The 72,089-nt window shown below is 36.1% G+C and overlaps 1 protein-coding gene and 1 non-coding gene across 2 annotated transcripts; one reads left to right on the forward strand and one right to left on the reverse strand.

Moving 5' to 3' along the window:
- Positions 1-8,403: 8,403 nt before the first annotated feature.
- Positions 8,404-55,848, forward strand: SPATA6 (spermatogenesis associated 6). Its single transcript, XM_049774879.1, has 11 exons — positions 8,404-8,549; positions 22,334-22,471; positions 23,847-23,895; positions 30,855-30,896; positions 32,453-32,577; positions 34,145-34,225; positions 36,599-36,889; positions 42,075-42,162; positions 47,686-47,726; positions 52,430-52,614; positions 55,082-55,848. The coding sequence occupies exons 1-11, from the start codon at positions 8,499-8,501 to the stop codon at positions 55,191-55,193; spliced, it is 1,203 nt and encodes a 400-aa protein (XP_049630836.1). The 5' UTR covers positions 8,404-8,498; the 3' UTR covers positions 55,194-55,848.
- Positions 47,949-48,055, reverse strand: LOC126013120 (U6 spliceosomal RNA). Its single transcript, XR_007497451.1, has one exon. It is a non-coding gene; the product is annotated as a U6 spliceosomal RNA (small nuclear RNA).
- Positions 55,849-72,089: the final 16,241 nt, after the last annotated feature.

The following is a 72,089-nucleotide window of genomic DNA, read 5'->3' on the forward strand; positions in this document are numbered from 1 at the left end:
TCGCCACTTTGGAATGAAGAGCCTAACTCACACCATCTCTTTAAATAACCCCATGAAATGCAGAAAACTCTCATAGGAAGCATCCAAGCAATGCCTAGCGTTTGGAAGAGAAAATTTCATATGACTATTTGATCCTGGCCATGAAGATGCTCCAGAGCTAATGGGGTAAGGAGAGCAAAAGAAGGAAAAAAGATGGAGTTAGGAAGAAAAATATGGAGTGGGAAGAGGGGGTACAAAGAAAAAATACACTGATAATTTTAATCTCGTATCCAAATGTACCCAATACAGCTGTATATTCCCTATTAATGAATAAAGAATGTATATTTTTACAAGATGTTAATCGCCACTCTAATATTTTTCCTGTCTAGTTTGTTATTTGAGTTCATGTTGTTCCTGGTGATGCTATGAAATTAGCAATAATTGGTATATGCTAGATTTTCAAATTTCTATATTTAAATACATAAATATTTAGGTATATAGAATCAACACCTTTGGGAATTATTCGGAGTATCTAGATCAGGTTGTTTCTCAATGATTTCCTGTGTCCTTGTTTCTTTACTGTGGTCTTCTTATCCTTCCTATGCCAGTTGTCTGCTGAGACTCAGGCTGTGGCCCACCACCCACCTTCACCATCATTGATATGACTTTTACTATAACCCCTAGGAATATTCTGGGAGTCCACAAAAGGGCCATTATGGTACCCAGTTGAGAAACACTGATTTAGGTTCTTAAAAGTTTCTGCAGGTGATTGTTGTCTAGATTTAGAATCAGTGGTTTTCACCCATCAACTTTCTTTTCCCATTTGTCTGATGTCTCTCTTTTTACCTTCTTACAGCTGCAGAAGCACATGGAACTTTGCAGATTGAGGTCTATTGGAAGGTTATGGGGCACGGTTATTTTCTTATAAAAAAGGAACAGGCACACTTTTCTAGTCTGTGGTCCTGCCTTTTCTCCCTTATTCTGATGTGAAAGTGAACTACCAGCATGAAAAAAAAAAAGTAAGAAAGAAGGAAAGAAAGAAAAGAAAATGCTAAAAACAGAGAAATGGAAAAAATGACAAGGACCCAGGACTTTTTAACCAAGTGAATTTCTATAACGGCTTTCTCCTGACCACCTTGACTTCATGTTAGATGAGATAATTAAATATCTTTATGTTAAAGCACTGATAATAGGGTTTTTTATTATTTCAAGTGAAAGCAATTTACTTGAGTGCTTAGTATTTTATGATAAAAGCTATTATAATTTTAACTCCATTTTAGCAAGAGAAGTACTGTCAATGCTAATATTCAAACTTCAAAAAATGAATGCTCCTTGAATAAAAGTACTCAATGGGACCAGTTGTTTTTGTAACTGGTTGCATTAGTATGGAAGGACTTTCATAACATTGTAACCGTTGGACATAAGTTTAGTTTCTCAAGGTATGGGAGGAATACAGAGCCCAATGTGCTAATGTGCTGGGGTAGGGTGCTCACAAGTGCTAATAAAACTCTTGACACCTTTGGCAATTCTTGGCCAATGCGAAGCTACTCAGGTTCTGCTGTGCCTGTTGTACCCCGTGGTACTCAGAACTTCTAGGGCTGCCCCTGGCAATGCTCAAAGGCTCATATGATGTCTAAATCACTGAATTATCTCTGTCCCCAAAAAGAATCATATTTTAAGATACCTGAACTAAGACTTCAATATGCAAGTTTCTTTGAGATGGCCCCCCAAAAATATATGGATGCCTATACCTCACTCCCAAAGATGCTCATTTCTTGATTGGGGTGAATATGTTATATATAATATAATAACGATATATATATAAGTTCTTGGTGTTGTCAGCTATTCATTTTCTTCTTTTTGTGTTTTTTTTTGTTTTGTTTTTGTTTTTTGGGGGGCCACACTCAGGGGTTACTCCTGGCTATGCGCTCAGAAAACAATCCTGGCTTGGGGAACCATATGGGATGCCTGGGGATCACCCTGTGGTCCGTCCTAGGCTAGCACGGACAAGACAGAAGCCTTACCGCCTGTGCCACCGCTCAAGCCCTAGCTATTCATTTTCTAAGCAAGAGTTGGCTAAACCAATTAAAGAGAAGCTTGGTAGTTGTGGACATAAATAAAATATCTACATCCAAATATGCTCCATGTTCCAACAACTAACTAGCTTTCACATCATAAAGAGTGTTGTCATACACATGTGAAATCACTGTAAAAAATTGCTGTGTGTGAACGGCGACCTGAAGAAAAAAAAAACAGTGACTGGAGTAACAAATTTCTTGGGGTACTGAATAATGAAACTGGTATGGCTATGTCAACCCCCTCTTGCTGAATGTAGTATACCTTCTACTGAAATATTAGCTTATATAACCCCCTTCTGAGTTGATTCAGAAGTTGACTCAGAGTTGACTTCTGAGTTGACTGCTCTGGAGTATTTAGCAACATTTTTCAAGATGAATTGAACATGGCAGATTCGTTAAAAATTCTCCCATGCACATGCTCCAAGAAGGGAAGAGTGCTTTTACAGTAGTGAAGAGTCCTTACTCAAAAGACTTTCCGAAGGCTGCTAATGGACACGATGGGATAAATGAAATTGCATTAAAGATGTCTGACAGAGGTGTGCAGAATACAAGAGTAAAGAACTCTCACTCAAAAGATTCTTCCAGGGTCAGTACAGAACCTGGTGGGGTAAGTGATGTAGGGACGCTAAGCAGGTGCTGGCCATCCAAGTCTTAGTTATTGTTAAATGGCTGGTTATGGTTTCAACAACAGAAATGATACTAAGCAGGATATCTTTGTTCATTGGATAGTTACTAAGAGAAACAACTCCAGGAAGTCTTTACACAGTGTCAGAGATGGGGAGTTTGTGGAGTTTGATATTGTATGGACAGAAAGATCCAGAAGCTTCGAACATAACTGGGCCAGGCGAAATACCAGTGCAAGGCAGCTGTTATGCTCCCAATTGACATAGGTTCTGCCAATTCAGTTTTCGACCTTGCCCAGCTACGCCCCCGTTAGTCGGTACAGAACCAGGCAGTAAAAAAGAGCTAGCTGAAGACTCAGAAGAGCGACCCAAACACCAGCGCCCACTGCCCTTTTGTAGAAGACACTTTGTGAGAGGCCCGAGGTCCCTCAACTAACTGCAGCCAATAGTGGGCACTGATCAATGGTGTGTGAGTGGATGTATGTATGTCTGTCTGGTAAACAAAACTTTTTCTTTATCCCTCTAACATCTTTTTTGGCCTCGGAGCGTTCCCCTTCTGTATCTTTTCAGATTCATGCTACAAGAGATGGTCACTGCTTGCAATGGAGTTGACCACAGGAAGTGACTTCTTCGAGTAGATCTTTGGCCAATGATTCTGTTTAGCAGTTGTAGAAGATCATCACTCTGACTTCTCTTCACCAACAGATTACTTCCTCAGAGGAGCACTATCAAATATTTTCTACACCCATGGGTCTTTTTAACAAATAGAAGATGGGGAACTGTTGTATACACATGTAAAAAAAAAACCCTTTACCTTTTCCTTTCACCTTTTCTGAGTTAATTAGCACAACTACTCTTAATTCTGCCAACCTTGACCCTCATGTGATGCATATTAAAACCTGGCAAAATTTAAGTGGCAGCAAAAGGAAGCTTGGCTGACTCAGTAAAAACTGAGACCCCATAAAATTATCCCCACAAAAAGGACTCTTCTCCAATCAGAAGTTATCTAGGATAGATGTTTCTGAAAGTCAATGCAATGCTATTGGCTCTTGGAACACTTGTTTAGTTACCGAAGCTGTGCTCTTTCTGGAAAAGATAAGCAGTAGGCTTGAGTCTTGGGAGGCCTGCTTGCTGTTTAGAAATAATGACTACCTTTCAGTAGACAAAAATTTGTAGTCAGGGCTTAGTTCTCTTATGAATGTCTCCTACTCCCAATTCTGGATTTTCAAAAGCAGGCTGGATGATTACCCATCCACTTTTCCTACTCATCACTTTCCCTCAGGCTATTAGAGGAGACATTGAAAGTGATTCTTCATGGGCTTATTACTTTCTAAAACTCAGTCAGAGGAATGACAATCTAATTATTATTGATGGAACTAGCATATCTTACATAGGAAGACAAGATTAATAAAAATAAAGCATTCTTTTGGGTTTGTATTATTATAGTCTCATAGAACATTTTAAGCTCAAATACATCCTCCTGCCCCCTAGGGGTTTGAGTCTTATTGTTCTATATAAGAATATTGAACTATTCTGTAGTTATTATTTTTTCTTTTCAGTCTGATCAGTATCAAAAATCTTAAAGCCTTGTTTCTTTTAAAACTTCAATAGAATTCTTAGTGATAAGCTCACAGTCTAATTCTCATAGTAGAGGTTTAGATGTTGGTCTGTCATAAAATATACAAATGATGGGGCAGGAGAGATAGAACGCGGTGTTTGCCTTGCAAACACCCGACCCAGGACCTAAGGTGGTTGGTTCGAATCCCGGCATCCCATATGGTCCCCTGTGCCTGCCAAGAGCTATTTCTGAGCAGATAGCCAGGAGTAACCCCTGAGCGCCTCCAGGTGTTGCCCAAAAACCATATATATATACACAAATGATCCTGAGAATCAACTTTAATGACAAAAGCATTCTTTCAAAACTACAGATTTTTTTTGTTTGTTTTTGGGCCACACCCGGCTGTGCTCAGGGGTTACTCTTGGCTATCTGCTCAGAAATAGCTCCTGGCAGGCACGGGGGACCATATGGGACACCGGGATTCGAACAAACCATCTTAGGTGCTGCATCGGCTGCTTGTAGGGCAAACACCGCTGTGCTATATCTCTATCCCCTAAAAACTACAGATTTCTATTTAAATGCAACATCATGAAAATACTATGTATACCATCTACCCTTTAAAATATAGCAAATGCCTTTATCATTATCTTGTTATTAATAATATAACAATCGCTGTTATGATTATCCTGTTTTTATCCACTTTATCTTAAACATATAAACTAATTGGCATGTTTATTATTTACAGTATTAATAATGAGAGGGAGAATTTTCTAGCAGAAAATTGCCTCGGAATAGGGCAGACTTAGCTTAGTTTTCTTGTGGTGTCAGATATTATCTGTGTGATTTTGGAGAAATTAGTTTAGTTTGCAATTGTTTCTCCATTTGTTCAATGAGAAAATATTTGTTTAATTTAAAAATACTTGTAAAGATGTGTGAGGTACATAATTATGTATTAAATACATTTATGATAATTAATTTATAATGGATCACTACTGAATTGTCACTGCAACTTAGTGACTACCTTTGTTGAAAATCAATTCCTTTTTGTAGAAAAATATAAATGAAAGACAATAAAGGTGTTTAAAGATTCCTCTAAATGCAGGGTATCTGAGTTATCATTCTCATTTCATAAGTTCAATGTAGACTATATAAAATAAAAATTCTCTAGATAATTTTCTCAAAGTTTTTCATAAATAGGTAGGTTTTCTGGGAACAATTCAGAACTTAAATCTTTTATTGGACTTATTTCCTATAAAATTTTATAAAGGACAAAAGGAGGGGAGTGAGGAATAAGTGCTATTTATGTTTTATCTGCTACCTGTGCTTATAAATCTTCCAGGTATCATTAATTTTAGTGGTATCATTCATAATGCTGTTATTCAAGCTTATTAAAATTGTCACCAAAACTTCAATGCCTGAGGCCTAGAAATCTATAACAAATTTACTTTTTGCATGACTGAAACTTGAAGGTTAAAATATGCTCAGATGAGTTGTTATAGACTGGAGGCTTATATCCATTTCATATTTGTATGTTTAAATACCAAGTGATGGATGGAGAATTTGAAAGGTAAGGCCATGATGGTAGAGCCTTCATGAATGTAATATTATGCTTATAAAAGAGACTTAGAGTACTCTTTCATGTTGTGAGATGGCAAACATTGGTAACCCATAATAGAATCCAATTATGCTGGAATACTGACCTTGAATTACAGCTCCAGATTTTCTGTGGCTTATTAACCTCTGGTATATGTGGTTCAATTATAGGAGCCTTAATTGAGACAAGAGTTGTATAGAAACAGAACAAAAGATGTTGCGAGATTTTCCCAAAATTTCAGGGTTGAGAGCTGAACTTTCCAAGCAGTTAGTAATTAGGAGCACAACAGAAAGTATTGAGATGATAATTCCAATGATATGCTGGAAAGGCTACATTTTATCATAATACCACATAGATGTGTACAAAATTTGCCCTTACGAAGTATGCAATCAATTGTAGTGAAACTCACAGGAAAGGGACTGTTGAAAGTTGGCTCCTATGAAGTTAGAGATACTTTCAAAAACATCTGTGCTTTCGATATAATTGCATTAACAAAGTATATTAAGTTTGCACATTTGCCAGGTAAATTGCCTCCTAAAATGAAAATTGAAAGATAATAGTAAGATTTTATAATGCAATATTGAAAATATCCAGAATTGAATAAAAAAAAAACCACTAGGTATACAAAGAAACAGGAACATATAATCCTGTCATGAAAACATGCAGTTAGTAAAAACTGAATTTGATGTTATATATGTGTTGGATATAAAATACAAAGACTTTAAAGTAGTTCTACAAACATGTTTGAAGAATGAAAGGAGAAAAGAAAAATATAGTTTTTATGAGTGAACAAATATGAACTCTGAACAGTCATAAGAAAAAGAGAAACATTATAAATAAACTTTATATTGATGAACTAAAAAAAAGAAAAAGAGAAACATGAATATTTAGAACTGGATTATGTATTAAATGATTCATTGTATGTTTAATGAAATCCTCTTATTGGATGATTTTAGTAGCAGACTGAGGATGGTTTAAGAGTCAGTCATCTTGAAGACAGATGAAAAGAAACTATGTGACTGCAAGACTTCAAGAAAAGAAAAAGAAAAAATAAAGCATCATAAAAATAAAAATAAGCATCAAAAAACTATGGTTGAACCAGAGTGATAGTACAGAGGTAAATCACTTGCCGGTTCATGCCCACCCAAGGATGCTCTCTAGCTTTTGGAGGCTGGAGCTTGCTTTGCATATGGCCAACCTAGATTCAATGCCCAGCATCCCGTATAGTCCCATGAGCCCACCAGGAATGATTTCTGCATGAAGAGCCAAGAGTAATCCCTGAGCACCAGTGGGTGTGATTCCCCCCCCCCCAAAAAAAACTAAGGACTTGCCTTGCATTTTGTCAAACACTGATAGGTATCCAGCACCACGTGGTCCCCCAATCATTGCAGGGAGTGACTCCCCCCAAACAGAGTGAAAAATGTCCCCTGAGCTCTGTTGGGTGTGGCCCACTTTCCTCCCCCGAGAAAATATTTGATTAAGATTGGGCAAACAGTTTATATATGAAATAGTTTATAAGGATGCTGTAACTTATATTCTAATCCAGAAAAGATAATTAAAAGCATGTAGGACTAATTCATATTAGAATATAGATTAAAACTTATATAAAACAGGGACCTGTGCGATGAGGCCGTGGTAGGGCGTTTGCCTTGCATGTGGCTGACCCAGGACGGACTGTGGTTTGATCCCTGGTGTCCTATATGGTAGCGATTTCTGAGCACATAGCCAGGAGTAACCCCTGAGCATCACCGGGTGTGGCTTAAAAAAACTTTAATAAAACATTAGCTAAAATATCAACAGTATCATTACAAAATATCATAAAAGGGAGTATAAGAAAAAATAGTTGAAGAATACCCTGGGCAGAATAGGTACACATTTAAATAAAAGGGTGGGGGAGATTATTTTCAGTGTCTAAAATTGACTAGAGATTAATGACTAGAGTTTATAAGAACTGTAATAAAGACAAAAGGTCGGAAGTTCAAAGGCTATACTAAGTAAAACATGAAATCACCTATAAAGATGTATTTGGACTCATTTGGCTGTAGGAGAAATCTGAGATTGAGATGGTAATTTAAATGTGTTGCTCTGGGTAAAACAAGAAAACTCAATTCATGCCAAAGCAGGGAAGGTGGAGGGAGGGCTTCTAGTAAACCCTCAGGCATTAGTGGTGGAAGTGGGGACTGATGGGCCCCTCTTAATTCTCAATTACTTGAGAATTGTCCAAGAGGGGGGCCCACAAAGACCATTCACCGCATCTGAACTCAGGGTCCCCAGCCCTAAATGGGACGATGACCAACAAATTCTCTCCCCTTTGTCTTTGGGCCTGTTTGACTTCACAAAACCACCGCCCCGCCCCTCGAGGCCACGCCCCCTGAGGGGCCGCCCTATCCCGCGCGCCTTCTGCGACGGAGCCCCGCCCCCAGCCGGCCTCTCTTCCGGCCCCGCCCCCTCGGCTGCCATGACAACGAGTCCACGCCCCGCGCACAGCTGCTGCTCGGGGGTGGGACCCAGGCTGGACCGCGGGCCCCGGCCTGGGGGCCACAGCTGCCGCCGCCACCGCCGCCGCCGCCATCATCCCGTCTCCTCCCCGTCCCCGGCCCGCGTCTCTTCGCCGCCTCCCTCGGGCCTGCGGCCGGGGTCCCACCCCGCCTCCCCACCCTGCTCGGATGCCGAAGGTGAAGGCGCTGCAATGCGCCCTGGCGCTGGAGATCCGCTCTGTGAGTCCCCACCCGCGAGCCCAGGCCTGGCGGGGTGATCAGGAGCTCCCCAGATGTAGGATTTCCTCGGGACTCCCCAGATTACCGCCCAGAGACTCTCTTTCACCCTTCAAGTCCTCCCGACGGAACTTGGAGGCTTCCTTAGCTCAAAATCCTGGACGCCCTCCTTCCCTCCAGGGACCCCCTTGCTTCTCCCCAAGTATCCAATGAGTTTGGGGATGGGGTGGGCTTCTCTTTCCACCCCTCTTTCCTGCTCCTCGAGAGAAGTATTATTACTCTCGTGAGGATCTTCAGGCCGCTGGCCCAGCCTTAATCTGCTCAATTGAGGGAGAAGCTGGCTAGCACTTCTCTTTGCAAATCCCTCTGGGCCACTTTTCCGAAGCAACTACTAAGGACTCCTCTTCTAGCTCCAGATTCGTGTAGGATCATTGCTCAGTCTTTAGTGGAGAATCCCCTTATCACATCTAGTAAACGAACTATTATTATTATGCACCCTCCCGGGCTTCGTCTCCTTGTCTCCAAAGTCTGAAAGGGATCTTTTTAACTTTGCTGGCCCTCCTCTCTGGCAGGCACCAGCTTTTACAGGGATAGAACCTCCCTCTCTCCAAACTTGCCGAGAAGGACTTGCAACTCTACTAAGTCACTCTCTAATCTTGCCTAAAAGGATCCTTCCTGTCTCTTTCCGAACTTGAGCTGAGAGCACCTTTTGGAGATGGGGCTGGGTCCCTCTTACCCTGAGAAAAGGCCTCTACCCCTTTTAATAGTCTCAGAAGATTTGGGGGTAGGGGTGGGGAAACTGAGTCTTTCTTTAGAGAATATGCTCTTTAGATGAAGGTTCTTCCAGACTGTCCTGTCCCAAAATAATTTCAGGAGTACTTTGAATTTCCCCATTTTAGACCTGCAAGTAGGTAGGAACCAAAATTCCTCATGCAGTTTCTTTTCTCTCCTGCCTCTCTAAACCCTTTGCTGGCCCAGCTCAGTTTTTAATCTGCCAGCCATTCTGGGAACAGGATACAGATTCTTACTATGTCCAGTCCCTCTCCCCTGGGACCTACCCCTTTGCCTTACCCACTTCCTGCATACTTTGCAGTTGAGAACCCCCTCTTTCGGTCCACTTTTGGACCCATACAGCATCCTTTCTTAGCCAAGCCTCTATCCTGGCTACCAGCTACAACCAAGCACTTAAGCCTCCAGGAAGTCACAGTGGATCTGGACCTTTGTTAAAAATCTTGGAGAAGGACAGGCTGGTGGGCAGGAAGGAGAAGCTATTGGCACTCTCGGTTTTCCTTTCAGTCAGCAGAAATTTGCTGTCCATTGATTGGGTCAGAAGCTACTTTAGTTTTGATTTCAGAAGTCTTCACCCGGAAGACTTTGTTGAAATACTTTATTGAAATAAAATCTGATTAGCCAAGGAAAAGATGAAGTTTCCTAAACTGCTTGGCCTGGGCAGTTAGTAAAAAGTCCCAAGTACATGCTCACTAATTTCACTACTGGCTGCAGCTTTCTTCTCAGGAATCGGGGTATTTGTGTATGTATGTGTGCCTGGTGTGTGTGTGTGTGTGTGAGTGTGAGTGTGTGTGTGTGTGTGGTGTGATGTGGGGGTGCTGCCGGATTAGTTGCTGTGGCTTCACTTCCTCATGCTGACCCGACTAGGAGGTACATTACTGAGCTGATTCCTGCCCCCTGGAGCTGGGCAGAGGTTTGGTGTCTTCACCCTTGCTTCTCTGCTGTATCCACTGACTACAGAAAGCCTGTGTGACTGTATAATGGAGTTTTGGAGTTTTGCCCAAGAACTTAAGTAGGCGGAAACCTTCCTCTTTAATATTCTTTTTTCAACATAGAGTTTCAGTTCTAGGAAATCCTAGACGTTATTGATTTAATTCGTTTTTGTAGATGAGAACATTGAAACCGAGCAGGGCTACAAGGTTGCCCAGTGTTTCTAGGGTATGTCTGTCAGTGCTTTAAGCCAATAAACAAACCCTGCTAAATGGCAATAAGAAGCAGGGGGAAAAAAGCCATCAGCAACCATAAAGCCCTACAGTCCAAGCAAGTTGGTTTAATCTGACTTCAATTTAATGGAGGAATGATCTGATCACAGTTCTTTCAAACACATTGTGGTCAGCGTGTTTTTTTTTTTAATTTGCATGGTATAGGACTATACAAGTAAATAAACTCTGAAGTTATTCTTATTTCCAGCCTAGTCTGCCGAAACCTGTTTCCCATTAGTATTTATTATAGGTAACTTTTACCTGGTTTCTGATTCATTCTATTATTTCCCCTTGTAAAATAACCACATACATATCACATTCAATCACATATAGTGAATTTCCTTTCCCTTCTTAAGATAATAGGTATCTTATTATGTAAATTAATTTGCGCTTTATTTTCTTCACCTAATGTAACCTGGAGCTCACTCTATTTTTGTAAAAGTTGCCATCTTTTTTGCTCAAGTTTTTATTGACATGTTCCAAATATACAGAGTAGTTGGGAAGATAGTACAGTGAATAATTATATCAAGACCTATGTACATTAATTGTTTTATTTGTATACATGTATATATTTCATTTAGAAATAAATTTTTTTGCTGAAAATTTGCTTTTATTTGGTTTTGTTTTTGAGCTACTTGGCTTTGTGCTCAGGGGACTGTATATGGTGTAGGAATTGATCCCTAGAGGGCTGTATGCAAGACAAGCATCCTCCACTGTACTATCTATCTGGCCTGAAAATTTGAAAGTAACTTATTTTTGTACTAGCCCCAAATACTTTAGCATACATCTTTCTAAAAATACTGATATTTTTAGGAGCCAGAGCAGTGGCATGGAGCAGTAAGGTGTCTGCCTTGCTGGCGCCAACCTAGGACAGAATGCGGTTTGAGCCCCCATTGTCCCATGTGATCCCCCAACCAGGAGCGATTTCTGAGCGCATAGCCAGGAGTAACTCCTGAGCATCACCGGTGTGGCCCAAAACAACAGCAATAAAAATACTGATATTTTTAGAGCATATCTCTAGTATCTGAAATCTTTTCCTCTCTAGTGTGGATTAGTACTCTGGTATATGCATCCCATACTATATGTATCCTTGATAACTGATTGGTTTGTTACTAGTTTGTAGTTTTCATGGATTAAGCTATTGTGAACATTTTGGAAAAACTTTCATGTTTACAGTACTTCTTGAAGAGTTAGGCTTAGATGTAGAACTATCTTATTTATTACTTATTTACCTATTTCTTTGACTTTTTGGGCCACATTTGACAGTGCTCAGGGTTTACTTCTGCTTTGTATTCAGGGGTCACTGGTAGTAGTGCTGGGGAAAGGCAAGTGCTCTACCTGCTGTACTATAAGTGGGGCCCCAGATGGAGAATTATTTATTTAAAATGTTTCCTTTTGTGAAAAATTGAATTACCATATTTTTCATACCATAAGTGGCACTCCCCCCAAAAGATGGGAGAAATGTCTATGCATATGGAGCAAATGTCACCTGAGTGGGTATTTTTTTTAATTTTCTGATGTAAAAAAACGTTAGGTAAATGTGTTTAACCAGCTGTGGACCAGCATATTATATTAGATATACTTTAGCCTTGCAGGCTGTTGTTCCCAGCTGCCGTCTCCTGACAGCATCTCACGTTGCACCATATGCTTAAAAAATTTTTTTTTCTTGTTTTCCTCATCTATAAACTATGTGTGTCTTATGGTCAGGTGTGTCTTATAGAGTGAAAAATATGGTACTTGTTTTATGAAACAGTATAGTATTTCATTTCTTCTCTGCTGCCCCTCCATGTTTAGTTTTTGCCATATATATTGGGGGGGGGCTTGGGGCTACACCTGGCGGTGCTCAGGGATGACTCCTGGCTTTGTGCTCAGGAATTATACTGGCGGGGATAGAGAAAAAAAAATAGGATGCCAGGGATCCAACCTTAGTCAGCTACGTGCAAGGTAAACACCCTACTTGTATTATTGCTCCAGCCCGCTGCTGCTTTTTCGTATTTGTAATCTCATATGTTCATGAGATGTAATCTCATATTAATATGACAACAAAAGATTAGTAATTGTGAAAGATTTTGATGAATGACAACACCTTGTGTTGCTTAGCAGATCAAGACAAAATATTCTTGGGACAAAAGTTTGAATCTCTGTAAAATGATATGGCAAGTAGTTCACCTTTAAGGAATTTGAATAACATTATATTATCACTTTTAACATTGGAAAAACTTATGATAGAAAAACATTGCTTCTTTCTTCTTTTTATTAATTAATACTCATCATAAATTAACCTATATATCTTATTTCACAGGATCCTACCAGTATCAACCACTCTTTTTTTCAGTTTGCCTTTTTAATATTACATATATAAGTAATAGAGGAAAGTATTTATATTTTTCTGACCTATTTTATCCCACATAATGTCAATAAGGTCTATCTAATTGTTGCAAATTATACACTTTTCTTCTTTTTTATGGCTAATTTTATAGTGTGTATACATTTCTATTGCTATACTGTGTTTTCATTTATTCTTTGATAAGACAATTAGGTATCGACAACTCTGTGGAGATTCTGAGTTCAGTTCTTTTTAAATATATATCTAGAAGTAGACTAGCTAGACCAAATGATGACTCTTTTATATATTTTAAATATATTGAGGAACCACTATGCTCTTTTCCACAATGACTATTACCTAAATTTTCTGTTTTGTTTTGTATTTGGGGGGGGACACACTCAGTGACGCTAAGGGCTTACTCCTGGCTATGTGCTCAGAAATCGCTCCAAGCTCGAGGGACCATATGGATGCCAGGGATTGAATCCTGGGTCAGTCTCGTGCAAGGGAAACACCCTAATTGTTGTGCTATCGCTCTGGCCCCCGAGGCCATGAAATTTTTATAATAAATTTTTTACTGTAGAATTTTTCATTCAGCTATGGAAGTTCACCCCTATTCCTAAATTAAAAGATACAGATGGGCCAGAGCATAGTGGGTAGGGCACTTGCTTTGCACATGATTGATCTGAATTGGATCCCTGGAATGCTATATGGTCCCCTAAGCCTGCCAGGAGTGATCCCTGAGCACAAAGTTAGCAGTAAACCCTTAGTACTTCTGGGTGTGGCTCAAGAATTTTTAAAAAATGCTTTTAGAGTTGTATTATATTTAATTCTTTTGTTTTTCAGTCTAATGCAATTATTATATAATATTGATCCCCATATTCATTATGTGTATAGAGCCCGTGAGATAGTTAGGATGCTAGGGATTTCTACCTAGCATATGCAAAGCCTTGAGTTGGATTCCTGGGCATCTGTAAGCACCCCTAACTTGTGTAGACCAAATTCTGCCAAGTCTGAAGTTTGTGAAAAACATTACTTCCAAATATTCTGACTTTTTTTCAGGCTAATACCTGTTGCTGATTTCTAGTTTTGCTATATATATATATATATATTCTGTATAATTAAAAAATATTGTGAGACTTGTTTTATGGCTCATAACATTTGACCGTCACTCATAAATCTTATGCCTGTTGTTATTTCCAATTCTTCTATAGTTCTTGACTACCATGAATTTAATTTTAATTGATGAGTTTGCCTATCTGGATACTTTTTATAAATAAAATCATATAATTTATGGCCTTTTATGCCTGACTTCTTTCATACCTAATGTTTTTGAGACTTTTCATGTTAAAGTATGTTTTGGTACTTTATTTCTTTTATGGTTAAGTAATATTTTATTTATAAATATACCATGTTGTATTTATTTTTTAATTATTGGACATTTGAATTGAATTCACTTTTTGGCCATTATAGATAATGCTATTACATTTGGAATGCATTTTTGCATATAATTTTAGTGTTATTGTGCATATAACAAAGTAGTTTAATTTTTTAAGATTTGTACTTTTCCATACAAATTGTACCATTTTACATTGCTTATGGCAATGTATGAGAGTTCTAATTGTTAGCATACACTCTAATAGTTGTTTTTTGTCTACCATTTTAATTATAGCAATGTGGGTTTGCTGAGTTATATTTTTTAAATAAGATTTTTAATTGAATCCCCATGAGATACATAGTTGCAAAGTTGTTTCTGCTTGAGTTTCATTCATGTTGTGTCCAATATCCCTTCACCAGTACACATTTCCCACCACCAATTTACACAATTCCCTCTGTCTTCCCTCTCCCTGGATCCCCCATGCATCTATTACAGACATTTTATTCTTTTCTCTCTCTCTTTCTCTTTTTTTCTCCTTTCCTCTCTCTCTGCTGAGATATTTTGTTGTGATTTTGATTTACATTTCTCAACTGTAGATGTCCCCAAACTTTTTAAACAGGGAGGCAGTTGACTGCTCAGACAGGACTGTAAAAAAAAAAAAAAACTGAGCCTAAATTTCTATACACACTGCACATCCGATTTTGAATTAAAAAAAAAAATAAAACAGGAGCAAATACAATATTTAAAACGAAGAACAGGTAAAGTTAAATCAAACTTATCAGTCTCTCAATGGGAACTATTGGGCCTGCTTTTGGGGGACCATAGTTTGAGGACCCCTTCCATAGACTCAGAGGAGGAGTCTAGAGATAGAGAGAAGGAGGGGAGTGAGGAGCACATCTGATACATGTGCCCTGTAGGCTTCCGTTGAGTACACTGCTTAGCAGGACAGGCAGCGGAGACAAAAGCACCTGATATGCTGGATAAAGATCCTCAGCTGGCTCTATGTGGCCTACAGGCCAGAGTTTGAGGACCCCTGTTCTAATGACGAGTGATGTTGAACAAGTTTTCGTGAGCTTATTGGCTGTTTTACTTCTTTGGAGAGATGTCTGACTAGTTTGCTTCATGTATTTTTTGGTTCTTAAATGCACATCTACTTAAAATTATTATATCTCCTAAGAATGTATGCCTTATATATAATTTTTTAATTATGACATAAAATTACTTTTTGGTCTCTTGTATCAACTGTACCGTGATGTCTGCTTTATTAATGTTAGTGTAATAACAGATTCTCTTTCTGATTATTGTTCACATAGTCAACATTGCTCACATATTGTTACCCCAATCTTTTGCTATTAACGCTTTTTTGTTTGTTTTTGAATCTCACTTAGACTATATTGAGCTGCATCACAGTGTTATTTTTTTCCTAAATGGGTGATTTTTTTTTGTCTTTGTTTTTTAATTTTTTTTTTAAGTTTTTGGTTTTTGGGCCACACCCGGCGGTGCTCAGGGGTTACTCCTGGCTGTCTGCTTAGAAATAGCTCCTGGCAGGCACCGGGGACCATATGAGACACCGGGATTCGAACCAACCACCTTTGGTCCTAAATAGGCTGCTTGTAAGGCAAACGCCACTGTGCTATCTCTCCGAGCCCTTTGTTTTTTAATTTTATTGAAACCATTGGGATCTACAAAGTCTTTCATAGTTGGGTTTCAGACAATTACAGTGGTTTTTTTTTGGGGGGGGCACAGGAGTTACTCCTGGCTGTCTGCTCAGAAATAGCTCCTGGCAGGCACGGGGGGGACCATATGGGACACCGGGATTCGAACCAACCACCTTTGGTCCTGGATCGGCTGCTTGCAAGGCAAACGCCGCTGTGCTATCTCTCCGGGCCCAGTTACAGTGGTTTTAAAATAATTCCTGCCTTTTGATTGGAGTGTTTTGTTAGCTTGCTTTTTGTGCAATTTAAAGTAAGGTAGAATTTTTGTTTCTCTATATCTCATGTCTGAATTTGGATTATCCCTGCGTTATTACTTTATATTGTGTTATACTATATAGAGTCTCTTTCTTCTAGTACTGAAGTTTTACTTTCAGTTATTTTCTTAGTGATTGTCTCAGGTTTACATAACATCTTCATTTATGACAGTTTAGTATCAATGCCAATTTAACTACATAAGTACATAGACTGATTTAATAAGTTCCATTTACTCTGTCTTATGATTTTGTACCAATTGCATCTTACACATGACAGTATGTTTAGTAATTGTCTTCTATAATTTTATTTTAAGTAAGATTGGAAAAATAGGAAATGTATTTGTTATCTTTGTAGTTACCCATGTAGTTACCTTAGTAGTGCTCTTTGTTTTTTTCTTATGGATGACTTAATCTAGTGGTTTTTTTGTTTCAATTTGAGTAGTTCCTTCAGTATTGCTCTAGGGAAGTTCAGCTTCCTAATAATAATTAGTGGCTTTGTTTTTCTGAGATGTAACGTTTCTCCTTTTGAAGGAAAAAATTTGGGATACTAAATTTTTGTTTGAAAGTCTTAGCAATTTATAACAATATACTGTCTTCTAGCTTTTTTTTTTTCTGGTGAAAAATCAGTGATTGAGTCTGTTGAGGATTTTATTTTTTTCTGTTGAGGTGAAATCACCTCTCCTCATTTTTCAAGATTCTTTTCATCATTCTTTTATATCCTTGATTCTGATGTTAGTGTAGTTCAGTGCTTCTCAATTATTTTCTGTCATGCCCCCCTAGGAAGAAGAAAACATTTTTCACGCCCCCCACCCGCACAACTGTAAATAGTAACTTTATTTAAAAAACTTTAACCTAAAAAACAAAAATATATAAAATAATTTGAGCTGATTTTTAATCAGGGATGATGTCTGGATTAATGGCTACAATGAGCACATTTTGCAAAGCATAGCTTTTCGAAGCCGAGTTTGAAGCAGGACACAGCACTCAGCTCCAGAGACATACAGAGACATAAGCACGGGGCTTAGCTTGTTATAACAGTGTTATGACAGTGTTTGCTGAGGTTGCCCCCTTTACCGCCTCGCGCCCGCCCCTGGGGGACACGCCCCACTATTTGAGAAGCACTGGTGTAGTTTGAAGTTTATTGAATTTCGTTGATGTTCAGATTGTTATTTATTTTGTATGTTTTCATACATTATTTCTTCAAATATTTTTCTAGTTGTTTTTTTTGTTTGTTTGTTTTTTTGATTTTTGGGTCATACCTGGCAGCACTCAGGAGTTACTCCTGGGTCTATGCCCAGAATTCCCAGAATTCGCTCCTGGCAGGCTCGGGGAACTATATGGGATGCTAGGATTCGAACCACCATCGTAAGGCAAATGCCTTACCTCCATGCTATCTCTCTGGCCCCCAATTTTTCTAATATTATTTTCTGAAATTTTTATTATCCATTGCTGTGCTTGAAAGCGTTCCTTTGGTTTCTGAGTTTCTTTTTTTCTTTTTCTTTTTTGTCTTTTTGTTCCTCAAATGGCTTGATTTAATTGGCATTTCTTCTGACATCTCATATCTGCTCTTGAAGTTCTCTGGGGATTTTTTTCATTTTTTTGCATGTAATTTTTACATGTAGAAATGTTACTTTAAGAATACTTTTTATCTATTTAGGGGCCGAAACGATGGCACAAGTCTGCCTTGCGTGTACTAACCTAGGACAGATCATGGTTCGATCCCCTGCGTCCCATATGCTCCCCAAAGCCAGGAGCAATTTCTGAGTTGTATAGCCGGGAGTAACCCCTGAGCGTCAAGAGATGTGGCCCGAACCCTCTCCCCCCCAAAATAATACTTTTTATCTATTTAATGATACATAATTTCTCTATTGTCAAAGTTTTCTTCGCATTTTTAGGATTTTTTTCTTTAGTCTTTTATATTTGTTTATATGATTTTAAATCCTTGTTGGTAAGTTTAGTTTCTGGACTTAGTAAATTTAGGGACAGATTCTGTTGAGTATTTTCCGCCTATGTATGGACCATTCTCCTAATTTTTCATAATTTGATTAAAAAAGCATTTTAAATATTATAGAACTTAGTAGATTCAATATTCCTTTCATAAGGTGGTTGCTGTCCTATCTTTGCTTTTCTGGTTATTGTTATGTTCCTGAGTTGAAATTTGTATTGTTAAATTTCTGTTCTTTGCTGTTTCTGTTCAGTTAGCTGCTTGCTCCACTGATGACAGGATTGATATTTTCTTAACGCCTTAAACCAATAACTCTTTCAACTTTTGCTGAGGACTTCTGTGTACATTTGGGTGTATAATTTTCTTTGTATCTTTTTTATTTGTCATATGAATATTTAAAGTCTAGGCAGTAGTTTTTAATTTTATCTTGGCCTTCTATTTCAACATAGAGCTCACATGTCATTTCTTGGCATGTTTATAACCTTGCCTGGGTGCAGAAAGGTTTTCTAAATTCCCATTGATCACACCTCCAGAGAGACACCCACCTCACATCTTCCCACATATTTGATTCTCTGTGTTTATTTATTTTGTTTGTTTTGTTTTTGCTTTTTTGGGCCATCCCCGGTGATGCTCAGAGGTTACTCCTGGCTAGGCACTCAGGAATCACTCCTGACTTGGGGGACCATATGAGATGCCAGGAGATTGAACTGTGGTCCATCCTAAGCTAGAGCTAGCAAGCCTTACCGCTCCTTACCAACACTCGGGCCCTGCTCCATGTTTATCTTTTAAGCATATTTTTGCCACATAATAATATATATTATATATTATAATATAATATAAGCTCCTGCTTATAATCTGAGATGCTATACAACTGTTGCTTTTGGCCAATGCCTTGAGATTATGGGGTATGATATGGGGGTATAATAATTATGGGCTGATAGCTTTGAGTAAACTGATTCTGGTCAAAGAGATGTTTGTGACTGAGTTTTCAGATACTGCCAGAACAGTATCTGAGAGTTTCCTGGAAAAGAGACTAATGGATAATTCTAACCCTGTTTTTCTCCAGAGAAAGGGCATGTGATTCTGCAGTTTCATGTTGTCTATTCTGATTATGAGGGTTTTTGTATTTAAGGTGACAGATGTGAGTAGAAGAGGTTAGTAATAGAATATAGCCAAGTACTACAATATTATCTTTTAGAAAACCCCAAATACGCTATTTTTAAAGTAATTTTGTTTGTTGCAAGCTTCTGATTAGTTTTTAGATATCTAAAATGTTTGTGTGACAGTTTTTTTGACTGTTCTTATTGCTTATTTTAAAGAGGGGCTTCATCATTCTGATAGTGCTTTTTATCCCTCTTCCCCTGTTGTTGACTGTGGTTTGGCTGCATATTGACTTACTTTTTCATTCAATTTCATCATTTCTGCCTTTTATTTATAATGAGGAGTGCCAGAGGGATAGTACAATGGGTAACATCACATTTTTGACTTGCTCACAAACTCTAATTCAATCCTAGGCACTGCATATGGTACCGTAGCAGGAGTAATTCCTGAACACAGATCTAGGAGTAAACCCTGAGCACTGCAGAATAGCCTCAATTTTCCCCTTCTCCAATTGTTTTGAGTACTTACAGTTATGTAATTTTTCATGTGATTGGTAAGTGAACAATTTACGTAGTTGATTTGTCACAGCTGATTATTTACCCTCCCTACACTCTACTTCTCTTCCCCTTTTTGGGAAAGATGTTGTCAAAGAAGGACAATATTTGTATCATTGTGGATGAGGAAAAAAGATATTTCTTTTTCATTTACTGCAAATTTGGAAGAGAGTAGAAAGAGAGTCGTTGTTTCCCATAAAGGCAGTACAGTGCCATTAATATAAATCTGATATCAACCACAAAAAATATATAAAATTTTATTATTTTAAAGAGTATATAAATTTTTCTATTAGCTATCTAAAATGTTAAAATTAGATTAATTTTAGTAATGATTTATGTCCAAAGCATCCTTTCAACTTGTAATTACACATTTATTAGACATTTGACTTTTTCATAACAGTTCCTCAAAATCTTTTAGAACATGTCTTCATAATCTCCAAACTCTTGTTATTTTCCCTTACAACCTAATCTCTGTTTGGACTAAGTAGTCATATGTTTAGTGTGAGGAGCACAGTGACCAGCATTCTGGATGACAGTTGCCATGCATTTGAAGAAGTGAGATTTGCTTAGTTTTAATGAGGCAGTGTAGAAAATAAAGCTGATGTATAGAATGTGATGTTCTGAGTACTTTGATATTAAGAGTTCAGTAGTCAGTGTATTGGGATGATAGAATAAAATAGAATTAAAGGTAGATGGAGTCACTCTCCAAGTAGATTTGTAGTCTTCAGTGTCTATTGAAATCAGAAGTCTGTATTAGAATGACAGGTGATAATGGTTTTTAGTTTATCAATATTAGTTAGTACTGATGGAAATGAATGCTCTGTCAGGCATTGTCTAAGCACGTTGCATATTTATTTCCAGTACAATTTACATAATATAGTTTCTATACTAATTGATTCATTTACTCTGTGACTTAAGTAATTAAATCGTGCAAACTTTCTTGGGGCGCTGTTGCTTTCAAATATCAATCTCTAAGCTTCTTAATACTTAGAGTTAATGTTTTTGAGAGACATTGTAAAGGAGAATAACATTTCTGTCTTCAGGGAATTTATAATAAAATAAAAGATGTGAGATATGCCAACACAATTGAAATACATGAAATAATAATTAGAGCCTTGAGACAACTATAAAATGTTCTAAAGTTCAAAAAACTTTCCTATAATAATAAATTTATAATACATATTTGAATGAGGTTAAGTTGAATTGATAGTTGGTAAATAAGCAGAAGTTTTGCACAGGAGTTAGTTGATATTAATGTTGATTCTGTGGGAGAGAGTAAATGGAATGAAGTAGTAAGGAATAGTAAATCCAGATAATGAAGGCAATAATGTGTAGGTAAAGAGTATGGGCATTGAGAAAAAAAAAAAACACTAACTGCACTACTAGAGATGTTGAGTAATATTAGCATGTGGGAAGGTTGAGTTCAAATCATGGAGTGTGTTTAATAAGTCCTCTGGGTACAGTTGATCACTGACAGTGATATTCAGCAGAGGCTGAAGATACAGAGCTGTGTATCTTTTTGTTTGTTTTGTTTTTTGGGCCACACCAGAGATGCTCAGGGATTACTCCTGGCTATGCGCTCAGAAATCGCTCCTGGCTTGGGGGACCATATGGGATACCAGGGATCCAACCCAGGTCTATCCTGGGTCAGCCTTGTGCAAGACAAAATGCCTTACTACTGCACTACCACTTTGGCCCCAGAGCTGTGTATTTTTAAGAAACTTCTTCATTTTACACCCATACTTCACACTCATAAGAATCATTAAGTAAAATTTTATTTAAAAGTATTTCATTCGGGCCCGGAGAGATAGCACAGCGGCATTTGCCTTGCAAGCAGCCGATCCAGGACCAAAGGTGGTTGGTTCGAATCCCAGTGTCCCATATGGTCCCCCATGCCTGCCAGGAGCTATTTCTGAGCAGACAGCCAGGAGTAACCCCTGAGCACCGCCGGGTGTGGCCCAAAAACCAAAAAAAAAAAAGTATTTCATTCATTAAAAAAAAAAAGTATTTCATTCACTAAAATCTTAAAATTTACTTGCTCTGAAATGCCATTGTTTTTTGATAAGGGTTGTGGGGTTGCTATTCAGGGTGATAGAGGTCAAATATGCACTTCGATTTTTTTTTTTTTTTTTTTGGCTTCACAGTTAAGGGCTTTATTTCTGCTGAGTCTTTATCCTTTGTAATTAAGTGATGCTGAATAAGTTTATGTCAGCATTCTGCATAAACTGGGAGCCTAAGGCTGACTGTTTAAAACTATTAGTGTCTGTCCCTAGAGCCAGCACAGGGAGCGTCAAATGTAGCACACATAACCAAATAGAAAAGCATAGATTTCTCAGCGGGATGGAGGGTTTAAGGGAATTTTATTTAACTTTGTAAACACTAGGCTTTTTCTTTTTTATTTATGTATATTTTTCATTAGTTTAACAGACTTGTGCTTTTATGTAATGTTTGATGAATTATAATTATTTTTGTAAGATAGCTCAGGGAATTTGTAAAGCATTTATATCCATTTGGATACTCTTTCAGGTAACTTGTCCCGGAGTGGTGCTGAAAGACAAGGAGGACATCTATCTTAGCATCTGTGTATTTGGCCAATACAAAAAGACACAATGTGTCCCAGCCACTTTTCCACTGGTCTTCAATGCCAGAATGGTGTTTGAAAAGGTGAGCTCAGATATCAGATCAAATATTATTAAAAACATATTAAAACAAAGTGGTTTCAAAACTAAATGTAAACTAAATGCCAAGGCACAAATTATTATTACTGATTTTGGTCTAATTGAAAAGATTTGTAGCTTAAATTTGTAAGTTCAAAAGTAAATATGCATGCAGGGGCTTTGCATATGGTCAACAAGGCTTGCCAGGAGTGATCCGTGAGTGCAGAGCCAGGAATATACCCTTTGAATCACCAAGTTTGGCTTAAACAAAGATGCTACCCTCAAATGAAAACATTAATAGTTTACTTTTTCCTTCCTTCCTTCCCCTCTTATCCCTTCCTTTTCTCCCCATCCCCTTCCCCCTCTCTGCCTCCCTCCTCTCCTTTCCCCTCCCATTATCCCCTTCCCTCCTTCCCTCAATTCCTCCCTCCCTCCCTCCCTTTCTTTCTTCCTTCCTTCCTTCTTTTGTCCTTTTCTCTCCTTCCCATATTCCTTTCTTCTCACCTTCCCTCATTTCTGGAGCCTATCCTCCAGTAGGCCTCCCTGTCTTCTTTCCTTCCTTCATCTCCTTCACAAATACCAGTTTTCTTCTATGCACTGCTCTAAGCATTGGGTAAGCAAGACAAACTTACTCCTCTCTTGAAACTTTTATGGTATCAGGATAATATATACCCTATAAGGAAATTTATATAATACTTTTTATTTATTTTTTGGTTTTTGGGTCACACCCGGCCATGTTCAGGGGTTATTCCTGGCTCTATGCTCAGAAATCCCTCCTGGCAGGCTCAGGGGACCATATGGGATGTCAGGATTCGAACCACCAACCTTCTGCATGCAAGGCAAACACCTTACCTCCATGCTCTCTCTGGCCCCACATATAATTTTAAATAGTAATAAATGTCCTTGGGATAATAAAGAGATTATAGAGACAGAGACATTTAAGAATTGCAGGCATTATCTATTTTAAATTCTACTCAATGAAGACAAGAAGAGTTTAAGAGAGCTTGAATTATGAGTGCCTGTTCCTCAAAAGTCAGGGGGGAAAGCATTCAAAGTAGAGGATTAGAAAACATAAAGGGACCTTTTGAGAGTAAGTAGATGGGTGGAGGACATCTGAGACCAGAATAACCATGGTAACAGATTAAAGAAGAATACTAGCAGATGATGTTGGAGAGGGAGGCTGAGGCGAAGTGATGAGGTATGTTTGTAAGATATTCATGGTGATTACGGAAACAGAGGAAGAAACTATTTTTCTTTAGTTGGCAAATTTCCCTTTGGTTGGGAAAGTTATATTTTGGTAATGAGAGGAAAAAACCAAGTTCTCTTACATATACCTTCTTTTCACTTCTTACTCCTGCCCCGTCTGCCTTCTCCCATTACAGGTGTTCCCTGAAGCCGTAGACCCTGGAGACGTGGTAGCACAGCTTGAATGTGAGTTTTTATCTTTTAATTCATGATTCTAATAAACTTTAGAAAAATAATTGAAATAAAAATCTTTAATTTTTTTATAATTTCAAAATAAACCTGGAAATAATAAAAAAGGACAAGTATACTAGAGAGACAGGGAATTTAAATTATTTGTTTAATCTGTGGAAAACAAAAAGAAGCATATGAATTTCCTTTACTTAAGATAATTTGGAGTATTTTTGATAAAAGGATGGAGATCCAGATTAAATGGACTTTTCCCAGCATACAAAAGTCTGTCATTAACCTCAGTATATATTGCAAATCAAGAGAGTAAATAATAGAAGACTGAAGTAATTTTAGTAAAACATATATGCTTTTGCATCTTATATTTGCTTTTGTCTTTCACTATATCTTTGTCTCTGTGTCTCCATTGCTCCCTGTTCTAGTAAACTACCACAAACATATGTGTTGAGAGTGTCTGTCTTTGTCCTGGTAAACTGCCACAGACATACAGTTTGAGAAACATTGTACTGATATGCAAGTTGCATGTCACTTCAAAATTTATCATAATATGCCTTTTCTTACTAGTGTTAACAAAAGGGTTACATTTGAAATTGTACCTAGTTTGCACCTAGTTTTTAGTGTCTCCGTTTTTTGCCTATAACATTATCAGTGGGGTTGTATCTGACATACCAGCATATTTTGAGAGCAAACCATATACTTCTGACTACTGAGCTATTTTTTTTTTTTACCAATTTTACCTTCTTAATGTAAATTTTTTGAACTCACCTACTCTTGGAATGGGCAGTCACTCCTTGTAACCCCCTCTCCTGACATCATCTCTTCTCAGCTTGACCTGCTATGCTTCCTAATTGGTATAGATGACTGGTTAGGAATTCTTTTTCTGGATCCTTTAGTTAACCTAGTTCCTTTCTGCTTCCTTCTGCATAGATGGTGAAACATTAGTGCTATCAAGGTGTTTGTGAAAATAACTCGTGACCTTAGTTTTTGTAAATATTGCCATTGTTTCTAGAATCTTGTAGATAAACTATAGTAGTAGTGTATTTGATAGTAGTTTAGTACAAGTAGTATGAATAATAATAATAATGTATAAGATAATATGTATCACAGATACTCTCTTCATCTTACCCATTCCATTATTTCCTCTGCTGCTATCTGTATCTGCTATTTCCATTCCAGTAATAACTATTAGATTTTACTAATACTTGTTCTACTTTTTCCTTCTTCCTTTTCTTTTCCCTCATCTTCCACTGTTCTGTCTCTGTTTCCTCTTCATTTCCTCCTCTGCTTCCCATTTTTTCTCTTAATAAATTTTTACCATTTCTTTTCTTAGGGGATTCTTATTTATTTACTTAGTTTTTATGTATTTTTAAATTTAAACACAAACTTGTTACAAACTCTGCTCCTCTCTTGCCATTTTTATTCCTTATTAGACACTGTGGTTTATAGTATTGTTAATGAGGGGATACTGTGCATATCACTTTATCTCCATCCAGTACCCGATTATTGTTCCGAGTGATCAGTTCCAATTACCATTGTCATGGTGGTCCATTCTTTGCCCTAACTGCACAGCTCCACTATTTGTGGCAAGCTTCCTACCATGAACTGGCTTCCTAGTCCTCCTCTCTATTATCACTGGCTATTATTATCCTTTTTTTTTTTCTTTCTTTCCTTCACCTTTCTAGAGTTTAAACTTCAAGTTGCCTGTGAGGAAGAATCTGGGGTTTCATGACTTTGTACCGTATTTTCCGGCGTATAAGACGAGTTTTGAAACAAAAAAAAAGTTGATCGAAAATCGGGGGTTGTCTTATATGCTGAGTATATCCTGAAAAATGTTTCAATATGCCGCTAAACGAAAATTGTCTGAATATTGCCACAAAACGAATTTTCCAACTCGATCCTGCACCAATCACTGCCAGGCTGCTCGGACTGCCTTTCTAACCCAGCCAATCCAAGCAGGCTTTTTATGCATGCAAATTGTACAGTGTTCTGTACCCGAATCTATACTGTAAAAAGCCTGCTCAGATTGGCCAGTGTCAGAGAGGACATCTATTACAGTATAACCTTTGGACCTTTGCTTGTTGTGATTGGCTCACTGTGGAAGATACAGTTGCAGCACAGGAACATTCTGTCTTATACAGCAAATATAGGCCTAAACCTATGTTTTAACTGTAAAATTAGGGGATCGTCTTTTAAGCCCAATTGTCTTATACGCCAGAAAATACGGTATTTCAACCCCATTGATCTTTCAGTCCTGCTGATTTCTTTATTTTCGGAGGTATCTTAAACAACCAAACTCTATGTTGGTTAACAACTTAATATAAATTGTGTTACATCTAAGTGTTTCTGTCTGTTGACTTACAGTTCTTTTTCTTGTCTTCTCAGTCATTACATTTGTTTAACTTGTTGGATTTCTGTTTTTTGAATTTCAATGGTTGTTGGTGTTTGTATTGTGTGTATTTTGTGCATGTATGAATGTTATTTTTATTCTTTCAGTAAGAGGTTAGATGGACTTATTAATCCATACATTTAATATATCACCTTTTAAGTGGAAGCTTTTAGTTGTAGTTTATTGGGATTTTTGAAGTGTTAACATGTACATAACCTCAACTAAGTTAAGTTAAAACAATGTTTGAACTTCAGAAAACCTCTTTTATAGAAGGCCCTAATCTTTTCCTGGTCTACAAAACAAAACAAAACAAACAAACAACAAAAAAAACCCTTTAATGTCTCATATTGTAGTTTAGTTTCATTTTTGAGCACTAAATAAATAGAATTTAATTTGTGAATTCCTTATGCCTAGCTTTATTTATTTATTTATTTATTTATTTATTTATTTATTTATTTATTTATTTATTTTGCTTTTTGGGCCACACCCAGTGACATTCAGGGGTTACTCCTGGCTATGCACTCAGAAATTGCTCTTGGCTTGGGGGACCATATGGGATGCCGGGGGATCGAACTGCGTTCGTCCTAGGTTAGCACATCCTAGGTTAGCACATGCAAGGCAAATGCCCTACCACTTGCTCCACCACTTCAGCTTTTATTCCCTGAGTCTTTCTTAAGAAATTTATCTTTGTTGTAATCAATTTATTCACTTTTATTGTTGTAGTGTTTTATTATGTACTACTCTGATTTGTTTACTGTTATTTATATATGTGGGAAATTAGGTTATATCCAGATTTTGCTTTCATAAACTACGTGCTTGAGCCTTCTTGTTGCTAATGAGCACAGTCTTGATGCTAATGAGTAAACATTTCTATTTGGTGTTTATATAGAAGTGGAATTGCAGAGTCTTAGGGTCAATCTAAGTGATAATATCAAACAGTTTTCTCTTGCTCTGAAACTGATGAAAGTTCTATTCTACACATCCCTCCTAATTCCTGATAGTGCTTGACTTTTTTTTTATTTCCGTCATTATGGTTGACGAATAGTGACTATATTTTTTATTTTCTGAAGACAAATGAAGCAGACTCCCTCTTGAGATAATTATCAATCTTTTTCAACATTTGTGTGCATGTGTTAAATTCTTGACTTTTTCTCATTTTTTTCTGTTAGGTTGCTTGTTATTTATTGATTTGTGGAAATTCTCCAATTACAAACTCCCTTTCTGTTATATGTGTTGCAAGTATCTTCTATTTTTGGCTTGATTTTTAAATCTATTAGTGATTCCTGTTTGGCTCTTTTGATGAACAAGTTATTTTAATGTAATTTATAGCAAAACATAAAATGTATGATCTTTTTTATATTAATCATTAGCATTTTATTTTATTGTAAATCATATTACTACATTCTACATAGAGCAAATGATGTTTCTGTTTGTTTACAATAATTTTTAAAAATTTAGGTGTTAGGAAAATGGTACATTGGAATTTGCAACACACAATTACAATATACAATACAATATAGCCTGACCCACATCCTTCAGGAATTAATCAGACCACCATTTTGTTTTGTTTTGTTTTTGTTTTTGGGCCACATTCATTTGACTCTCAGGGGTTACTCCTGCCTATATGCTCAGAAATTGCTCCTGGCTTGGGTGGACCATATGGGATGCCAGGGGATTGAACCAAGTTCTGTCCTAGGCTAACGCTTGCAAGGCAGATGCTTTACCTCTAGTGCCACCACTCCAACACAGACCACCATTTTGTAATAGCTCTTTAATTTTGGGTTCAAAGGCTTTTGAATTAGTATTTTTATTTCTAGCTTTAATTTTAATTTTAGCTAATTTAATTTTAGCTTTAATTTTAATTCTAGCTTTTTAATTCTATTTTTATAGTTGCCTTATTAGATGTGAGCATGCATAAGTATATCACATATTTTTATACATATAGATATACACTAATTCATACAAGTTGTAAGAATATTAGATCATGAACACGAGATCATCTGAGATCAAATCTAGGCATTGACACCTATAAGTCATCTGCTTTACAAATTCAACCATATTCCTAGCCTCTTCTTCCTCCATTTCTTTTCTTTCTTTTCTTTTCTTCCTCCTTCTCCTCTTCTTCTTCTACCTCCTCCTTCTGCTTCCTCTCACTCTTTTTCCTCTTCTTCCTCCTCTTTCTCATTTCACTCTTACTCTTCTTCCTCTTCTCACTCTTCCTCCAACTCCTCAAATTCTTTTCTGGGTCTCTGGGACTCCAATGATTCCTAGATTATTTCTGTTGAGTTTATCAAAGACTTCTATCTTCATCTGCTCACATTCTTTGAGTAGCTTATCCATTATCTGATTATCTGCTTTAAGGTTCTTTTCTAGTCTCTTCTGCTACATGTATGGAGTTGTTCTGCATCTCATCTTCTGGTTTACTGATTCTGATCTCAGCTGTTGTCACTCTATCTTTCCATTGAGGTTTACATTTCATCTACCAAGTTTTTCAGACCTGTTATTTCAGTTTGAAATATTCTGATTTCCTCATATTCTCTTGATTCTTATTTGTGTTCCATTCAACTCAATCTATGCTTTCTTTGAGTTCGAAAAGCATCCTTCATATTTCTTCTCTAAATACCTTATAGAGAATGTCTAGCTGGTTGGTACTTTTCATCAGAGCTGCCATCTTCATTCTCTATACATGGGTTGTCCTGTAATTTTCCCTATTGCCACGCTTGCAGTATGGTTTTTACTATGTGTTGTGGTGGGTTCATGGGTTAGAAGATGTGCTCCTCTGGCTCCACCCTTATTGGGCAGGGACAGCTTACCAGGTATTGGGCCCTGAAAACATTATGTTCGCTGTCATCCTCTTGGCTGCCTCACGCAGAAAAGCAGGCAGAGAGCAAGGCAGCAACCCTTTATAATGGCTCTCTTGTGCTTAAACACACAGCAGGTCAGCCCCCATGTGGGCCCTCAATATGTATGATCTTTACATAACTATAGTCTACATGGTCTGTGTAGTTTATATGTAATATTATTTATTTACTTATATTTATTTATAGGGGGCTTTCAAGAAGTTTTTAGGGACCCTGGACATTATTTTATCCAGCTGTACTAGCTTGACAGGTGCTTGTGTAATATCAGTACAGGTGCTAATGTAATATTACCTCAGCCTGGTGATTTGACCGTGGACATCAGGGCCATTCTAGTGGCTCTCAGGGAATGCCAGGATTAATTCTGGGATTGCGCAGGGATTTTAATTTGGGATCTTGTGCAAACAAGGCATGTCTATATGCCTATGAACTATCTGCCCAGCTCCAGTGTTTAAATATACCTACAAATGAACAGTATTATTTGTTGAACTTTCTTGTTTCTGCAGTTGTTTGTCATAAATTAAATGCTAAGACATGTGGATTCTTCTCTAACTTCTCTATTATACTTAATGTGCCTATAAACACTTTCACATGTTATGCTTTATTAATTATAATAGTTTTAGATTTGATGTTTAAGAATAAGAACAAGAGACTTATGTAAGACTAAGTCTCTAGGCTTATTCTTTAGTTTTTCAATGTTCAGAAGTCACAACTGGTGATGCTTGTAGGGTTTTCCCCATGCAAAGCCTGTACTCTAGCTCTTTTGATCTATCTTCCCCTCTGGGTTTATACTAATTTTTTTTGGTTTGTGCTTTTTGAAGTTGATTTATACTTTTTTCATATGGTATATAAAGTATATTGATTTTAATTCTAAGTATATCTGACAACATGTACTCATATTTGTGATTATTAAAACATCAGAAGTTATGGGGTAATAAGAGGAGAGAATCAACTTGGGAAAAATGATGATAAGCAGACTTTAGGATTTTTCAAGCAGCGAAATACACTATATGATAATATAATGGTGTATATGTTATCTTTGTCTGAAATCACAGAGTTTACTTAGCTCAGATTTAACTTTGAAATAAATAATGGACTTTGAGTGATTATGATGTATTAGTAGATGGTCAACCTTAGTTAAAAAAATATGGCATTCTTGGGCCCAGAGAGATAGCACAGTGGCGTTTGCCTTGCAAGCAGCCAATCCAGGACCAAAGGTGGTTGGTTCGAACCCCGGTGTCCCATATGGTCCCCCGTGCCTGCCAGGAGCTATTTCTGAGCAGACAGCCAGGAGTAACACCTGAGCACCGCGGGTGTGGCCCAAAAACAAACAAAAAAAAAATGGCATTCTTATAAGTCACATCATGGGCAGAGGCTCTACATGTGTAAGACCAGAGAGAATGTGGAAAAATTTTGTAATTTTGTATAGCTCTTACAACTATTCTAATCCAAAGCTTTATGACAACATTAAAATTTTATTAAATAATTAAATACTATTAAATAATAATTAAATGCAGATAGTAAAGGGCTTGTCTTCTTTTAGATATCTAATGATGTAGGAGATACTTCAAAAAACAGTCACTACTAAAACATATACATTATACTGAGATACAAACTTATATCTGGTTTTCCCAGCAATGACATTGGATTTTAGATGCTTCACTGGTAAAGTAATGAATTATTACTATTTATTAAAGAAAAATGTTTCATTTCAGATGATACCACATTGTTTGAATTGATTCAGCTAGTTCCACCAGGTACTGTATTATTTTTTGATAAAGTAATTTATCTATGAATCTATTTACTAACATTCTTTTAAAATATGTAATCTTTCTCCCTTCTTTGAAACATAAGAATAGTATTGAGTTTCTAGTATTATTCCCATTGTCTATAAAACTTAATATAAGCAATATGTATTGAAAATGGGATATATATAGAACACGGGTTACTAAAAATTGAATAAATAGTAATTAATTTTTTGATATTGTTTTTTGGGCCACACTTGTCAGTGTTTAGGATATATGTCCGTGTTTTCAGGGATCATTGCTGTCAGGTCTCAGAGAGCATTATGAGTTTCTGGGATTGACTGCATGCCATCTGCATGCAAGGCAAGTGCCTTACTCACTGTATTATTACTCTGGATCTTAAATAGTAATAATTGAAAGTAAGATGTAAGCTGTATATTTGAGCATAATGTTTGTGATTTATACAAACTTATTTAAATTGTATGTCATCCAAAATAGTATGTTTTGTATATTTTTATATATTGAGTGTATTGGGAACAGAGAGAAATGAGTTCTTAACAATTTAGTGTAAATGACAAATCTCTGGATTAGATAGTTAATATATGAAGCATATTTTAAATCCTATTATTGATTTTTTTTTTTTTTTTTTGGTTTTTGGGCCACACCCGTTTGACGCTCAGGGGTTACTCCTGGCTATGTGCTCAGAAATCGCCCCTGGCTTGGGGGGACCATATGGGACGCCGGGGGATCGAACCACGGTCCGTTCCTTGGCTAGCGCTTGTAAGGCAGACACCTTAGCTCTAGCGCCACCTTCCCGGCCCCCTATTATTGATTTTTATGATTTTAAAATAAGTTTATGTTATGTATTTTATGTGAAATGTAGAGTAACCATTGAAAGAAAATAATTCATACTTATTTCCAATAACCACAAATTCTATAAAATGTTTACTATTTTGCATGATGTAACCTAATATTCTGAAAGGTCAAAAAATGGAAGGGAAAAAGTACAAGGCAGTAATTATTTTAGATGCATCAGTGTCATACCTATTTGATAAATTATAGGACTTTTTTCTAGGAATTCATAGATATCACAAATTAGCATGAATAAAATTACTAGTAAGTTTTCTTTCTTTGTTCTTTTTTATATCTTTATTTAAACAACATGATTACAAACGTGACTATAATTGGGTATCAGTCACACAAAGAACACCTTCCTTTACCAGTGCTTTCCCACCACGAATGCAAGTTTTGTTTCTTTTTTAAAGTATTTTTTTGTAGCATTAGGCATTCTCTATCTTTGGTGATTTTGTTTTTAAATAGACTATTTTGGGGCCGGAGAGATAGCATGGAGGTAAGGCGTTTGCCTCTCATGCAGGAGGTCATCGGTTCGAATCCCGGCGTCCCATATATGGTCCTCCCGTGCCTGCCAGGAGCAATTTCTGAGCCTGGAGCCAGGAATAACCCCTGAGCACTGCCGGGTGTGACCCAAAAACCACAAAAAAAAAAAAAATAAATAAATAAATAGACTATTTTGTTATAATTTGAAACATAGGATATCTTTCTTGTAGTGGGTGAAACACTATCTACATATGATGAAAACACACGAGATTTCATGTTCCCGGGTCCCAATCAAATTTCTGGACACCATGATTCAAACCGCCAGGTTACCATGAGGAGAATTTCTGGCCTTCGAGTAAGTTCTTTTTCTTTTCTGAATCAGGCAGTGATATGGGATAATTTCAGAAACCACCGTATAACCCTCAATCCTCAAATCTTTTTTTTTATTTTTGGTGGGAGTTTTTTCTTAAGGGGGGTCACATCCAGCAGCACTCAGATTACTCCTGGCTCTATGCTCAAAATCACTCCTGGAAGGCTCAGGGGACCATATGGGACGCCGGGATTTGAATCACCATCCTTCTCCATGCTACCACTCCAACCCTAATCCTTGAATCTTGAAAAACTAATTCAACATTTAATTTGGCTTAAAATACAGTTTTAAAATGTTCTGATTTTATTTTATATGTGCTAAAATAGTTTTTGTTGTTTATTTTGTTTTTGAGCCACACCTGGCAGTGCTCAAGGGTTACTCCTGGCTTTGTGCTTATGAATTACTCCTGACGTATAGGAGGACCATATGGACACTGGGGATCAAACCTGGGTAGGTGGTGTGCAAGGCAAACACCCTACCATCTGTGCTATTGCTTCAGCTTTCATTGTACTGAAATCTTAAGTGAAAAAAAAATCAATACCTCCCATAGTTTCTATGCCATCCAAACTTAACAAATATAATTTTTAACTTTCTAGTGAAAGTAAAAAGCTAAGCAATTTATTTTGTCATATGCTGTAATAGTCTTTCAGCAATCATTTTTCTAAATATACATACATATTTGTAAAGCAAAACAGGGAATATCTTCATGGCTGTTACAAGTTGCTTTTTTGTTCCCTCAACCACAAAAGGCCTTAAATGTTTTTCATCAATTATGTATTTCTTTTTTTTTCTAATAATATTTAAATTGAATCACTAAGATTGAACACAGTTACAAAGTTGTGTATGGTGGGGTTTCAGTCATACAATGTCTAGCACCCATCTTTTCACTAAATCTCTTCACATTTACTACCACTGATTCCCCCAGTTTCTCTCCTGCCCTTCCCCATGACCACACCCCCCTTGCCTGCCTCTATGGGACCCTCACAGACTCATTGGATGACCATTGTATAACTATATGAGACTCTTTCTCTCTCTCTCTCTCTCTCTCTCTCTCTCTCTCTCTCTCTCTCTCTCTCTCTCTCTCTCTTTTCCTTTTATATACTCTGGTTTGCAATACTTAACAAGCATTCTTTTGATTTGTATTTTTCAGATTTGTTTCCTTTCCTTTTTCTCTACTCATATACTTTCACTATTAAATATTTTTCTTTTAAAAGAAAACTATTTGGAAAGCTCACACTAAAACAGCCAGGATTTATTTGTATTTGAATGCATTTCCCTAGCTTTTCCTGAGCTATGTTATGCTATAATTACTAGTCATCCAGAAGGGAAAATGTTTCTCTAACTTCTGTAAGTTGGCTTGTAATTAACCCAATACAAGAAAAATGTCATTTCTACCTATAATCTATAGCATTTGTTTAGAAGCACAGAAATCCAAACTAGTAAGTGGAACAGCTAAACCTTGATTAGAGGGGTTTTTTTGTTGTTATATATTCACTATTAATAATAATTTTTTCTATTGAAATGTCTAATAACACCTTGTCTTTCTCTTCAGGGAATTGCTCCAAAACTGGAATTTTCTACAACATCAGTGATTACTGAGTGTCTTATAAGTTCAAGGAAGTGCCGCACTCAGGTTCAAATCATTTGTTTCATAAAATATTGAATGGTTTAATTTATTTGGTCATGGAAATTTGGGAAGCATTTTTTTTTACATTTATTTATTTATTTTGGCTTTTGGATCATCCCTGGCGGTGCTCAGGGGGTACTTCTGGCTCTATGCTCAGAAATCACCCCTGCAGGCTCGGGGGACCATGTAGGATGCTGGAATCAAACCCAGATCCATCAGGTTGGCCACGTGCAAGGCAAATGCCCTACAGTGCTGTACTATCACTACAGCCCCTGTGAAGCATTATTTTATTTTGGTTTTTGCGTGATACCCTGCAGCCTTTAGGGGTTACTATTGGTTCTGTACTTAGAAATTACTCTGGTAAGCCTGTGAGACCATATGGGATGCTAAGGATCAAACCTGCCTGGGCCACATGCAAGGCACACTTTACTCACTGTGCTATCACTCTGGACCAGCATCATTTTATGTTGACTTTAGCTTTTCTCACTACTCTAGATTCTTTTCTGCTTAATCTTTAAACCACTTATATTAGACTTCCAGCAGTTTGGTTTCAACTTAATATATTTGAGAGTGAAATGCTTGCTTGACACAATTGGATTGACATTGCAGTCGTATTTTATATAAATATGTGCATATGTATATTCATAAGTCTATGTTAATCTCCCTTTTGTTGTTGTTTTTTGTTTAATTTCCACCCAGAAATACTCAGGAATTACTCCTGGCAGTGCTCAGGGACCATATGGGATGCTGAGTATCAAACCCAGATTAGCATGTGCAAAGCCAACACTCTAATCTTTGTACTATTACTCTTGCTCTGTAAATCTCCTTTTTAATGTAAAGAAATAAGGCTGCCAGAAATACACTCACAGAGCTCTTTACAATACCATAAACTGTAACATTTTGTAACCATATTACCTATAACAAACTACAAAAAAAACTTACTTATTGAAGCAAGATACAGACAAAACCAAGCACAACATTGATGCACTAAGAATTCAGAGGTAGGGTGAACAGAGGGCAGTGTGGAGGGAAGGCATGGAAGGAGAAGGCCCAAAGTGCTGAAGAATAGTGGGATTTTGGCAGTGGTTGTGGTATGGAAGTGGCTGTAAAATTGTTCCTCTAAAACACATAGTAATGTAAATAAAATACTAGCTCAATAATTTGAGATGAGTAAAGAAAAAGAATAGAAGGAATGTCCTGCTGAGAAAACTGATTGTAAATATATGTAAATCTTACAGGAATTATAGGTTACAGAAATAAGTTCAAACAGATATGACCAGAGTTTCACAGACTTAGTGAGTATGGACTTAGAGTGTCTCTGTGATAGATGCTTATTCAGTGTGGTGGCTATTCTGGTATTATGTGTACAGGGAAGCTTGAACAGTATGGGTTAACTACCTTTATTTGTGAAACTGAGATACCCAGATTCTCATATTTCATTCAGGTCCTAATTATTATTGAGTCACCAGGATTGCCCTGCTACCTTATCTACATGCTATCTAATAATGTCTAGGCATCACTCAGGTTTGGTTGCATTATGACCAGGTAGTAACTAATGACCAACCTGTGTTGAAGAACGATTATTATCTATGAAGCTTACAGGGTCCAAACAGGGTGAGATGTTAATTCATCCATGAATTATTTGAATATATTTATTGAGAATTATAACTGTGACTTAACACAATAATGGTTAAATATACTTACAGATTATCAAATAGATCAATTCTACTTTGTTTAGCAAGATTTTGTGCTATTTAGTATTTAAAAATGATGACTGAAACCTAATCACAATCATATATGTAACCAAGATGTTTAAATAAAGGAAAAAAATGATGATGAGGAATGTCAGTAGGTTATTTTTTAGGTTTGTATACAAAACAGGAATGGGGAAAGGAACTTTTTATCATTACTGAAATAGATGATTAAAGGGTCATCTGAGTCTGGAAGTAAGGGATGCTAAAACTACTCAAGATCTTGGGAAAAAGTTCTAGAAATTAAGGATATGGTAAAGGCAAATAGCAGATTCAGTGAGAATCAAAACTATACTCAGGGGACTAATTCCTGCACTCAGATATCACTCTTGGTATGGGGCACAGGGAGCCATATGGGATTGTACCTCAGTTGGTCACATTCAAGGCAAGTGTCTTACCTGCTTATCATCACTCATCCCTCAGAGAGCAAGTTTTATACCATATAATTTATTCACTGCTAGAACAAGATATATCTAGGAGAAGATAGATCTGACTTCATCCAATACCTAAACATATAGGAAAGACAGACCTCAATGTTTTTTTTATAATTATATGAACCTTAAATTAATTTACCTGAAATTAAAAAATACATGTTTTACCCAAGTTCATTTTAATTTTTTATATTTAGGATAAATTTCTTTACCATACAACTCCAGTTGACAAAGCAAATGGCAAACTGCAAACCAAATCAAGGTCACAAAAGAAAAAGTCAAAATCACCTGACAGAAATAAATATTGCCTAAATGCGAAAAGCTACGAACAGCCTACAATTTCTTCAAAATCACACTCTCCATCTCCCTACACAAAAAGACGGATGTGTGAGCTCTCTGAAGACACCAGGCGACGGCTGGCCCATTTAAATCTGGGACCCTACGAGTTCAAAAAGGAAACCGACAAACCTCCGTTTGTGATTAGACATGTATGTGTTCTCCTAAACATTTGCATTTGAAACAGCTCATCTGTCTTGCACTAAAACATTATTCTGAAACTTATTTCAACTTCCAGCTTATGTTAATGTTTTTTTCCTTGAACTGTCTGTTCACCTAGAACCTAAAATTAGCATGGAATAAAAGAATATTCTCTTGTCAGTCTTTAAAACTAACAGATCAAGCTCTATTATGAATGCCATGTTAAGTCTTTTAAGTATCCATCTTCTTTCTTCTTATGCAGTGGACAGTGAAATAACTCTACAAATTGAACTTAGACATAATTGGCATAGTATTGAAATGCAAGCAGAGTATAATTTTAAAAGAGGACAGTTTTCTTTATGAAAAAGAGCCCAGTCCCTCTTCCAACTAGCTCTCATATACATATAGATGACAGTAAGTTTCTCTTGAATTACATCCCTTGGGTAAATGTTAAATGATGAATCTTAGAAGCAAAAATTATTTGATTTGATTGGGAATACCTTTGGAAGTAGAAGAGAATTAGTTCTAATCTTTTTTTTATACAGAAAGTTGCTTTTGATAAAGTTTAAGTTTAGAACTTAAGATCAGAGTGAGAGTCAAATAGACTGGCTACAATTTTAAGGGGTTATAATAAAAATATTCAGTGAAGGGGTTTCTTTTTTATAGTTAAAAGAAGTTTGGTTGCTTTGTTGTTGTTTTTTGTCGCACCTGGTGGTGCTAAGGGCTAACTGCTGACTCTGTATATGGGGATCACTTCTTGTGGCTTAGGGGACCATCTAGGTTGCTGGGAGCATCACTTCTAGTGGCTTAGGGGACCATATAAGTTGCTGGGAATCACACCTGGGTCAGCCATATTCAAGGCAAGCACCTTATCTACTGTACTGTTGCTTTGTCCCTCATAGTTTCTGACATTTTTTATAAAGAAAATTTATGAAACATTTCTTTAGCAAAAATGTATAACTTAATATTAATAAATGTGTAAATAGTACTAAACTTAAGGATTTAAGGGTCTAAAGAAGCAAGGCAACCTTTTAGAGATATCTATAAAACAATTTCTGGCCTTTTAAGTGTTAATTTGGGAGCTGGAGATAGCTCAATGGGCCGAACAACATGCTTTTCATTCAGAAGGCTCAGCTTTAATCCGGCTCCTGCATATGGTCCTTGAGCACTATCAGGAGGGACCTTTCAAGCGAGTTGAGAATAGCCCCAGAGCACTGCTAGGTAACCCTTCAAAACAAATTGCTAGTCTCCAGACATAAATATATGCAAACCTATAGTCATATCCCTTTGATGGTATGATAACTTTTTGAATATACACCACCTGAAAATACAGATTTATTTTATCATGCCTATTTTAACAAATTTAACTCTGAAAACTTTTTAGTATAGCCTAGTGTGAATACCCCAGACAGTGGTCGGTGACCTTTATTTTCAACTGAGCCAAATCTTGCCAAAACCACAATTGAAATTTATTTTGAGAGCCACACAGGGCGAGCACTAACAGAGGCTAGGAGCAGAGTCCTGATTCCTGGAGCGGCCGCCCAGCACACAGAAGAGCCAAATTAAAAGTGTAAAGAGCCACATGTGGTTCATGAGCCGCAGGTTGCCAACTACTGCCCCATCACTACTGCATTGCCAGAAACAAGCACTGTACTACTCACACTGAGTGTTGCTGGGAATGCCCCTCTGAACCCTACATGTATGAGTCTCCCACCAAAGAAAGATAGAAGGTGACTTAAGAATTCCCATACTATCTTTATTTTCATTTTTTCTTTTAACTAAAAGTAATATTTTTATTAGAAAAAATACAGTAACAAACACATACTTATAAATAGTAATATTCTATTATCATGATTGTATTGGTCTTAATTCTATATAATTTCTGGTTTCTGGTACATTATTTGGTTGCTTTTTGTTTGAATAATATAGCCCTTTCAAAAAGCTTTTAAGTTTACATTTCACACAATTGTAAATTAAGTTGAAAAGAAAAGACTTCTAATTCTAATTACAGGAGTAGCCATTTTGTGTTGTTTCTTAGGGCCACATATAGCAGGGCTTAGGGGTTGTTCCTGGTGCTTTACTCTGGAGACCATGTGGTGCCAGGGTAGAACCAGGCCTCCTGCAATTAAAGCCTGTGCTCCAGCCTCTTGATCTGTCTATCCAGTCCCATAAAGAGAAGCATTTTAACTAAAGTGGCTAATGTACAAAGATAAGCAGAATACTTGGGGGTATTAGTCACTTAAAATTGTTTAGGAAAATATTCATTTTATTTTTAAATATGGAACGCTTCACGAATTTGTGTGTCATCCTTGTGCAGGGGCCATTCTAGAGAAAGTTACAAAGTAGTTCATGATTGAATTTAGTTATGCAATGTCAACATAGATCCCTTCACCAGTGCACATTACCTGTGACCAACATTCTTAGTTTGCTTCCTGCCCTCCTTCCTGATTTTCCTACTGCCTGCCTCTATGGCAGACTGGAAATTAACTTCTTAAACTGCATATTTTTCACATCAGTGTTTAAAGTAGAATAATTTTCATCAGTGTTAAAAAAATACTCTGCTTGATAAAACCTTGACTTAAAAAATTTTTTTGTGTGTGGAGGGGGATTTGGGACCTCACCTGTTGTGCTCTTGGTTTACTCCTGATTCTGTGTTCAAGGATTACTCCTGGCAGGGGACTACCTTGACAAGTGCCTTACTTTCTGTACTATGACCATCAAATTCTGTTTGTTTTTTCTTTCTTTGGGTTTTTGGGCCACATTGGTGGCACTCAGGGTTTACTACTGGTTCTGCGCTCAGAAATAGTTCCTTACCGGCTTGGGGGACCAACCATATGGGAAGCTGGAGATGGCACCCAGGTCTGTCCCTGGTCAGTTGCATGCAAGGCAAATGCCCTCTGCTATGCTATTGCTCCGGGAAAAATTCTGCCCTTTTTAAAGTACTCAAATATGTTAAAAATTCCACAGCTTTAATTTCAGTTTTATTTATCATTACCTAATGGAGCTCTGACTTTGGACCATGAAGATTTTTAAACGGTGCGGTGTAGTTGTGTTTCTGGTGCTATGAGTCTTTAAGCTATTAAACATATTTTAGATACTGATTTACAATACCGTTAATAGGGTTTCATGAAAAACACATTCCCACACCACATCCTCCACCAGAGAGTCCACTTCGCTCATCATTGTCTTAGTTTTGTTCCCCCCACCCCCATTTTGTCCCATTCCTTGCTTCATTCTAAAGGCCACTTCTCAGTTTCTATATTTTTTGGGTATTGGTTATATACCCCTGCTTTTTTTTTTTGGTTTTTGGTTTTTGGGCCACACCCGGCGGTGCTCAGGGGTTACTCCTGGCTGGCTGCTCAGAAATAGCTCCTGGCAGGCACAGGGGACCATATGGGACACCGGGATTCGAACCAACCACCTTTGGTCCTGGATCGGCTGCTTGCAAGGCAAATGCCGCTGTGCTATCTCTCCGGGCCCCCCTGCTTTTATATATATATATATATATCCCACTTATGAGAAAAATTATTCAGTGTTTTTTCCCTGACTACCTTCACTGCACAATATGCTGCATATCCATCCAACTTGAGTAATTTTTTTTTCTTAGAGCTGAGTAGTAGTCTATGGTGTATGTGTACCATTGTTTCTTTATTTGGTCCTCTGTTTTGGGCACTTGGATTGTTTCACATTTTGGCTACGCTGAATAGTACGGCAATAAACATACGAGTGCAAAATATTTTTTTCTAAACATAGTTTTTGGGTCCTTGAGGTAGATGCCAAAAGTGGAATTGCTGGTCATATAAGGTCAGTATTTTGAGATAATTTCCATAAAGGTTGATCAGTGACCTTCCACATCAGCAGTGAATGAAGGCTCCCTTTTCCTTTCATCCTCGCCAGCACTGTTTTTTTTTTTTTTTTTGCTTTGTTATGTGTACTAGTCACACTGGTGTGAAATGATATTTCATTATTGTTTTGTTTTGCATTTTCTTCATAAGTGATAGAGTACTTTTTCATATGCTTCTTTGACTTTTTTTGAGGAAGTTTCTTTTCATGTTTCCATCTTACTTTTTGATGACATTGGATTTTTTCTTGTAAAGTTCTACTAGTGCTTTTTATATCTTGGTTATTAAAACATTATCAGGTGAATGATAGCTAAATATTTTCTCCTAATCTTTGGAGTGTCTTTTTGTTCTTTGTTCATCATTTCCTTTCAGTTACAGGAGGTTTTTTTTGGGGGGGGCGGCGGGGCACACTCATTTGACGCTCAGGGGTTATTCCTGGCTCTATGCTCAGAAATCGATCCTGGTTTGGGGGACCATATGGGACGCCGGAGGATCAAACCTTGGTCTGTCCTAGGCTAGTGCCAGCAAGGCAGCTGCCTTACCACTCTGTGCCACCATTCTGGCTCCAAGAGCTCCTTAATGTGATGTAATCCTATTTATCTTTGTTTTTGTTTGCTTGGCCAGTGGCACTGAATCCTTGAAGATACCTCTAACTTCAGTGTCATGGAATAGTATGCTTATGTTATCCTCAATATTAGTTATGGTTTCAGATCTTATATCAAAATCTTTAAAACAGTTTTATCTGGCTTTTGTACAATATGTTAGAAAAGAGTTAGAATTCAATTTATGAGGGGCCAGAGAGATAGCATGAAGATAAGGCGTGGTTCGAATCCCGGCATTCCATATGGTCCCCTGAGCCTGCCAGGAGCGATTTCTGAGCATAGATCCAGATGTAACCCATGAGCGGCACCAGGTGTGACCCAAACCCCCCACCAAAAAGAAGAAATTCAATTTTTGTAATGTGGCCAACCAGTTTTCAAACCTAAGACTACTTGTTGAAGAAGCTTTTCTTGATCTGCTTCATAATTTTTGCTCCTGATCAAAGGAGCAAAAAGTCTATATCTGCATCTATATATCTGAAGATTTGTTCTGGATTCTCAGTTTTATTCTTTTGGTGTGAGAGTTCAGTCCTTTTTCAGTATCCCACTTTTTACTTAATAAGCTTTATGTTATAGCTTGAAATTGGGGAATGCAAAGTCCCAAATTTTTTCCCTGGAATTGTTTTGGCTATTTGAGGTACACTATTATTTTATATGAATTTATATAGTATGCATGTATTTCTTTGAGAAATGCCATGGTTAAGGCAATGGGCCAAGTTTATTTTGTTTTTAACATTGAACTTAATGTTTCCTAGGTTGATCCCCCAAGTCCCAGGACAGATAATGCATTTGCATCCTCTGGCAGAGACTGTGAAAGAGATGGATGGTCCAGGATGCCCCATGGTGAGCTACATGTAAACTCTTCATTGTTTTAATACCAAACCCATGATCAGACCTTTAATAGCGCATTGTGCAAAAATACAGTATCTTTGCCCTATTATTATATAACACTGTTATAGTAACAATTTGAAGGTGTGATATAGTCATATAGGTAACCTTTACAAAAATTTCTGTGCATTATAAATCATTTTCTTTCTTTGATATCCAAAAGACATATTAGCATAAAAACTGTAATCCCTTCTAGTAAAAAAAGAAACTTGATTTATTTTGCTCAGTAAATTTTAAATTTACTTCACTATATAACAATATTCTCACATAACAATTAACATAATTGTTTAGTTTGTAATTAGATTTTGAGAAATACTATAGTGAAGGAGATGAAGTTTATAGGTCTGGACAGATATTGATGCATATATTTGAATATTTGCCCTTCCACTTTATAAGTTGGATGTTGTTGAAAAATCATTTCACTTCATTGATAATAAGCTTATGCACTGTTGAAAACAACATGGTTAATGTCACCTTGTAACGTACCCTTATGCAAAACACTTATTAAATACTGTCATTATAATACTTAATAATTATAGATGGAAAAATAATATCATTTAAGTATAGTAATAATATTTTTTTCATCTCTAGCACTAGTTCTAATTGATGGGGTTTTCTAAGTTCAATATGAAGATTTATATAAAAATTTAAATAATTTACTATACATAGGCATATTTGAATTAATAGAATTAATAATACCTGTATGTATAGTAGATATTTGACTCATCGGTTTGCCAAAACTTTATGTTAATATCCTATACACGTAGAAAGGCATATAGAAAAAAGGAAATTGTTAAGATTATAGTCATAACTATAGAGAAAAATAATTGTAACTCCACTTTTTTTTTCAGCTATGGTGTATAATCTTTTTTATTCTAAAGGAGGGAGAAAACAGTCTTCTATGAAAATAAGCAGTTTATACTTATATAGCATAATAGGGAAATAGATATGACAACCTTTAATACCCAGCATAGTAGATTATGGGAAATTTAGAACAGATGTTATACTCTGTTTCCTCTCGTGAAAGAAATATATGAGCAGGAAAAATAAACTTGAAGAAAACAAAAACTTCATTATAGTTATTTTCTTTGTAATAGGTTTTTAACTGCACTTTAAGTGGTTTATCTTGACAGTACTATGAATTTATCAGCTGAACTGTTAAGAGTTTGCAGTAACTTTTAATTGAAGCTGTCAACTACCTATGTATAAACAGAAGTTAATGACAAGAAGCCATTTTTTATTATGATACAATTTTGGGCTTACAAAAAAGTTAAATATAAAAATTACATATTATATCTCACTCAGAATTTATAAATAATACTATGGTTTTAGCTTACTGTTTCCTCTTTTCATCAGTCTATTTGTGTGCATATATATTTTTGACAAGAACATTGCTGTATGTTAAATTATATTGCTTCAAAATCCATATACTAAAGCCCTAACCCACAATATAATGGAGATGAGGACTGTATGAGATAATTAGGCTATGGTGTTTTGCTTTTGGGACTCTTATGACAGGATTGAACTCCTTTTAAGAGAGTGTTGGCTGTGCAGACATAGCCAGAGATATCTAGTTTTAACCTAGAATGAGAGTTCTCATCAGAACCAGATTGTACTGATAGCACCAAGATTTTATAGTTCTAGTCTCAAGAATTGTGAGACATGCACATCTGTAAGCCACTAGGTCTCCAGTTTTTAGTGAACATAACCCTAGGAGACTAGTAAAGATAATATATTACATGATGAGTATCAAGAGAAGGAAATTAACAATGACATCAACAAATGTAGGAACCTCTATTGATTTCACCTCCTTTACCTAATGTGTGTGTGTGTGTGTGTGTGTGTGTGTGTGTGTGTGTGTCACACCTGACAGCGCTCAGGGGCTCATGGGTTATTCCTGGCTCTACGCTCAGAAATCACTCCTGGCATCCTTGGGGGACCATATGGAATGCCAGGATTCGAACCACCATCCTTCTGTAGTGACCACCACTCAAAACTTCCATTATGTTTGGATTTTGGCCCATACAGAGTGGTTCGTGGGAGCTACTTCTGACTTGGTGTTTTGAGGTTATTCCTGGCAATTCTCAAGAGATCACCTGATACCAGGGATATTCCTGGCAGTTCTCAAGGGATCACTTGATACCACCTGAATCTGGGCCTCCTGCATGCAGAATATGTACTCAGTCCTTTCAGCTACCTCCAAGGCCCAAACAGGGTACTGCTGTTGATTATAGAAAGAAAAATGAGAGGCAAGGTTTGATTACTTTTTGCTGAGACTTAGACACCCACAAAAGTGAGACATAAAAGTTTTAGAGATTGAGGTCGGCACAGTGGCACAAGTGGTAGGGTGTTTGCCTTGCCCACACTAGCCTAGGACAGACCACTGTTCGAACCCCCGGTGTCCCATATGGTTCCCCAAGCCAGGAGCAATTTCTGAGCACTTAGCCAGGAGTAACCCCTGAGCATCACTGGGTAGAGCCAAAAAACAAACAAACAAACAAAAGTTTTAGAGTTTGAATAAAACAGTTTGAGGAAACATAGTATTAAAAGGATAGAAAAAAGTGTTAATTTCCTTTTTAGAAAGTTGGAGGCCTGCGAGTAAAGTTTGATTTTGTTTTCTATAGCTTTCTATACTAATTTTACTTATGACTCCTAGAGATTTACATAAGATGAAAGGACTGGCATTATGCTCTATGAAGATTCGCAGGAAGGCAGAGATTAAACTTAGAATGTTATATGGACATTAGACCAGTAGGACTAATACATGTAAGATTCTAGTGGCACATGCTTTTTAATGGTGTCTCAAATAGAGTCATACAGCAGCATCTGGGAAATATTTAAATAATGGTAGCATTACTAGAATGAGTTTGTTTCTTGAAATAATGAAAAAGGCAGATAATAATAGTCTTCAAAATAAGAAATTTCAGGGTGCAAAGACTGGGGTTCATTCATTGGGCACATACATTAGCTATTATTGACAGAATGAGGATCAGGAATGACTTTAATAGGAGTTTGAAGGAGAGTACTGTAGGCCTGTTCAATAGCATGTTCAATCCCAGCACCCGATATGGTCTCTTGAGCACTGCCAGGAATGATTCAAGAGCACAGAGCCAGGAATAAGCACTGAGTATTGCTGAATGTGGGCCCCAAAACAAAATTGCTTTTAAATAGAAAGGATTGGTGTGGATGTGCTGGCTTTTATTTTTTAAACTCTGTTCTATTTTATTAAAATAATAACATTATTGCACATTAAACTTTACAGAAGAAGAATTGAACTGGGATTTCTTTTTTCTTTTTTATTAATATCTTTATGTAAACATCTTGATTACAAATATGATTGTAGTTGGGTTTCAGTCATGTAAAGAATACCCACCCTTCACCAGTGCAACATTCCCATGACCAATATCCCAAGAGTCCTTCCTCCCCACCCCACTCCTGCCTGTACTTGAGACAGGCCTTCTACTTTCCTCATTCATTCACATTTTTTTTTTTTTTGGTTTTTGGGTCTCACCCGGCAGTGCTCAGGAGTTACTCCTGGCTCCATGTTCAGAAGTCACTCCTGGCAAGCACAGGGGACCATATGGGACGCCGGGATTCGAACCGATGACCTTTTGCATGAGAGGCAAACGCCTTACCTCCATGCTATCTCTCCGGCCCCTCATTCACATTATTATGATAGTTGTCAGTGTACTTATTTCTCTAACTGCACTCACCACTCTGTGATGAGCTTTATGTCATGAGCTGGACCTTCCAGCCCTCCTCTCTTTTGTCTCTGAGAATTATTGCAAAAATGTCTTATTTTTCTTAAAACTCATAGATGAGTGAGACTATTCTGCGTCTCTCTTCTTCTGACTTATTTCACTCAGCATAATAGATTCCATGTACATCCATGTATAGGAACATTTCATGACTTCATCTCTCCTGACAGTTGCATAATATCCCATTGTATATATGTACCACAGTTTCTTTAGCCATTCATCTGTTGAAGGGCATCTTGGCTGTTTCCAGAATCTGGCTATTGTAACTGCAATGAATAAAGGTGTGAGGAAGGAATTTTTGTATTGTATTTTTGTGTTCCTAGGGTATATCCCTAGGAGTAGTATAGCTAGATCGTATGGGAACTCAATTTCCAGTTTTTGAAGGAATCTGCATATTGCTTTCCATAAAGGTTGGACTAGAGGGCATTCCCATCAACAGTGAATAAGAGTTCCTTTCTCTCTACATCCCCACCAGTACTGCTTGGTTTCTTTCTTTGTGATGTGCGCCAATCTCTGTGGCGTGAGATGGTACCTCATAGTTGTTTTTATTTGCATCTCCCTGATGATGAGTGATGTGGAGCATTTTTTCATGTGCCTTTTGATCATTTGTATTTCTTTTTTGACAAAGTGTCTGTTCATTTCTTCTTCCCATTTTTTGAAGGGATTAGATGTTTTTTTCTTGTAAAGTTCTGTCAGTGCCTTGTATATTTTGGATATTTGCCCCTTATCTGATAGGTATTGGGTGAATAGTTTCTCCCACTCAGTGGGTGGTTCTTGTATCCTGGGCACTATTTCCTTTGAGATACAGAAGCTTCTCAGCTCAATATATTCCCATCTGTTTATCTGTGCTTCCACCTGTTTGGGAATGCTGTTTCCTCCTTGAAGATGCCTTTAGTCTCAATGTTATAGAGTGTTTTACCTATGTGTTGTTCTATATACCTTATGGTTTCAGGTCTGATATCAAGGTCTTTAATCTATTTGGATTTTACCTTCATACATGGTGTTAGCTGGGGGTCTGAGTCACTTTTTTGTTATTTCAGTTTGAAGTTTTCTGATTTTATCTTTGTGTTCCGTAGAGCTATGTTTTTGATTTCCATGAGGATCCTCCATATTTCTATTCTAAACTCCTGCTCTGAGATCTTGATCAGATAGTTGGTATTTTTTGGGTCATCAGAACTATCATCTTCATTCTCTGTGCATGGTGTTTGCCTGTGAAGTTTCCCCATTGTCACGCTTGTTGAGTGATTTTTTTTTCTGCGTGTTATGGTGGGGTTCATTAGTTAGAAAGTATGCGTGGCCGCGAAGGCACTCTTCTGGAGCCACTAGGAAACAGTTTTTGCTGGGCCCTTTATGGCCCTCTCAGGAGAGTTTCAGGAGACAAAAGAGTAGAGATACACACAAAGGCGACAGGTCCCCTCAGTCTCTCCCAGATGGTAATCTCACAGCAGGGGCAGACCCCTCCAGCCTGGGGATTTCTTTTCTTAGTTTTGAAGGCACTTGATGCAGCTGAATTTTATGAGTCTGGACTTTGATGAAAGATATTGTTTGCACTGTAGAAGATTCAGAAGATAAACTGAAAATGTTTTCCGTCTATATTCATGTATCTTTACATTAATGAAAACCAGAGTTGTAAACTCACTTTATAGAAAATATAAAAGAATGAACTAATTTTCTTTTTGATTGACTTATTTTACTTAAATTCTTTTGTATATTCTTTTAGATCATGCTCATCTTGGCTGTTGTCGTTCCAAGGATTATAAGGTATGTAGCATGAACTAAAAATGAGAATTCTCTTGTTTTTCTAATAAGAGTTTGGGTATATTCTACGTATATCTGGTCGGAATGCTGATTCCTTTAGTCAAGAAAATACGTAATTGTTACCTTATGGACAATTATTTTAACTACAATATGGCTGTTCATTTACTCTTTTCCTACAAGTATTTTACTTTTATCCTTGTTCATATTGATGAATTACTTATTTTTTTTAATATGGAACGCTTCACGAATTTGCATGCCATCCTTGCGCAGGGGCCATGCTAATCTTCTATGTATTATTCCAATTATAATATATGTGCTGCCAAAGTGAGCACGATGAATTACTTATTAAATGTGCTTTTATAAGTTTGTTGTGTGTGAAACAGCAAAAGATAGTATCGGGCTGGTACTTAGAATCTTCTAAGTACTTCTAGTATTTTAACTGCTTTCATTCAGAGAAAAGTCTGCAATATTTGTATGAAATTTAGGCTATTTAAAAAAATAATTTTGGTTTATTGGTCTTATAAGTACTGATGAGATCTTAGTATCTCATGCTTTAAATGAACATCAGCCTTATAAGAAAGCCAATGAATATTCTCCCCCCACATTGGAAAAGCCAGTGTCATTTCTTTAACATGTATATCTCTTTCTTTTTTCCTCCTCACACTTCTCTAAGTAAATTTCCTTCAATAAAACCATTTTACTTTGCATAAAAAACATAGTGAAAGCAAAAAATTTCTTTTCTTTCCTTAAATAAGAACTTATTGTTAGAAAGTTTTATCTCTGTAGAGAAAGCATGGAGGTAGGGCATTTGCTTTGCATGCAGAAGGATGGTGGTTCAAATCCCGGCATCCCATATGGTCCCCCGAGCCTGCCAGGAGCAATTTCTGAACATAGAGCCAGGAGTAACCCCTGAGCGCCGCCAGATGTGACCCAAAAACCAAAAAAGAAAAAATGTTTTATTTTAGAAAAATAAAACATTAAAAAACATAGTTTTTCTTACAATACTTTTTCTTCTTTACTACAATCAATTTCATTCTTATTGATCAATATGATTCTTATGACCAATATAATTTTAAAAATTATGGAATAGTTAAGAAATGAACCAATGCACTCATGACTAAGAATCCAGATCTACCAGAGTCTGAGCTCCACCCAGGTGGAACTAAAACTTTGCTCTAGGCCACAAAATTGAAATTGTTGAGAACAGAGACGAATTTAACATTTTATTTTACTTTACGTTTATGATTTTGGGGCCACAGTATTTGAAAAACCTTATGGAGTTTGGGAATTGAACCTAGGTTGGCCACATACAGGCCAATACCCTGCCTACTGTTCTACCTCTCCAGCTCTAGAATTTAATGTTTTAAAGCAGCCATTATGAACCTCTCCTATAGATTGAATATAACCTTTATTGATTTTATTTTTTCTTGTATCATGTTTATATAAGACTTTCTACCTTTTCTTATGTGGCCTTTAGAGGAGGAGTGTGGGCCTGGCATAATTCATGTGATGGGCACCCCTCTTTTTATGTGGAAATTTACTCATACCTAATGCTCTATTCAATGCACATATGTATTTATTAGGTATTTAAAATGTTGCTCACACACATCCACTTCAAGAAACTTAAATTTTCAGTGTTTTATATGGGCCTAGAGAAACTCTTAGTTATCCTATCTAAGGGACAAGCCTACTTTTATATATTTTCTTCGGTTCATGCTTCATAAGGCTTCTTTCCTTTCTTTTTTGTCAAAATGGTAACTATAGGAAGAGAAGGCTATGTTTATTAGCTTTAATGGAGTGATATTTTCATAGTACATATGCATAGGAACTCATCAAATTGTACATTATTTTTCATGCTTGTTTGCATTTGTATTTAAAGTTTGTCTGACCTAACTGCTGTATAAATTCCGCGATTGCAAGGTCATTATTGATAATTGCTAGTATATAGATGTTATAATATTAATAAATGCATATTGTATGAGTCAGTTATGAACAGAAAACAAGTAAACACAAAATATAAATATACAGAATGGAGCAAGGAGATGAAGTTAATACAACATTAATTTATTTTTACCTTAAGGTAAATAATCTAACTCTACCAAGGTAAATAATTCAATTACATTGACTGATGTGCTTAAACATAAGTGTTTATTATATTTAGAATTCTCTTTTCATTATTAATTATTTAAAAGAACTATTCTCTACCTCTCTCCTAACTAACCACCCTATTACCTCTGAATTCTTCTCTTTTGGGAATGGAATAGAAGTTGATGATTTATACTATCTTTGAGCTAGTGATGGATAGCACAGGAACTCGAGTAGCATTTTTCATCTTTAAGGGGCAGATTGTTGTTGAAATATAAAATTACATTGAAGACTTCTTTCTTTTCTGTGAAATAATAAAAGATTATTTTGTTATAAGCTACATAGAGAATAGCTGGTTATGGAGTACTATTAGGGTTTCATCCAGTGGAAAAAAAGCATAAAATTGAGCATGCTTGCAAGATTTTATAGAAAATGTCATTTCATCTGAATTCTTTTGAGTATCATACTTTTGGATAGGCAAGAAAAAAAAAGAAAATTATGACTTCAAAAGGGAAGCAACATGAAAAAGTCTTTTGAGTTTGGGATTAATACTATTTCCTGGGAGAAAAGATAGACTACTAACCTTGTTTGAGTAAAGGGTACATATTGAGGAATGATGACTTTTTACATCCTAGCTTTCATTTTTTCCTACTTATCTTTACCAAGTGTCTGTCATATCTACTGATGTCTTTTTAAGGTATCAAATTGACAGTCTTTGTTCTTGTAGATGCTCTTTTGACCAAAGTTACTCTCTTTAAATGCATTAAAGTCAGCTTTTCTCACAAATGCTCTTATTATTTTAGTTTTGTTTATTTTTTGTTGTACCATTATTCCACTCTTCATCATTGACTTCTCTCCCACATATTTAATTTGCACACACCTATCTATCGTGTACATTATACATTCACCTAATGTATTGGTTCTTAGTAGGGATTATATCATCTTCAAAGTAGAACTTTAGAAAAATACAGAAAAATTTATTACTGCAGTCATTTAGGTGAGGTGTTCTTGTATTTAATGTGCAGGAATACTAGATTTTCTGTGCAATGGGATTGTTCCAAACAATAAGGAATCTCGGGGCCGGGCGGTGGCACTGGAGGTAAGGTGCCTGCCTTGCCTGCGCTAGCCTAGGACGGACCGCGGTTCCATCCCCCGGCGTCCCATATGGTCCCCCAAGAAGCCAGGAGCAACTTCTGAGCGCATAGCCAGGAGTAACCCCTGAGCGTCACAGGGTGTGGCCCAAAAACCAAAAAAGAAAAAAAAGGAATCTCTGTGTCACACATGGCTTTCGGCCATCTGTTCAGCCACTCTAGCGGTGAGAAGATCATTCAAAATTATTAAAAAGGAAATTTAACATTCCATAAGTATACTTGTTTATATATACATACATCTACATATATACACAGACACCATACATTTATAGGAATGTAAGTAGGGTACATAAATATACTTTGTTTTATTAAAAATGATGTGCTATTACTTTATGATTAATTATACATTTCACTTTTCTGATTTTCACTTATAAGAATACTTACATCTTTACACAGTGCCATATTTAGTTTTAAAGACATGCAAATATCCATTATTTTTTCTAGAATTGTCATACTTCAGTATTTATATATTGAAGTACATTTACATATTTGATTCATATTCCTTTAATTTTTCTATCCTGTTTGATTTCTTTTAACTCTTTCAAGGTAAATAACTACATTGGACAATAATTTTTAAAAGTCTGTATATAGCTACTTTGCCAACATAAATTATTTCAGTATCTAAAAATAGTATAAATTATTAGTTTTAAAAATGAGAATGGGCCAGGGAAATAGTTATGGTCTAAAACACACATACTTAATATGTGGGATGCCTGAGTTACATCCCTGACACTGCATGGTCTCCTGAGTACCCAGTTAGAACTATGAAGAACCATCTAAGCACAACTGTGTTTAAAAAAGATGATTATATTCAGCTTAAGCTACTATAAGAACTACTTAAACTATGTGGCTTAAATAACATAAATGAAATTTCTCACAGTTCTAGAGTCTGAAGGTATAGGGTCAGGGAACTTCCCTCTAGTTCTTCATGAGAAAATTCTGACTTGCAGACAGGCTGCCTTCTCTTGTCCTTACACAGCAGAGAGATGGAAGAGCAGAAGCTTCAATCACATTAGGGGCTAAGACTTCAACAGATGTATTTTGTGTTCAATCTTTTTTCTTTCTTTTTGGTGAGTAGGGAAACACTTTACCACTGTAGTATTGTTCCAGCCCCCTAATGTTTATAACCTTTTTTTTTTTTTTTTGGTTTTTGGGTCACACCCAGCAGCACTCAGGGGTTACTCCCAGCTTTACACTCAGAAATCGCTCCTGGCAGGCTCAGGGGACCATATGGGATGCTGGGATTCAATATGGATTTGACCATATGGGATGCCAGCCATCTGCATGCAAGGCAAACACCCTACTTCTATGCTATATCTCCGGCCCCAAATCTTAAAGTGATAATTATGACTACTGCATTCTGAAACTTACCTTCAAAGAGTGGCACAATAATGGTATCTTTATATTGGATATTTTTAAACTAAAGTATGTGCAGCTATGAGTATTACTTTTATGTGTAATCTTTAAAAGGTCATCAGGACACCCCATGGTAGAGAATTTGAAGACTCTTTGGAAAGATGTGATGACTATTTGACAAGGTCATGCAGCAAGCCTGATCATACGGCTAGAACCTTACTTGTTCATTCAGCACCTTCAACAGGGCCAAAGCATCTTTCTGCAAGTCCTGTGTTAAATCGAGCTTCTCTCAGGGAAAGGTAATGTGTAGACTATATTCTATACTAAATTTTTGAATAATCATTGTTCAGTATAGCAAGAGGATATAGAGGTAGCTCAGGCATCAGGAGAACGGATTGACCCAAATTCAAACACTGGAAGTACGCTCCCACTCTTACCCTATCCCATATCCCCAGGACAACTGGTTGTAACCCAGTAGTCCTCAGTACCACAGGGCCTACGCAGCACTACATCACTGGGCCTTGGCATTGAATTATCTGACCTGCTGGCTTGAGTCTTCCTAAGAGTGGCCCCTGAGCTCTTAAACCGTGCAAGCAATGTTTGCAAGCTGCCCCTTCCCAAAAAAGAAAATTTAACTATGGTACCTATAATGTGATTTTTTATAGAAATATAATTTTATTTTAAGAATCCTACCTACATTTTAAATTAGTTGTTGTACTAAATTGTTTTTTCTACCGTATTAAATCTAACAGTGTTAAATATTCCTTCCCAGACCAGTGCTCCTGAAATTAATTTTATTAATTAGGGTTATCTTAACTCAGTAAAACATGGTTTGTGAAAATGAAAAAATAGACTTGTGCTGTTTTGTGTTTACTGGATTCTAGGGGTTTGATATTTTAGGTGTTCTATATAAAAATAGCATAGGTTAATATCAGAAGATAGTAAAGAAAGAAAGAAAGGTACTTGTCTTGAATGTGGTGAACTAGAATTTGAATGACCACTTCCACATTTCTGAGCACTGCTAGAGGTCACTCCTGAGCATTGACCAAGAATAGACACTTAGGCACTGCTGAGTATGGCCCAAAAGCAAGGTGTTTTTTAGTAATAATATATACTACTACAGTATATATACTATCTATGTATAGTATATAATATTAATATATAATATAATGTAATATATACAATCCTATAAAGTATTGGTGTGTTAGTTTATCTCAAGCAAACTTACCAAAAGAGGCTTAATCCTGTAAGTATTCTAGATGTCCCTTTAAAAACCTTTTGCTTTGAATAAAAGCAATAATTTCTCTTCATCTTTTGTTGTTGTTGAACCCAAGTTGGAAATTCCTTGCCTCTCTCACAAATGGTTAGGAACTTAGAAAATATGTATTGTCATAAATTACAGAACGTCAAGCATCCAACCCTGAACCTCGGGCCAGGAATGATCCCTGAATACAAAGCTTAGAATAAGTCCTAGCATCACCAGAGGTGGCCCCAAAACAATAAGAAAAACAACAAAAATAAAACTGAGTACATATTATTTCTGCTCATAACCTAAACAATAGGAAACAATGACAAATAATAAAACTGATTACACGTTATTTCTGCTCATACTTTTTAAACAAAAATATCAGCACTGGCACTAAGATCAAATTCTTAAGCAGTTTTCTCAAAGTAATAATACTAATATTATGAAGTATAATTTATAGTAGGTTATAAAGTTATTATTAAAATCAGACTAGCAAATCTAATTAAAAGAGAGCTGATAGTCTTTTTAATCACGCTTAAGCTTGTTATTTTGTAAATGGAATTAGATCACTACATGATCATTCTTTATACTACAGCACAGACTAGTGGCCTGTCTGGTAGATTCCTTTGGGACAAAACCTGGAGAAGCCACTTGTTTGGCTTTCAGATTTTCCAAATTGTAGCGGAAAAAAGTGTAATATATTTGCATAGGTGCAATAACTATCCTTTGACAAATGTCAAAGATGAACATTTAGATATAACTGAGCTCTTTTCAAAAGTTGTGTAAAACATTTATTCTACTTTATATTTTATATACAGCTACAAAATTATTCCTTTGTGCTTACAAGCCAACAGAAACCTAAGCAAAGATTTAAATAACTAGTTAGTATTTAGTATCATTTCTTTGTGAAGGAATTACCAGCAACTTTCATAGAGATGTATTATAGTCAGATGGATCTAGAAATTTTTTATATTACTTATAAGAAGCAAAGCCGCTTCATTAAGCTCATTTGAGTTGAAGAATGGCTTTAGGAAGAAGAAAATTGCTTATTAATTTCAATAATGAGACTAATAAAATTATGTTTTTCTTTCCTGTTTCTCAATATTTATTTTTAAAGTTACGTTTACAAAGCACACTTTAGAGATGTGTTATTATCTAGGCCAAGAAAGAATCATTCAGTTTTTGTTTCCCTTTGTTCTGTCGTTTCTATTTTGTATTGGGGCCACTAAGTAGCGCTTAGGGCTTATTGATAAGGAGTTCTCCTGATGGTACAGACAAAGTATGTGCGCTAGGCCAGTAAGCCATTTTGTACTTTGTTTTCCTTCATTCTAAAGGAAAGAATATGGTTGGATTCTAAATAATTATGTTTAACTATTTAGTTTTACATATGTAATTAGTTTAATTTTTCTTTATGCAGAAAAGAAAATGTTTTGAGTATGTAGTTATGTAGAAATAATAAAAAATTCATAGATTTATTATTCTCTTAGCTACAAGTCATTTTTGTTTTTTTATGCCTACAGATTCCATTCTGATTGGTACTCACCTCCAAACTGTGATGAAATCCATGACCGGGTAAAAAAAATCTTGAAATCACATCGGGCTCATCCAAGATCTCTATATGTTAGTCTCTAAAATTTACTGTTGAAGGCTTTTAGAATTATTCAAAAAGCCACTCAAGATCCTTAAAGCTTACAGTGGTCTCATTGGAAACGAAGAGAAGTATATAATTGCCATTTGATGTTACTAAAAGGCAGCTTATCTAACTTCTGGTTGACACATAACACCTGAACTGTAAAGAATATTAATGCTAATTACCTCAAAGCCTTCAAAATTTGGAAAGACAATAGCATAAAGAATTTCCATTTCTTGCAAATCGATTTTATTCTAAATGGTGGAATGAAGGATGGTGAGAAATTTGTATTTTGAAGAAGCTTTATTTGTTTCTCTTTGATGGACTTTTGGTCTCTTCTGGTTTTCGCCTAGGTTTTAGTCTATTAGGCTGTGATCTTAACAGTGCTATCTTTCAGGGTATGTGGAAGATTTAATTCCATAATTTCGACCAATTATCTGATTACAATATGATTTCATTGGAGTAACCACTTTGCGACATGACTTGCCTTCAATTGTTAGTAGAATTGGAAGAGGCTTTGGAGACTTGCAGCCTACAAGATATAGTCAGGGGCCAAGGGTTCCCCACATAGGGTGTAAGGAGAGAACCACTTCTACATGTGAATCTTTAAAAGTCCTCACTGAAGAAGGCTTAAGAACTACATGTCTGGAGTTCAGAAGTGATGGCAGTTTGATTCAATTTGATAGCTCAGAGTATCCTCTTGCACTGCAACATTATACCTGTACTTGTCCCTTATATTATATCTATACATGTCTACTTTTCAGCATCTTCATGAACAAGTGGCTACTTTTGATAATTCATTCTTTTGCTATATCACCTTTGCATCAGTGGGGTGCCACTCCTCAGTGGTCCCCACTTTTCTATCAACTGGGGTTATTACAGTGTCATTGTACATAACAATTTGGCCTACAAGGACAAATACAGTATCTATGTAACACATTGGCTTTTTATTGAGCTTTTATAAGCAGTTTATGCATGTCCTTGAGAAATATATTTTTATTTGGGTATATATGTACAATTATAAGGTACATACAAATTTGGTTTTAATAGTTAACGCTAAAGAATTTTTGAGTGATTTTAATGGTATAAACTTTCACTGCCACTGTGTTTGACTTCTTGTTCCATAATCTCATGATATTTTAGTTATTTGTCTAGTGTTTGTGTGCATTTTTTCTTGGTATTTTATAAAGTAAAAAGTGCTTTATCACATAATTGTTTTAATAATAGGCTGTTTACTAATGATTAGTGAATATATTTTTTTGCCTTTGATTAGTTCCTCCAGTTTTATTGGAAAATAAACCAATTTATATAACCAACATAAATCACTCTGTGAATTCAAGGTATACAACATGATGGCTTTGTTTATTCCACAGTAGTCCAACTAAAACCCATATCTCAAATACAACAAAAGCAAAGAAAATACCAAAGGAAAATATTTCTTTATGTTTGGTTTTGTTTGAGAGCCACACCGGACAGCACTCAGGGGTTACTCCTGGCTCTGCACTCGGAGTTTACTCCTGGCATGCTTGGGGAACCATTTGGGATGCCAGAGATTGAACCCAGGTTGGCCACTTGCAAGGCAAACACTCTTTCCGCTATGACATAGCTCCAGCCTGCAGGAAAATGATTCTTATAATTATGACTCCTAGAATTTACTCTCAGCAGCTTTTCTATATCATAAAGCAATACTCGCTATATAGCTGTACTCATGTTGTGTATACGTATAACTGGAAGTTTGTATCTGTTGATCACCTTCTTCCACGTATGTTTTTTTTGTTTTTGTTTTGGTTTTGGTTTTGGTTTTTCGGGCCACATCCGTTTGATGCTCAGGGGTTACTCCTGGCTAAGCGCTCAGAAATTGCCCCTGGCTTGGGGAGACCATATGGGACGTGGGGGTTGGGGGGGGATTGAACTGCAGTCTTTCCTTTGCTAGCACTTGCAAGGCAGACACCTTACCTCTAGCGCCACCTCGCCGACCCCATATTTCTTTTTTTTATACAAGTTATTTAACCTTATTGGTCCTGGACTACCCTCAACCTCCTTTTTGCTGTTGTTAAAAGATCCAAGTGCATTCTTTGATAAAAATTCTTTGATAGCTTTGTTCTGCAAATGTTCCCCTACCCTGTATCTTGCAATTTTAGCCCTTCATTTTTAGGGATGGAAAGTAGAGTTTGGGCCACACCCAAATGTACTCAGAGTTTACTTCTGGCTATGTTACTAGGGTTCACTGTTAGTGCTTAGTGAACCATCTGAGGTTTTAGAACCCCTGTTGCATGTGGAAGGAAATCATCTTACTCCATGTACCCCATCTCAAGCCCTAAGTGTTTTAATATTTTCTGAAGTTAAATAATGCAATTTAGGGGCCAGAGAGATAGCATGGAGGTCAGGCATTTGCCTTTCATGCAGAAGGACGGTGGTTCGAATCCCAGTTTCCCATGTGGTCCCCTGTGCCTGCCAGTGGCAATTTCTGAGCATGGAGCCAGGAGTAGCCCCAGAGCGCTGCCGGGTGTGACCCCAAAAAATAAAATAAAATAATGTAATTTATTAATTTTACTACTATTTTTTAGATTTTTTATCTGCTTTTAGAATTTTTACTGTTTTCTCCTAAAGACTTGTATTGTGTTTTTAAGCTTTTAACTTATATATCTTAATTGAAATTATTTTTTTCTGTAGTGGTAGGTAATAAGTATCAAAAAGCTCAGTACTCATGATAATGGATGCGTCTATTTTTCTTTAGTCATGTTTATTACCTCTATGAATATTTAATTATATTGATCTAAGTATAGTTAGAATGCAGGTTTTTGGGGAGATAGGTAGGCCATATTCAGTAGTGGTCAGGGTTTACTCCTGGCTCTGCACTCAGAAATCATACCAGGTGTGTTTTGGATATCATATAGGACACCAGCAATCTAACTTGTGTTGGCCACAATGCAGGACAAGTGCCCTACCTGCTGTATGTTACTCTAGCCTGATAATGCAATTCTTTTGGTGAGTACACATGTGGATTTTTTTAACTTTATTTTTTATCTATATGTTTTAAAATATTTACCTTGTGAGTAGAACACTAATTTTTTTTAAAAGAGTAACAACCCAGGGGCTGGTGAGTGTTCAGCTTTAGAGCACTTGCCTTGCATGCTTCTGACCTGGGTTTGATCCCAGGCACTCTATCATCCTTAGTCCCATCAGGAATGATCTCAAAACATAGAGCCAGGACTAAGCCCTAAACACCACTGGATGTGGCCCCCAAAATAAAATGAACAAAAAGATCTGAAATTTTCTGTAGGTAAATTTTTGCTTGGATCAATAGGTATTCTTTTTTTCAATAGATTTTCTTAAAAGCTCCTTTTTTACTAATACTAATTTTTATTTTGAAAATTCTTGCAATTGTTATCCTAGATATTTTAATATTCATACAAAATTATTTGATTGATTCTTAATAATTTGAAGCCTATAAACATTTAACTATTTTTTAACATATAACTATTTTAACCATTTTTTCTCTTTTGTATATCTTGTGCCATGCATTCTAATTCAACATAAATGAAACCATCATTTTGTTTTATGATAGTATCTATCCATACTCTACTCTTTAGTTTCATGTTACAATCTTACTTCAAGCAGTTTGGTTATCTTCTTTAAGGAACTCTCTTTTACTGTTGATGTGAATGTCAGTTTATCCAACCATTTTAGAAAGCAATATGGGCAATTCCAAAAAAATAGGAATTGAGTGTTACTATGACCCAGCAATTCCACTTCTGAGCATCTGCCCCAAAGGGGCCCAGAAACTCAGTTTAGAAAAAAACATTTGCCCCTATGTTCCTTACAGCACTGTTCCAATAGCCAAATTCTGGAAACAACTTGTGTCCAAGATCAAAAACACTGGAGTCATACATAATATCTTCCAGTTCCATTTATGTTGCAGTTGTAGTGGCCAAGACAAGTATACACTGGGATACTTGTCTATAAGAAAAGATGAGATCATGAAATTTTCTGCTATCTGGATGAATCTGGAGAGCATCATGTTGAATGAAGTCAGTCAGAAGAGGGACAGGCACAGAACAGTCTCTCATATGTGGGATCTGAAGAAATAAGATCATGTTCAAAGGCAGCAGAAATTGAGAACTTCTCTTCGATTGGAAATTTAATACAGGGTAGAGGGTGTTGGGTGAGTGACACTGGAACAGTGATGAAAGGTGTGGTACTGGAATTATTTGGGTATGAAATCTTACTAATAATAATTTGTAGGTCACAGTGCCAAAAGTATAAATAAAAAATACCTTAAATATTATTGCTTTATTTTCATTCTGCTTGTTTCGAGTTAGTTTTTTTTTAAAGTATCTTTGTCATTTATTCCACTGTCTCCTGGCTGCTATTTTTTTTCCTGTTGAAGTATATGTAATTTTTCCTCTCTATAATATATTTTCCATTTTCAATCTTGCTTTTAGTGATCTTACTGTTAAAAATTAGATGCTATTTTGAAGGAGGATTTTATGTGAATTTTTCAAAATTTCTTCTGGGGGGTAAATGAGGGCATACCTGTTGGTGCTCAGGACTTATTCTTGATAGTACTTGAGGAACCATATGCAGTACCAAGGATCAAACCAGTGTCTGTTAGGTGTAGGCAAATGTATTAATCTCATACTATCTATAAACATCTTGTATTTCTGTATTGGTATATAATAATTTAAAGGTATTTAATACCTTTAAAAATCTAAAGTTCGTATTGAAAATTTTTTTATTTATAGCTTATGAATTGCAAAGTTATTCATAGTTAAATTTTACACATACAATGCTGCAGCACCAATCCCACCACCAGTATCAACCTCCCTCCACCAATTTTTCCAGAGTCCAGCACTAACACAACCACCTGCCCCATCCCAGCCTGTCATCATAATAGGTACCTTTTTACGTTTGGTTATTACAGTTTGGGTCTAATGGTTTCATTGTTGTTGACTCTTGTCTTAGATATTTATTTCTATCCTTTCTTAATACCACCAAAGCACCTAAGTAAGACCCCTTGGCCCTTAACCTCTGTTATTTCACATCTGTTTTTCTCCTCGTCCACTTAAATTCTTTCCTTCTTCTCAGTATAAACTGGGGCCAGGAGTGTTTTAGACAACTCCCATTTAAACGACTTACATTTTTCATACAGTGCGGCTATTTTAAAGTCCACATATAAGTAATATCCTGTATTTTTATTTTTTCTTCTGGATTATCACTTAACATATAATATCTTCCAGTTTCATTCATGTTGCAGCAAATTGAATGATTGCATCATTCCTTATACATTATATTTATGTAGTATTCCATTGTATATGTTGTACCACATCTTTATGATTCACTTATCTATTGTTTCAACATAGATGTTCACATCTAGGTGAATTCCCATTCTTAGCTATTGTTAAAGTTACATTTTTTAGAACATTGATTCTACCCTAATATCTCTTTACTCTCTCTCTCTGGAATTTCCAATTACACTCATTTAAGAATTTAATACTATATTCTCTTATGTTAACTAATGATTATTTTGATATTTTAAGAAAGATAAAAAGAAATTCTTATCTAGTTTAATTTTTCTTGAAATATATTTGATTTGATTCCTGTCTTTTTCTATATCTTTGCTGTAAAAGTTACAAGTTTATTAGAATATATATAGCTTGCAGGAACATCTTCCAAGACTTGTTGAAGAAATTATTTTATTTTTTTGCTTTTTGCGGGCCAAATCTTGTGGTGCTGAGATGTTACTCCTGGCTCTGCACTCAACACTCCAGGAGGCTCAGGAGACAATATGGTATTCCGGGGATTGAACCCAGGTTGACTGATATGCTAGTGCCCTACCCTCTCTACTGTTTCACTGGTCCTGACATGCGACTAATTTTGACTTAATCACCAGCACAACATGGTCCTCTGGGTACAACTATAATGGCCCCTAGGCATTGCTGGGGTATCTCAGGTGATCCTTGGCACTGCAAAGCTCAGGCAGCATAGCATTCTCTGACCTTAGCATTGAATACTAACCTGGTTGAAGCAGAATCTCCTCAGACATTTGGGAGACTCCCTACCCAAACAAAAAATAAAACAGAACACTAATTTCCATAGTTTTTTTCTGGTCAGTGACCTTTAAGAAAAACAAGATACTATTTTATTTCTTTCTGTTGGTTTATCATTAGTAATACTGTGGAATTTCAGAACTACAACTTTATCCCTCTCTATATATTTGATACCACCTCCTCCTAATCACTAGAATGACACTTCTACTCATTCTTTCGCTCTCCTTCAATTCCTTGCTAAAACAGTAGAATTGCTTCTTTAAAATGTCACAAAATAAATTACCAGTAAATATAGATATTTATATCCAATAAAACTATCCGACATAACAAAAAAAAACCAAAAATCATTACAAATAAGCTACGTTGAAATATACAGCCATCAGGACATTTAAAGAAGTTAAAGTTCTTTGGTCAAAAGGAAGCCAACACAAACACTGATGGTAGTGTGTCTGGTGGGGGAGGGGTAGATAAAGTTCACCAAGCCTAAGAATTTGTTGGTCTTATTTATATTTTACATATAAGCAAAATAATTTGGAATTGTCTCACGTCTGTATTTTATTTAGAATAAACACCTCAAATTCCATTCATTTGTTCCTTATAAGCATATCTCATCTTTTTTGCATTTTGTTGAGTTTTCTAAAATGTTGGTATGAATGAAGGGGCATGACTATTTTTCAAATTAATGTTTTATATGCTTTTATATATTTATATAAAATTATTTTCATATATTTGTAAATTTAAATGTCTATTTCCAGTAACACTTTGAAAAATTCTAATTTATTTGATACTGCTATACCTAAAAATAGTTTCTTTTGACTTGTGTTTTGTAAGTAGTATCTTCTTACTCATTTAGCCTTTCAGTTTATATTTAAGTGATATTTTTACTAATTTTTCTTGACAATTTTTTATAAAGTGGTAATTTTATTTTAATTGTAGGATTTACTAATCTGTTAATATTTAATGACAATGACTTTAGGATAAAATATTTTATTTTTCTATTTTGACTTATGTAATTATATATTTTTAAATTCAAATTAACTCATTTTAATGTTTTGTTATATTAAAAGCTGAACAGCATATATATGTTTGAAAGTTTAATAAGTTAAATATGAGTGAATAATTTTATTTCCCTCATGACAGAACATACTATTGTTACCCTTATTCTTCGCATATATTATCACATATTATGTGTAAATGATAATGGTTTAGATATAACCATGTTTTATCATTTTGTGACAACTTGCATCTCCAAGATTCCTCTGGGATTATTTTTGAGATATTATTTTAGTATTTTCTGTAGTGTAAATTTTAGTGGATATGAATAATCCCAATTTTGTTCATTTTCCCCTTTTCCTTTTTCCTATGTTTGTTTTATTAAAAAAATACTGTTTTTTTCTTGTAGAATTCTAAGTTGGCAGTTTCTTTTAGCAGTTACAATCATTCTATTATTTGATAGTGAAGCTTTCTGCTACTTTGAACTTAACAATTGTAATATTTGAGCTTTAAAAAATTATCAGGTTAGGGGCTAAAGTGATAGCACAGTGGTTAGGGAAGTTGCCTTGCATATGGCTGACCCAAGCTCAATCCTCAGCATCCCATATTGGTCCTCCAAGCACTGCCCAGAATGACCCCTAAACTCAGATCTAGGAGTGTAACCCTTGAACACTGCTGGGTATGCCCCCCACAATAACCTAAAAAGCAAAAAGAAATTTTTAAAAAAGAAGCAACTAACTAAATATGTTACTGAATAATTTTTTCAATTGATGAGCTATCACTAAAGAAGTATAAAAATTAAAAGACTATAATTTAAAGAACACTAACCTTCCTCTTCTGTTTTTGTGCAAAACTTGGCAGTGTATAAGGCTTATTTTTGGTTCTGCTCAGGGCACTCTCTTATTGGTGGTTGGGGGCTCATAATTTTTTTTTGGTGTGTGTGTGAGGTGGGGAGGCACAGCACATCTAGCAATGCCCAGGTATTACTCCTGAATCTGCACTCAGGAATTACTCCTGGTAGTGATTGGGACAACTGTATGGAATGCTGGGGGTTGAACAAGAGTAGACCACATGCAAGGCAAATGCCCTCCTACTATCACTCCAACACTAGAGGGATCATAATTTTTTTTAAAAGAAACCTTCTTTAGACCATCATTCTATCAATATATAGAATCTAACCAGAACCTCAGTAGTCCTATGAATGTTGCCCAATGAAGTCACTGCCTCCTTTGCTACAAAGAGTAATCCAGTATCCTGATTTTATTGGAAATTATTTCCTTGCTTTTCTTAAAATTATCCTTCAGGGGGCATTTCTTTTTTTAAAAAAAATAGGCCTTTTAATTTTCAAAGAATCATTAAGCTTAACCACTTTTATTCCACCACTATTTTATCCTGCATTTTCATTTATTGAAAAAACAATCTTTTATTGAATTTCCCATAAGATTTTAGTGTAGTTGAACATTATCCTTTTTTCTATAATATTTAAATTTGCAGTGGTATCTAGAGAATTAATTACATTTTTTATTTCAAGAACTGAGGATCTTTCAGCAACAAGCATATAAATTATACATATTCCCCCTCTTGCTATCTGTAGCACTTCCAAATGCTAAGATACACTGAATAGGAGTTATCAAACTGATGTTATTCCAACTTTGTAATATAGTCTTTGTTTGCTGAGTGCTTCTAAAAAGGAAAACTTTCCATTATTTATTTGGCCACTTAATGCACATATATAAATATTTTTTAAAAAGCAAAATTAATTAGGATCGAGTGGTGGCACAAGCAGTAAGTCATCTGCCTTGTCTGTGCTAGCCTAGGATGGACTGAGGTTAGATCCCCTAGCATCACACATGGTCCCCCAAGCCAGGAGTGATTTCTGAGCACATAGCCAGGAGTAACCCCTGAGTGTCACCGGTGTGGCCCCAAAACCAAATAATGATAATAATTAAATAAAAGCAATATAATAATAAATAAATAAAAGCAAGATAAATTAAACCTTTCATTTTCCTAATATTTCAGAATAAGGATTCCTGATCTTTAAAATCCTACAGAATTTTTTAATATTTGGGAGGGGGCACATTTGGCAGTATTCAATACTTTTCCATGACGGTTGGTCATGATTTCACCTGGCAGTGTTCAGGGGACCATATATGATACTGGGAATGAAAACAAGTAGACCGCATGCTCGCAAGCACATTACCTCTGTACTATGTCTTTGATCCTTTATTCTTAGAGCATTCTGAAATTATGAATTTGAACCTCTTTGACATGTTGCTTATATTATCCAGCTACTATCTTATTGGTGCTCAAATGACCCCATCTGTGGTGAATAGGAAAATCTTCATATTTTTCTCCAGTCATTTTGACTTGAACCTGATAGGCTTTAACTCTTTAAAGGCTCATCTTTTACATTTATTTCCTTCCCTAATCTCAAATCTGTTGTTTATCTAAAATTTTTTTCTCAGTTGTTTTAATAGAAACTTAGATTTTTTAGAAAAATAGGTATAGCATTGATGCTTATCCTTAAAGTTTTTGTTTTCAACGTTTTTCACTTTCTCCTTTTATTGTTGCACTTTACAGCTTCTTAGAGTACATATCATATATGTATATACATCTATACACATGTATCTTCTTTATTCTTTATTTATGTTTGTGCATATAAATACATACTGATCACTTTATTTTTTTTGTTTTTTTGTTTTGTTTTGGGGGGCCACACCGTTTGATGCTCAGGGGTTACTCCTGGTTATGCACTCAGAAATCACCCCAGGCTTAGGGGGACAATATGGGACGCCTGGGGATTAAACCGCAGTCCATCCTAGGCTAGCGCTTGCAAAGCAGATGCCTTACCTCTAGCACCACCTCTCCGGCCCTACTGGTCACTTTCTTATGACAATGTTTTCATTCACCCCCCTTGTCTTCCTAAAGAAAGACTCATGAACTTAATATTCTGACTCACAAAGTGAGCACCTTACCAGCTGAAAATAATAATTCCCTGTGGTCTTTATAACTTAAAATTAGTTTTTATAAATATAAAATCCTTGACTTACATGTTTCTTTTAAATTAGTTGCTTGATATTTTCCTCAATAGTGCTTAAAATTAACTTTTCTTTGCCTTATAAAATTTTTCTTCTAAAATTTATATTTTTGTGTATGTGCTCTTGAATGATCATTCATAGTATTTATTCTGTTTCTTGACCCTTCTTGTGCTTGCTTTCTTTTCTTTCTTGCTTGTTGGACTCCTGGACCAAGGTGACTTAATAGGCTACCCTATATCTTGCATGCAGGAGACTTAGATTTTATCCCCAGCATTGTAAGTATCCCTAAGCACCATCAGTAATCACTTCTAAGGACAACTGGGTGTGTCCCTACCCCTAAGCAAACCATTTTATATTTATACATGATATGTATTTTTATGCTCAAATTTCTGTCATGTCCTCATTTCCATAAAATAAATTTGCTTTTGTTTTTTCTTGTGTGATCTGCTGTGATTATTATTTTTTGTTTTCTTTATTTTTTGGTTCTTGGACCACCATTCAACTGTGTTCAAGGAGTACTCCTAACTTTACACTCACAGTTCACTTCTGGTAATGCTCAAGGAACTCTGTGGGATACTAGGGATCAAATTTTCATCAGCCAAAAACAAAGTAAGCACCGTACCCCAATATTATCTCTCCAGTCCCAGCTTCATTTTCTTTTTTATTTCTTCCGAACTTTGACATTATTTTTATTTTTTAATATTTCACTTTCTGGTTCTTAAAAAAAATCATTGCATTTAGGGTATAGCATAGAATTCTTAAATGGCTGCCAATGATTCTTATATGTATACTTGTATTCTCATCCAAAGTTGTTTCTTCTCCCCATACACTAATAGAACTGATTCTTGCAGTTGTCTTTTTTTAAATATCAGATTGTCACTTGTACAACTAGGTCATAAAAGATATTGATGTTCTTCTACTCTTTAGTAAGATCATTTAACTGGGCAATTCAATTCTAAGTTATGAGGACAAAGGTAATATGTTTTCCACCTGTTTTGTGAGCATACTTTTGGTATGCTTTTATTGAGAGTTCCTTTTGTGGCACCTCACCTCTTTAAAACATTTTATAAAATTTAACTCGTTCATGATGATTGTTATTGTGAAAGTTGTTGTATGAACTTTTAGAAGGAGACATATGATTTTGATTCCCTTCTAATTTTATAGCTGTAGAATTCTCTTAAATTGTTTTTTATTTTTATCATGTGTTCCAGAAGAATCACAACTGGGTTTTCAGAATTCCCTGGCTTTTTTTTTCTTCTCAACTTTTATATAGAAATTTTCTCCTCTTTTATTTCTCTTCTCAATTTGAATACTTTCCCCCAGATGTTTCTATTCATTGTAAAGTTTTATCTTCTAAGATGACTTCGGCCTGCTAGTTTTGAGCGTTAATGGGTCCCAGACTACTCCCATCTCTTTTACCATTTACTGTAAACTCTTTGTGCTCATCACTATGGAAGTGGGAAGAAAACTCTTTCTATTTCAGTTGCGATTCTTAAACTTGCTCACTGAGCTTTTGAGTCAATATTTAAAATTATTTTAATTGTAAGTTACTGGCTTATCAAATATGCCTCAACACTTCCTTACAATTTCTCCACAGATGCTGTTACCCAAACTCATGAGTGGTTTGTTCCCATTTTCTCATATGAACACTGTGGGCACTATGAATTCACAAAAGGTCTTCTCACACCTCTATTCATTCTTTACATAGCTCCTAGTACTTTACATAGCGCCCAGCTACCAAGCTTACTATCTAACAACATATAGATTAGCTTTATGTGTATGGCCATTTTATAAACTGATCATTTAGTACTTATTCTTCTGTGTTCATTTCTTTACTGACTATTATTTTTTCGCAATTATGTTTTTCTTTTCTTTTTATTGCTCTATAGTAGGAGTTCGTAAATTATGACCCACAAGTAAAACCTAGACTTTTATTTAAAATAAAGCTTTATTGGTATGTGGATAGCTCATGTTTATTTGTTTTTTTTCTTGAGTCAAAATAGCAGACATAAATGTGATAGTTCACATAATCTGAAAAAATGAACATATGTATACACACACAATCTGACCTTTCAACAAACAGTTTGTCAGTCCCCATTCCATTTAATTAAACTTTGAACTTTTATTTTACTACAGAGCTTCAGTAAAAAACAGTAAGAAAAGTTTTTTATTGCAGACCTATTGGAAATTTTTCTCATTTTCATTACTTATTATTTATTAATATGACTATAGACTTTTTGTTTGTTTGGGGGCCACACCCAGTGGCACTCAGGGGTTACTCCTGGCTATGTGCTCAACCATATAGGACTCCAGGGATCGAACCCATGTCCGTCCTGGGTCAGCCACGTGCAATGCAAACTCTCTACCATGGTGCTGTTACTCACTCTGACTCCTATAGGCTTTTTTTTTTAAGTCTGGGTATAAATGTCTATGTTGACAGATGTTTTTTCTTTTTTAATTTAAAGATGTGATTTAACCTTCTTTCTGCTTACAATAGGGCTTCTTAAACTTAAACTTCTTTTACTTTTTTTGCCTGAGGAATATTTAAACAGATCCTGCATATATTAAGTATGTAAAATTAGGATACAGTTAAATGTTTACCTGTTAAAAGTATTTTAAAGATCTTATTTTATAACACATAAATTTGTTGTACTTCCTCCCAAGATATCTGGCAATTTTTCCATTTTTATACTTTATTTAAAGAAAATATATCACATATTTGAAAGAGTTGACCATAATGCATTTGTTTCCAGTTAAGTAGAGCAAAGTTAAAGAAAATTAAAATAGAAAAAATAAAAAGAAAGAGAAGGAAGTTGAAAAAAAGAAAAGGTATAGTGTAGCAAGCATATTTATGAAAATTATTTTATCTCCAATGAAGTAATTGACACAATGGCAGAAGGTTTAGTAAGCTCTTGTTAGCGGTCCATTCTGTTAAATTGGTGTGTTTCTTTTTTTTTTTTTTTATAAAGAAGGTTGTTTATTTTTTTTTTCTATTTAAACACCTTGATTACATACAAGATTGTGTTTGGGTTTCAGTCATGTAAAGAACGCCACCCATCACCAGTGCAACATTCCCATCACCAATGTCCCAAGTCTCCCTCCTCCCCACCTGACCCCTGCCTGTAATCTAAACAGGCTCTCCATTTCCCTCATACATTCTCATTATTAGGAAAGTTCAAAATGTAGTTATTTCTCTAATTAAACTCATCACTCTTTGTGGTGAGCTTCCTGTGGTGAGCTGGAACTTCCAGCTCTTTTCTCTTTTGTGTCTGAAAATTATTATTGCAAGATCTATGGGTTTTAAGAAAAATAAATTGGTGTGTTTCTATAGGGATCAAACAAATGAAGTCCAGAAATTCAACACACTATTGCTGATACTGAAACTTTTTGTGTACTCAGCTGCTCTGCTGGCCTTCTGGAAGAAGGAAGGGGGTTTGTGCCCACACTTGCTCCAAAAAGCCCTGGTGATAACAGCCCCCAAACCATCATACTTGAAGTTTGATCAGATTGGTGTCTCCAAAGGGAATTATAGAGAGGTAATGAGGTGGAGTCATCAGAAAAAATGGTGATTCTGAGCAATGGAGGCAACAGGCCTGGTTTCAACAGGTCAGGGTCTTGGTTTGCCTTTTCCTTCCTAGATGATGAGCTTTCTGCTGCGTGAGCCTGTTTACCTATGATCTTTCACAGTTCTGTTTACATTTTGTTTGAGAAAAGAGTGAGTGTATAGATATAGAGCTGGCCGGGTTCAAATATGGTGCCTGTGTTTGTGGACGTAGCTATAACTGCCTGGCTTTGCAGGAGAAGGAAGATACCGGGGGAGGGTGCCAGCACTTGTTCCAGAAAGCCCTGTTGGATATCTGGTAATTTCTTTATTAATCAGTACTAATTCTAGGACCAATTTTAGAATTTATCTCCAAGTTACATGTCCTCAAGGAAATTTGTTTGAAAATGATCCTGTAATTATTTTCTGAGCATTTAAATTCTTATCTACTACTGTATTAGCCTATCTTCTTAATAAACTTTTATCTTTTTAATAGCATATGATTGAATGTCACATTTCTTCTGATTTTTCAGTCCTTTTTATATTCTATATTTTTATTTTTTGTTTGGGGGCCACACTTGATACTCCTTAGGGAAAGTTTTTCCTGGATCTGCATTCAGAAATCACTTCTGATAGGTTCAGGAAAACCAGGAATCAAACCTGGGTTGGCCACATGCATGGCAAGTGCCCTATTATTGCTCAAGCCCCTTTCAGTCCGTTTTATATTCATATATTTTCCTACAAACTGGCAAACCTACAGAATTTAACAACTCTTTTGTCATAAAACTTAAATGTAGTTAAGATTTTTTTCCAGTTTTTAGATTTACCAGGTGATTCATTTAAAATTTCTGCTGAGTGTTCTTTCCCCCCATATAAATACTTTACTTAAATCTAGTTTTATTTTTTTGTTTTGCTAGTGCCAGATTTTCAATTGTCTTCAGTTAAGAAACTGTTGCAGGTCTTTTAGTTTTAATACTATCCCCAGGGTTTTGTGCTGCTTATTTTTCAATTCCTCTTGTTCCCTGGATTTTGTCTCTTAGAGGCCATGGATTGTAGGAATATCTACTTTGCTTTATCAGTTTGAGGGATTAGCTTTACTCCATGCAACTACATAGTTATTGTTGAGAAACTGATTATGTGCCTAGACCCCATTAAAAAATACATTTTCTTTACCCTCTATAGTTATCAAAAGTCTTTGTGGCTGGGCCCAGAGAGATAGCACAGCGGTGTTTGCCTTACAAGCAGCTGATCCAGAACCAAAGGTGGTTGGTTCGAATCCCGGTGTCCCATATGGTCCCCTGTGCCTGCCAGGAGCTATTTCTGAGCAGACAGCCAGGAGTAACCTCTGAGCATCGCCGGGTGTGGCCCCCCCCCCAAAAAAAAGTCTTTGTGGGTTTCTCTGGGTTAAAACAATGACTTTGGTCCTGATACAATGCCTAGTTCTTAGCCTTTAGCACATACCCAAGATGTGCAAGAAAAGCAGATAATCTGTTCACCATTGAATTTTCTCTTCATTGTTTTAGTATCTATTATTTCTGCACCTCTCTAATGGCTTTAAAAATAAAATGAAAAAAAAAACAATTTTAGCTTCTCTTTTTATTTGTATCATATTGTCTGCCATGAATTACCGTACATAGGATAAAATGATTTTCTTATATTTAAAATTTTTTAATATATTTATGATTTTATAAGGGGATTAATGCTCTGTGTATTACCACATGTCACTAAATAAGCATATATTTTGTTACTTTTGACAAAAAGTAAAATGAAATGAGTGAAACCTTATGTGAAACTTTTTAAAAAATGCTGGTATTAAAAATGGTGTGATGATTATTCAGTAGTGATGGTTATTTCATGAAACATGGTAATTTTTATTGTTGTCATAACTAACCACAAGCTTACAGGTTTATGCTGATTATCATAAGTTAGATATAAAATATTTATATTTATTTAAAACTGGGTCTCACTGGGCTGCAGTCAGCAGGTCTATTTCCGTTAAAAGGTTCCAGAAGAGAATTCTCTTTCCTGCCTTTTCTAGTTCTGACAGTCACCCACATTTCTTGTTCCTTAATTAGCAACACTATCAGCATTGCATCTCTTGACCTTTATTCTGTCTCATATATCTGTGTATCTGATTACAGCTATGAAAAAATTTTTTACTTCTAAGGATTTATTTGACTAGATTGATCTACCCTAATTATCAAGGGAATGCCAGCATTCATTGAACTGAAAATATTTCTTATTGCATTATAAGATAGCTTATCAATTGATTCTGGAATTAAGACTTGGACATCTTTTTTTGTTTGTTTTGTTTTGGGGCCACACCCGGCTGCGCTCAGGGGTTGCTTCTGGCTCTGTGTTCAGAAATCACTCTTGGCTTGGGAGACCATATGGGATGCCAAGGATTGAACCTGCATCTGTCCTGGGTCAGCAGCATACTAGGCAAATGCCCTACCACTGTGCTACAACTCCAGCCCCAAGACTTGGACTTCTTTAAACATTGATACTGACATGTACCACACTGGTGGCTCACACTTGGGTATGGCTAGATTAATACAAATTATAGCACAAGCATCAACGTGTTAAGGATCATTATTTTGATTACCACATTCTACTGTTAACATATTTTTACTATTCCCTTCTCTAGAAATGTTTTTGGGGGGAGAGCCACATCCAGCAATGCTCAGCTAAGTACTGGCCTTGCACTCAAAAATCACTCCTGGCAGTGCTCAGAAGGCCCATATAGGATGCCAGGTCTTGAATCCAGGTCTGCACATGCAAGACAAATGCCCTTCCACAGTACTATATCTGTCGCCTCTGGCTCTTTTTAAGATTGTTTTCTTTGTCTTTTATTTTTAGCAGTATAATATCATGATTTTATATTTATCCTTTGGGCATTTGAAGTAGTTCTCAAAAAGCACATATTAGATTTTCTCCTTATGTACCATATGCGCCTTTAATATCTTTTATTTTCATTCCTTGATACCCCGGTGGATCTTTTGTAATCTGAATATTTCCAATCTGTGATTTGCATGTTTGTCCTTAAGTAAAGTTCTTAAATTTCTTACATGAAAATTAGCCTATATTTCCTTTCCTCTTACTTAATGCTTTCTCTAATCTATATATAAAAAATTCGACTAAACATGGGTATGAAAATATTCTACTTTAAAAGTTTTTTTTATCATATTGCCTTTTACATTAGAGCCACAGTGCATATGGATTCGATTTTTTACTTACAATGTGAGATTTTGATGACTTAATTTTTCCCATATGATT

The sequence above is a fragment of the Suncus etruscus genome, chromosome 6 (genome assembly GCF_024139225.1).
Source record: "Suncus etruscus isolate mSunEtr1 chromosome 6, mSunEtr1.pri.cur, whole genome shotgun sequence".
NCBI lineage: Eukaryota > Metazoa > Chordata > Mammalia > Eulipotyphla > Soricidae > Suncus > Suncus etruscus.

Excerpts from the sequence above, each read along its gene's own strand:
- SPATA6 (XM_049774879.1), top strand. The coding sequence starts at position 8,499 with ATGCCGAAGGTGAAGGCGCTGCAATGCGCCCTGGCGCTGGAGATCCGC. Across the intron at positions 42,163-47,685 it reads ATGGTCCAGGATGCCCCATG|ATCATGCTCATCTTGGCTGT; the intron begins GTGAGCTACATG and ends ATATTCTTTTAG. Across the intron at positions 52,615-55,081 it reads CGAGCTTCTCTCAGGGAAAG|ATTCCATTCTGATTGGTACT; the intron begins GTAATGTGTAGA and ends TTATGCCTACAG.